General features: G+C 39.1%; 2 protein-coding genes across 7 annotated transcripts in view; both read left to right on the top strand.

Annotated features, from left to right (window-relative positions):
• The first annotated feature begins 23,232 nt into the window (after window positions 1–23,232).
• On the top strand, window positions 23,233–49,328 carry SPDL1 (spindle apparatus coiled-coil protein 1). 5 transcript variants are annotated; one of them, XM_004323806.4, is made up of 12 exons: window positions 23,385–23,721; window positions 27,806–27,977; window positions 29,759–29,935; window positions 34,325–34,519; window positions 35,363–35,512; window positions 35,611–35,709; window positions 35,786–35,896; window positions 37,867–38,007; window positions 42,956–43,059; window positions 43,658–43,845; window positions 45,781–46,120; window positions 48,591–49,328. In XM_004323806.4, exons 1-12 carry the CDS (start codon window positions 23,429–23,431, stop codon window positions 48,736–48,738), a joined length of 2,118 nt encoding a protein of 705 aa, XP_004323854.2. In that variant the 5' UTR covers window positions 23,385–23,428; the 3' UTR covers window positions 48,739–49,328. The 5 variants fall into 5 exon arrangements, with proteins under 5 accessions (XP_033709442.1, XP_033709443.1, XP_033709441.1 ...); XM_033853551.2 differs by lacking the exons at window positions 23,385–23,721; window positions 48,591–49,328 and adding an exon at window positions 23,233–23,372 and having other exon boundaries at window positions 45,781–48,572; XM_033853552.2 differs by lacking the exons at window positions 23,385–23,721; window positions 48,591–49,328 and adding an exon at window positions 23,255–23,360 and having other exon boundaries at window positions 45,781–48,572.
• Window positions 49,329–67,034: 17,706 nt separating this feature from the next.
• The window catches only part of DOCK2 (dedicator of cytokinesis 2), a 409,609-nt gene continuing 404,554 nt past the window's right edge, over window positions 67,035–72,089 (top strand). For both annotated transcript variants that reach the window (XM_019945662.2, XM_033853554.2), the window contains exon 1: window positions 67,035–67,131. In XM_019945662.2, coding sequence (XP_019801221.1) covers window positions 67,089–67,131 — 43 coding nt within the window. In that variant the 5' untranslated portion in view covers window positions 67,035–67,088. The remainder of the gene's footprint in view (window positions 67,132–72,089) is intronic.

Below are 72,089 nucleotides of genomic sequence, written 5' to 3' on the forward strand. Positions count from 1 at the left end.
ATTTTTTAAATTTTGATTATATTTTGATTTGTCCCAAATTGCCAGAGACAAAGGATGAAACTCTACTGTTTTACTAAGTGTTTTACTAAGTGTTCCTGTTGTACATCTTTAGAGGGAATATAAGTCACTTAAGGCAGCTTTTTCAAAACCCTTTCCTAGGGCCACTTGCCTCAGCATCATTTGGAGAGCTTAGAGACTTGATTCTAGAGTTCAATTTCCATACTAATGATGAGAGTCTCTAAAGATAAAGACTGAATAGCTGAATCTTTTAAAAGCCCTCCCTAGGGGATTCTTACACACACACACACACACACACACACACACACACACACACACACACACACAGCCAAGTCATAAGCATCCGGCACATTGTACAGTGCCAACAGCATGCTAAAGGGCAGCTGCTGAGGAGCTGTCAAGTTCTAGAACATTCTGTCCGACAGAGCTCAGGCTAAAGGAAGGTCTGGGCTGGGAGTAGGAAGAATGTTCTTAAAGCTTTGAAAGACTTTGAAACAAATCTGTTTAAACCAAGCACTGGTCAAGAAGTTTTCATACTCTAAACCTGAAATCTAGCCTGAAACCCATACCAACAGTTCCTCTTCATTCATCAGTAGCTGCAACAGCAATAGCAATGGAAACAAATACCTGGCAAATAGTCATACACAGATTCTTTGGCGGTTAGAGTTAACTATGCAGCCCGGGGATTGGATCTGCTCACCCAAGGTCAGAGTTTCTCAACTGTATCCATACATTGACTGATGTAAACAAACTTTTACTTGTGTGTGTGTGTGGGGGGGCGGTGTGTGTGTGTGTGTGTGTGTGTGTGTGTGTGTGTGTGTAGCAGAGGGGAGGGCTGTGTACCCACACATTTTTTTCCTATGGAAAAGTTCTATCAGATTCTCAAAAGAGACCATGAACCAATAAAGCTTGGATCAAGGATCAACATTCCTTGGATCTTAAGCTGGAATATCCAATTCAGCCACAGAAGGCTCATAGTTCGAATGAATATCATAAAATACTATTTCCACACTGACCCTAACACACTGACACTCTTCCTCAGAGTTATAAAATGTTTCATGCCTTGTAAGTTCAGTCTCCTGATCAGGATGGTAAAATCAATCTGTTTGTTATGTATGAAGACCTGTGTTAGGCAATTTAAAAAACATGTCATTGTGTTAGGTATCTATAGCTGCATAATAAACCACCCCAAACTTAGTAGTGTTATTTACTTAAAATTTTATAAGGTCAGCAACTTGGACTGGGCTCATCTGAACAATTCTTTTATCTAGGAATTACAAGATGTGGGTTTGGAATCCCACAAAACATCACTTTTGCCACATTCATTAGTCAAGGCATGTCACAAAACCAGAAACAGGCTCCACCTCCTAATGGGAGGAGCCACAATGTCACCTTACAAAGAGGTTGCACACACAATTATTGTACCCACCCATCTTTCAAACAATCTACTGCACCTGCATGCTGAAGAACTTACGGTTAAAATAATATCATGTCTGTAATTTGTCAAAAAGTCTTAGAAAAAATTGATGGGGCAATAGTTGAAACAAAAAATAATCATTGTTAAAACTTGATGATGGGGCTTCCCTAGTGGTGCAGTGGATGAGAATCTGCCTGCCAATGCAGGGGACACAGGTTTGATCCCTGGTCCAGGAAGATCCCACATGTCGTGGAGCAACTCAGCCCGTGCACCACAACTACTGAGCCTGCGCTCTAGAGCCCACAAGCCACAACTACTGAAGCCCGCATGCCTAGAGCCTGTGCTCTGAAACAAGAGAAGCCACCGCAATGAGAAGCCCACGCACCACAACGAAGAGTACCCGCCGCTCGCCACAACTAGAGAAAGCCTGCGTGCAGCAACGAAGACCCAACAAAGCCAAAAATAAATAAATAAAATAAATTTTTTTTTTAACCTTGATGATGGGCACGTGGGGTTACAGTTGACGCGTGAACAATGCGGGGCTTGGGGCACCCACCCCTAGTGCAGTCGAAAATCTGTGTAAAACTTTACAGTCGGCCTTCTATATCCACAGTTCCACATCCTTGGATTCAACCAACCTCAGATCACGTAGTACTATAGCATGTATTTATTAAAAAGATTCCATGTATAAGTGAATCCTCACAGTTCAAACCCATGTTGTTCAACGGTCCACTGTATTTACACTAGTCTAAAATTTCTTTTTGTTTCTTTCTTTGGATTTCCATCTCACATTGGCCATCTGTTCTTGCATGCCATCTACTTTATCCATGAAAGCCCTTAGCATATTATGATAGTTGTATTAAATTCCCAGTCTGATAATTCCAACATCCCTACCATGTCTGATTCTGATGCTTGCTCTGTCTCTTCAAATTGTTAGGTGTGTTTTTTTGTTTCTTTTACTTTTAGTATGCCTTGTAACTTTTTCCTGATAGCCAGACATGATATACCAGGTAAAGGATACTGCTGTAAATAGGCCTTTTGTAATATGGTGGTGAGGTGTGAGGGGAGGGGAAATGCACTATCGTCCTATGATCAGGTTTCAGTCTTTTAGTGAGCCTATATCTCTGCACTGTAAACTTGACAAATGTTTCTGCATTTTTTTCTCCCCACTTAGGTGGGACAAAGTGGCTAGAGTAGGCTGGAGTTGAGTATTTCTCATCTCCAGGTTAGTTAGGCTCTGATAATATCCCAGCAGGTTAGGTGCTGGTTAGGCTCTGATTAACTAGTTTCTCCTGAGGGCAGGCCTTGTTAAAGAACAGTACTCTGGCATATTTCAAAATGGTTCCTCTCTCCCCTGCTGCTGGAAGCATGAGGGGATTTTTGCTGATATTTACTATGGGAACCTGGTTGAGCTCCTGGTGATAAATCTCAAAATATTTTGGTTCCCCGCCCCCCATTCCTGGGTCCCCTGGGAGTTTTTAACTCTCAGACTTGTCCACACTGAGCCTCCAGCAATCCATCAGTTACAGACCTGCTTGTGAGCCTCTGCTCCAAAACGCCGTGCCTCCATGTATTCACCTGTCTGTCTCTCCAATCTTGGAGGCAACAGTTTTTCCTATGGCTTACCCTCTTTTACAGATCCAAGAAGAGTTGCTAATTTTTCAGTTTGGTCAGCTTTTTATTTGTTGTTAGGATAGAGTGCGACTTCTAAGCTCCTTACATTTGCAACTGGAAACTGAGGTCACAATAGTCTCTATTTTTGTGTGTGTTTAAAATTTTTCAAATAAAAAGGTTAAAATTAAATTAACAAAACACATGCTCTCAATTAATCCTTATAATAATTCTCTTCTTCACTCATATATGGGGACATTGAGATAGGGACCAGTCACATGACTGGCCTTTGCAGAGGTGACACATTTAGCAATGATGGCTAATATTTATTAAAGACATACAACATGGCAGCACCTGTCCAATCACATTGCATATCATATCCCCTTAATCATCAAACACTATGCACCAGGTGATATTATTATCTCCATTCTGAGATGAGAAACACCAAGAGGTTGCCCAGTGTCACAGAATAAGCAGAGAAAGCAGAATATGGATCCATGAAGTGTGGAGCCTTCATCCACACACACAAAGCCTCTTCACACAAAGCCTCCACTCTTAGACCACTCACTAACAAAGAAGTAAAGCTGAGGTTAGAATCAAGGTTTGCCTTTCTCTAGTGGCAGGACTTACCCGTTCCACGGTGGCAGGCTGGGACTTCTGGAGCTGGGTGCTTCCCTAGTCATGTTCTTTCAGTCCATTGCCTGTCCAAGTTTTTTCCTCCTAAATTTGCACATTATATTGACAATTAACACCCCATACTCAGTCAGGGATATGACTAAATTGCACAACCTATTTCCCACTGGGTTTTCTATATCTTCTACTAAGAAATATAATGTACCTTAAGTGCTTTAAACTATAACTGGCATTTTAAACCAACGACTATTTGAAAGTTATTTTTAAAGACTTTCAAAAGACGCCAAAACTTGTGGTAAAGTTCCCCTTTGGAATTTTCCTCACCAACATCCTCAACTGTAAATGTCCTTTAGTTTACACCTGCACCATCGCAGGGTGAGAAGCAAAAAGACTCATGAGTGAGGGGGATTTTGACTATGAAAGTTTGTTTCCAGGAATGACCTGAGAAGTGCATGGAGCAGCCTGGGATTTTTGAATTACTCTTCCTTCTAAATTGAGGTGCTCTTTGTCACTTTTAAGCACTCCCCTGTCTGTGTGTCAGAGCCTCAGCTACTCAGCCTGAAGCCATGGTTTATTACTCCCGGCTCTGAGGAAGTGAGAAAGTATAATTTACCAAAATAATTAGTGGGGAAACAGGAGGGAGGGGATTTCATACCTATGCCATGTGAAATGTCACTGGGCCTTGCCTGAAGGGATCTTCCAACTCCATCAGCAGCAGGAGTGCCACATCCCAGCTGTAACAGGAAAGTATATAGATGCAGATTAAGGAGAGGTAGGGTGTGTGTGAGTGTGTGTGTGTGTGTGTGTGTGTGTGTGTGTGTGTGTGTGTATGTTTTCATGATGATTTAGAAGTTAAAAGAGGTCATGACTTATCTAGAAACATACCAAAATTTAAAAAAGACAGTGGTCCCTCTAAGAGTGAACTGCTGATACAAAAAGTTTATGGAATATTTTATTGAGATTCAGAATTAAAATTGTTTCTCTGGGTTCCTAAAATATCTTTCTGTAAATGGGCTTGTGTCCCTTCCAAAATGAAGGGAAAGTAAGTAAAATAGTTCTCGACTCACAGACACAAAACATTGGATCTACTTGTCAACAGTATTCCCCCAAGCACCCCAGCTTTGCAGAAAGGACATTAAAGGACTGAGGGCATTAACTGATTCATCAACACTGAGCTATGCAATGTTCTCTGATGCTTCACCTTCTTAAGAAATCGAAATACTGAGATTAAGGGGATGAGAAAGTAGAGTGAACCAGATTTTAAAACTTAATATTTTCAAAATAGAGAGGAGGGCAGAGAAGAGAGACAGAGAGCTAAGCTCCTTACAGATAGGCTCCTTAATCACCCAGGTCGCAAACTCAGTCAATTACAGTAACACATAACACAGTCAAATATTTAATGGAAACACAGTCGGAACTTGACCTCCAATACTCATAGTGCATTGTATGTATCAGGTTTCCCAGAAACAAGAGTAGTAAAAACAGATTACTTATAAAGAAGTATATCCTCTCTCCTTCCAAGTAAACTCTTCCCCTGGTAACCACGCAGCTGTTGCAGTAGCCTTTGGGAGAGGGGTCGGGTGCTATCCTTTAAGTTACCTAACACTAGACAAAGGTAAATCAAAATTCAAATTCTTCTCAGCTTTCATAATTTCTGAGAAAATAAAAGTCCATCCCAGAAGACTGGCCTAAGTCGCTTAGTCAGATACTGTGAGGGGATCATAATGAAGGAGATGGAACTGCTGGATTTTTAATTTCAACGTCGGTGTTAATCAGCCCGGAATGCACCCTAGGTTGCAGTCCTCAGCACATGTCCCTTGCAATCACAGCCACCAGACATTTTTCTTTCACTGTGGGAAAGTGTCAAATCCTTTCTCTTTGGGTACGTATTTGAGTCACAGGAAACGGTCTTTACATTCCACTCATAGGAATGAATGAGGTGTGAGAACATTTTAATTTCACATAAATGCTTCATGTCTTTATCAGAGTGGATTTGTTTTTGTTACTTTATGTAACTGTTTAAAAATTCTAACAATTATAAAAGTAATACAGATTCAGTATGGAAAATTTGGAACACAGATAAGGAAGAAAAGAAATGGGAGAAGCCATCTAAAGTCATGCAAAGACAATGACTGGTAGCATTTCCTGCTGTTTGGAAGCCTTTTAATTAAAATATGAATTATAAATTTTTCATTATTAAAGGTTATCTTCATATTTTTAAGATAAGTACCTGTGAAATGAGTTATCATTGCATCATACATGACTCTGATCATTATATACACAGTTATGGCAATGTTCTTATAATTTTTGTTGTAAATAATGCTTATTGCAGTAAACAGTAAGCAACAATGAAAATTGACAAATAAACCTGAAACTATCTATATAATTCTAGAGTCAATTAAGGATAATATAAATTACACTGGCCTTGATTAAAATCAAAAGAAATGGGTTTGGGTCTCAGCTCTGCCAGCATATAGTGTGATTAAGAATAGGTTGCTTTAAGCCAAACCTGTGGTAACTCTACTTGGAGACTCTGAGTATTTTCTGTAATTACCCAGCTGAGATTTTGTATTGTTGATATAAGGGACCGCTTTACTCTTCTTCCCTAAATAGAAGAGAGTGAGAGCCTAGTGCACAAAAGGGGCTCTTTGAGAAAAAGGCTCATAGCAGATTTGTCTCATCAAGAATTCCAGCTAGGTCTTAGCTAAATGAAAAAGCAAGAAAGAGGTGCACAGGACAAATAGGAGTGCTTCTCTTCACTACCACCCACACTCTAGGGATCAGATGTTAGTCTCAAATGCACCAGGGAGTGCGTAGAGGGGAGTGGGAAGGGGTGATTCAAAACTCTTGAGAAGAAACAGAGGCTCACCCTCCCCCACAAAAAAGAATAGGTTGCTTAACCTCTCTTAAGTTCAGTTTTTTATCTGGAAAATAAAGGGGTTGAACTTTATCCCTAAAGTCCTTTCTTGTGTTAAAGTTTTCTGAATTAGGTGATTAGAATCAACAGTTGAGCATTTCTTTGCTAGATTTGACCTGTGCAAGCAACCACCTCTGATAGGCAAATTACTAATTTCTGTTTTCTATTCATAGATGAGTTCATCCAGATGATCACTTTAATTCTCCATCAGTGAAAACACAGCCAAAGAAGAAAATCAACTTAAGAGTTATTCTGTTAGTCACAAATTCATTCACGCTCTAAGAAGACTAAATTGATATAGGGCAGAAATGACGTTTAAAACTATAGTACAGCCTTTTTTCCTCTCAGCTGGGTAATCTCATATTTGGAGAAACAGAGTAGAAAGGCATGGTGGCTGGCAGCAGCCTTGCTGGAGGAATACCTGAGCAGAGGAAGCTGCCCCAGCTTCCTGTCACCCCAGCCTCCTTCAGTAGCCCTTCTGAACACTTCAGACAGGAAGACTCCAGGAATCTGTCTGGTGAGACCTGTGTGGCTGACATGGTCTTGGTGCTCTGGCCAGATGTCAGGCCTGAGCCTCTGAGGTGGGAGAGCCAAGTTCAGGACACTAGTCCACCAGAGACCTCCTGGTCCCATGTAATATAAAACGGCAAGGCGCCCCCAGAGATCTCCATCTCAACGCTAAGACTCAGCTCCACTCAATGACCAGCAAGCTCCAGTGCTGGACACCCCATGCCAAACAGCCAGCAAGACAGGAACACAAGCCCTCCCATTGGCACAGAGGCTGCCTAAAATCATAATAAGTTCACAGACACCCCAAAACACACCACTAGATGAGGTCCTGCCCACCAGAAAGACAAGATGGAGCCTCATCCACCAGAACACAGGCACCAGTCCCCTCCACCAGGAAGCCTACACAGCCCACTGAACAAACCTTAGCCACTGGGGGCAGACACCAAAAACAATGGGAACTACGAACACGCAGCCTGCAAAAAGGAGACCCCCAAAACAGTAAGTTAAGCAAAATGAGAAGACAGAAATATGCAGCAGATGAAGGAGCAGGTAAAAACCCACCAGACCAAATGAAGAGGAAATAGGCAGTCTACCTGAAAAAGAATTCAGAGTAATGATAGTAAAGATGATCCAGAATCTTGGAAATAGAATGGAGAAAATACAAGAAACGTTTAACAAGGACCTATAAGGACTGAAGAGCAAACAAACAATGACAAACAACACAATAAATGAAATCAAAAATTCTCAACAAGGAATCAATACCAGAATAACTGAGGCAGAAGAACGGATAAGTGACCTGGAAGGTAAAATAGTGGAAATAACTACCACAGAGCAGAATAAAGAAAAAAGAATGAAAAGAATTGAGGACAGTCTCAGAGACCTCTACAACAACATTAAACACACCAATATTTGAATTATAGGGGTCCCAGAAGAAGAAGAGAAAAAGAAAGGGACTGAGAAAATATTTGAAGGGATTATAGTTGAAAACTTCCCTAATATGGGAAAGGAAATAATCAATCAAGTCCAGGAAGCACAGAGTCTCATACATGATAAATCCAAGGAGAATCACGCCAAGGCACATATTAATCAAACTATCAAAAATTAAATACAAAGAAAAAATATTAAAAGCAGCAAGGGAAAAGCAACAAATAACATACAAGGGAATCTCCATAAGATTAGCAGCTGATCTTTCAGCAGAAACTCTGCAAGCCAGAAGGGAGTGGCAGGACATATTTAAATTGATGAAAGGGAAAAACCTACAACCAAGAAGATTCTACCCAGCAAGGATCTCATTCAGATTTGATGGAGAAAGTAAAACCTTTACAGACAAGCAAAAGTTAAGATAATTCAGCACCACCAAGCCAGCTTTACAACAAATGCTAAAGGAACTTCTCTAGGCAGGAAACACAAGAGAAAGAAAAGACCTACAATAACAAACCCAAAACAATTAAGAAAACGGTAATAGGAACATACATATCGATAATTACCTTAAATGTAAATGGATTAAATGCTTCAACCAGAAGACAAAGACTGGCTGAATGGTTACAAAAAAAAGACCCATATATATGCTGTCTACAAGAGACCCACTTCAGACCTAGGGACACTGAAAGTGAGAGACTGAAAGTCTCAGACACTGAAAGTGTCAGACACTCAGACACTGAAAGTCTCAGACCTAGAGACTGAAAGTGAGGAGATGGAGAAAGATATTCCATGCAAATGGAAGTCAAAAGAAAGCTGGAGTAGCAATTCTCATATCAGACAAAAGAGACTTGAAAACAAAGACTATTACAAGAGACAAAGAAGGACAGTACATAATGATCAAGGGGTCAATCCAAGAAGAAGATATAACGATTGTAAATATTTATGTACTCAACACAGGAGCAACTCAATACATAAGGCAAATGCAAACAGCCATAAAAGAGAAAATCAACAGTAACACAATCATAGTAGGGAACTTTAACACCCCACTTTCACCAATGGAAAGATCAACCAAAATGAAAATAAATAAGACAACACAAGCTTTAAATGACACATTAAACAAGATGAATTTAATTGATATTTATAGGACATATCATCCAAAAACAGCAGAATACACTTTCTCTTCAAATGCTCATGGAACACTCTCCAGGATAGGTCACATCTTGGGTCACAAATCAAGCTTTGGTAAATTTAAGAGAATTGAAATTGTGTCAAGTATCATTTCTGACCACAGCACTATAAGACTAGATTTCAGTTACAGGAAAAAAACTGTAAAAAATACAAACACTTGCAGGCTAAACAATACACTATGAAATAGCCAAGAGATAACTGAAGAAATCAAAAAATACCTAGAAACAAATGACAATGAAAACACAACAGCCCAAAACCTCTGGGATGCAGCAAAAGCAGTTCTAAGAGGGAAGTTTATAGCAATACAATCCTACCTCAACAAACAAGAAAAATCTCAAATAAACAACCTAACCTTACATCTAAAGCAATTAGAGAAAGAAGAACAAAAAAACCCCAAAGTTAGCAGAAGGAAAGAAATCATAAAGATGAGATCAGAAATAAATGAAAAAGAAATGAAGGAAATGATAGCAAAGATTAATAAAACTAAAAGCTGGTTCTTTGAGAAGATAAACAAAATTGATATACCATTAGCCTGACTCATCAAGAACAAAAGGGTGAAGACTCAAATCAACAGAATTAGAAATGAAAAAGGAGAAGTAACAACTGACACTGCAGAAATACAAAGGATTATGAGAGACTACTACAAGCAATATATTCCAATAAAATGAACAACCTGAAAGAAATGGACAAATTCTTAGAAAAGCACAACCTTTCGAGACTGAACCAGGAAGAAATAGAAACTATAAACAGTCTATCACAAGCATTGAAATTGAAACTGCGTTCAAAATCTTCCTACAAACAAGAGCTCAGAACCAGATGGCTTCACAGGCGAATTCTATCAAACATTTAGAGAAGAGCTAACACCTATCCCTCTCAAACTCTTCCAAAATATAGCAGAAGACAAAACACTCCCAAACTCATTCTATAAGGCCACCATCACCCTGACACCAAAACCAGACAAAGATGTCACAAAAAAGAAAACTACAGGCCAATATCACTGATGAACATAGTTGCGAAATTCCTCAACAAAATACTAGCAAACAGAATCCAGCAGCACATTAAAGGGATCATAAGCCATGATCAAGTGGGGTTTATCCCAGGAATGCAAGGATTCTTCAATATATGCAACTCAATCAATGTGATACACCATACTAACAAATTGAAGGATAAAAAACATATGATCATCTGAATAGATGCAGAAAAAGATTTCAACAAAATTCAACATCCATTTATGATAAAAACCCTCCAGAAAGCAGGCACAGAGGCAACTTACTTCAACATAATAAAGGCCATATATGACAATCCCACAGCCAACATCATTCTCAATGGTGAAAAACTGAAACCGTTTCCACTAAGATCAGGAACAAGACAAGGTTGCCCACTCTCACCACTATTATTCAACATAGTTTTGGAAGTTTTAGCCACAGCAATCAGAGAAGAAAAAGAAATAAAAGAAATCCAAATTGGAAAAGAAGAAGTAAAGTTGTCACTGTTTGCAGATGACATGATACTATACATAGAGAATCCTAAAGATGCTACCAGAGAACTACTAGAGCTAATCAATGAATTTGGTAAAGTAGCAGGATACAAAATTAATGCACAGAAATCTCTTGCATTCCTATACACTAATGATGAAAAATTTGAAAGAGAAATTAAGGAAACACTCCGATTTACCACTGCAACAAAAAGAATAAAATACCTAGGAATAAACCTACCTAAGGAGACAAAAGACCCGTACGCAGAAAACTATAATACACTAATGAAAGAAATTAAAGATGATACAAACAGATGGAGAGATATACCATGTTCTTGGATTGGAAGAATCAACATTGTGAAAATGACTATACTACCCAAAGCAATCTACAGATTCAATGCAACCCGTATCAAACTACCAATGGCAGTTTTCACAGAACTAGAACAAAAAATTTCACAATTTGTATGGAAACACAAAAGACCCTGAATAGCCAAAGCAATCCTGAGAAAGAAAAACAGAGCTGGAGGAATCAGGCTCCCGGACTTCAGACTATACTACAAAGCTACAGTAATCAAGGCAGTATGGTACTGGCACAAAAAACAGAAATATAGGTCAATGGAACAGGAGAGAAAGCCCAGAGATAAACTCATGCACATATGGTCACCTTATCTTTGATAAAGAAGGCAAGAATATACAATGGAGAAAAGATAGCCTGTTCAATAAGTGGTGCTAGGAAAACTGGACAGCTACATGGAAAAGAATGAAATTAGAACACTGTCTAACACCGTACACAAAAATAAACTCAAAATGGATTAAAGACCTAAATGTAAGGCCAGACAGTATCAAAATCTTAGAGGAAAACATAGGAAGAACATTCTTTGACATAAATCACAGCAAGATCCTTTTTGACCCACCTCCTAGAGAAATGGAAATAAAAACAAAAATAAACTTATTTTTAAAATAAGTTATTTAATATTTTAATATTTATTAAAAAATAAAAGCTCTTGCACAGAAACCATAAACAAGACGAAAAGACAACCCTCAGAATGGGAGAAAATATTTACAAATGAAACAATGGACAAAGGATTAATCTCCAAAATATACAAACAGCTCATGCAGCTTAATAACAACAAAACAAACAACCCAATCCAAAAATGGACAGAAGACCTAAATAGACTTTTCTCCAGAGAAGATATACAGATTGCCAACAAACACATGAAAGGATGCTCAACATCACTAATCATTAGAGAAATGCAAATCAAAACTACAATGAGAGATCACCTCACACTTGTCAGAATGGCCATCATCAAAACGTCTACAGACAATAAATGCTGGAGAGAGTGTGGAGAAAAGGGAACCCTCTTGCACTGTTGGTGGGAATGTAAATTGATACAGCCACTATGGAGAACAGTATGGAGGTTTCTTAAAAAACTAAAAATAGAACTATCGTATGACCCAGCAATCCCACTACTGGGCATAAACCCTGAGAAAACCATAATTCAAAATAAGTCATGTACCACAATGTTCATTGCAGCTCTATTTACAATAGCCAGGACATGGAAGCAACCTAAGTGTCCATCAACAGATGAATGAGTAAAGAAGATGTGGCACATATATACAATGGAATATTAGCCATAAAAAGAAACGAAAGTGAGTTATTTGTAGTGAGGTGGATGGACCTAGAGTCTGTCCTTCAGAGTGAAGTAAGTCAGAAAGAGAAAAACAAATACCGTATGCTAACACATATATATGGAATCTAAAAAAAAAATGGTTCTGAAGAACCTAGGGGCAGGACAGGAATAAAGACACAGACGTAGAGAAAGGACTTGAGGACACAGGGAGAGGGAAGGATAAGCTGGGAAGAAGTGAGTGTCACTGACATACATACACTACCAAATGTAAAATAGATAGCTAGTGGGAAGCAGCTGCATAGCACAGGGAGATCAGCTCGGTGCTTTGTGACCACCTAGAGGGGTAGGATAGGGAGGGTGGGAGGGAGACCTAAGAGGACAGGATATGGGGATATATGTATACATATAGATAAATCACTTCATTATACAGCAGAATCTAACACACCATTGTAAAGCAATTATACTCCAATAAAGATGTTAAAAAACAAAAAGAAAAACTGCAGTACAGTCCAGTTCTTTCCTCAAGCAAAGTATCGGTTAATCTGTAACAATATTAAGAACTCCATTTGTAGAGAAGAGAAGAATCACAGAATAAGCTTGGAGGACACTGGAGCAATGGTATAATCTAGTCTTGCCTCGTATCACGGATGGCAAACTCAAATGCATATAGGAACCATACAAATAGGTAGTATAAATGTCTCCTTATATCTGTCCCATTTCACTGAATGAATAAACCCAATGATAGAGTGACAGGGGCTGTGGAGAATTGGAAAATGTGTGCCCAGAAAAAGACAAAGATCCACCAGATTGTTGGCAGGAGGAATGTGAGCACAGCATAGCCAAATCTTCTGATTTTTCAAGAAAAGCTAGCAATCCAGATGTAGATGTGTGTGTGTGTGTGTGTGTGTGTGTGTGTAAATTTCCAAGTTTCTAATTTTGGCTCAAAGTTGCTTTTTGTTTTTTGGGTTTTTTTCCCCTGAACTATGTGGGCCAAACAGTACAACTGTGGGCCACCAATTTGCAAACCTCCAGCGTGTATAGAAAACTTGACTCCCTCCATATTCTGGAATGCATGCTGCATAGACATGCTACTGAAGCATTCAGGCAAAAAGTGGAAGACCAAGCCAACCATCTGGGGAAGAGAGAGCTTCATCTGCATTGCCCTAAAAGATGCTCAACATTTAAACCCAAGGAGATCCATTTTGGAAGTATTTCCTCCAAACAGCTATGTGTTTTCTCACGTATGAATAAAATAGCTGATGATGATTGGACATACAGCTCTTTGGTTTTCAGCTTTTTAGTTTAACAGAGTTAGTATCCTAAAATGTAAATTAATCCCTTTTAAATGAACTTGGGAAAAAGTCTTATGATCAATGTATGCAATTTACTTGAATTCAATTTGAACAATAAAATTATCCCAAAGCCTCCGAACCCCACTCCCTCCCTTACCTCCAACCACAAGAAAGGGGCATTATGCAAAGAAATATTGCACTGCTTTGCTGATGTGTCTAACGTTAGAACACTTGCTCCTCCCTCTCATTCCTATAAAACATCTGCGCAAAGTGGGCCCAGCTGGCTTGCAAATATGTTTCCATGATGCAGGCCAGCTTTCAGCCCCTTCCTATCACCCTTTGTCTTTTGTCTCCTTTCTGCCAGCGAGCATTTCCCTTTTAAACATCTAATGCTTAGTGAAAAAAATCATTGTTAACAGGTTAAAAGTTAATGTGTTTCACCTGTTTCACCTCCTTCCATTAGTAAACTTGGACCCGCAAAGGAGGATTTGACATATTACTTGTTGGCCTATCTCCTCCACAGAGGAAATTATGAGGGGTGCTCAAGAGTTGTTCATCAAAATGTCAGGCTCAAATTTGGTAAAGTCATTATAACACCTGCTTTCTGGGAATTCTCATGAAATCTCACTCCTCACTTTGTATAGAGTCTGCTATTGGCCAAGAAATACACACACCTATGACTTTTATTTACAGTTCAAGGCCTATTTGGGGATGGTGGGGAGGAAGGAAATTTCAGAAATCAGCTAGTGGTGAACGGTCCTAGAGGATGACGCTGAAAGGCATCCAGACTGCTTGGGAAGCCTCTTGAGATTACGGGGTTCTTGCAAGATTGCCAGGGACTTCTGAACTTTCCATCAGTTCAGACTCAGTAAGCTAGGAGAAGAGTTTCACCAGGAAACTATCTCAACTCCAGCCAAAGCAGCAAGCATCTGATATTCAGGTAGATTAAAAAGAAATAAGATGCAAAAAAAAAAAAAAAGAAAAAGAAAAAAAGCAAGTCTGAAGTATTTGAAAGTCATAGAAAAGGCTCAAAATGGCAATCCTTTTGAGAGTGAACTAGGTTCCTTCAACCAAAGCATATACTCAATATTCAGGTCCTCACCTCTTTCTATATTCTATCTTCTTGCACAATAACACCCCACCTCTCCTATACTCCTCCCCTGCTGATCACCCAAGGACATTCTAAGTAAAAGGGAAATGTGGGTCTTCCTGGCTCAGTGGGGGATCTTAAATAGTTTTTAATTCCCAAATTGCTCATGCCTTTTTATCTACCACTTCTGCAACTAGAAGGAATAAGAGCTAAAAGGCCATAAGCCTTGAAGATTAAAATGATGGAACTCTCCCCAAATTCAGCTGCTAATTTTTCCAAGAATTAGCCATGCTCTCCCACCAATTAACACTGCTAGATGTAGCAAATAAAAATACAGGACACCAGTTAAATTAGAATTTCAGAAGACAGTAAATCTTTTTTATTATACATCCCAAATACCACATGAACATACTTGTACAAAAAAATTATTCACTGTTTAGCTGAAATAAAATTTAACTGTCTATCCTGTATTTTATCGGGTAATCTACTACCAACGGATTCAGGAAAATGGTTGGACTTTAGAGCCTGGTGAATTGAAGAAGAATATTCATTCAACAAAGCTAGTGAATAGGAATTTTAAAACGTAGAAAGCTCTTAACTGAAAGAAAAAGGCTAAAGGACCCACTTTACCCTACCTTTTTATACGATCAGCTAGCCCAGTGATTCTCCACCACGGCTGTACATTAGTCACTGGAGGAACAGCTAAACATTTCTCATGTTTACACCCTGCCCTAGACCAAATGGATCAGAGTGGAATATTTTAAGATGTCTCGTGATTCTAATGAGAGTCAGATTGAGAACGACTGAGCTAAAGAGGCAATGGAGGAAAGCTGAAGTGTGGCAGGGAGTGTGACTGTTTTAACCCAGGTTCCCAAACTTTACTGCATATTGCATTCTCCCTGGGGATCTTTAAAAACCACTGATGCCCAACAGCCACTCCTAGGCATTTCAATTCCATTAGTGTTGGGTACAGACTAGGCATCAGGAGTTATAAAAGCTTCTCAGTTGTTTTAATGTACAACAAAGTTTGGAGACCACTCTTTGAAACTTATATACCTCTATATCTTAGGATGGGAGCAGTACTAATTACTTTTGTGGGAGTAGGAATGAAATCAAACCTTCCAACCATATTTAAGAATAAATTAGATGTTACTTTTTCAACCTATTTTTCCCATGTTGGCTGGGAGAGTTAAACCCTACGAAGAGTATGCTGTTTTCAAGAGCTTAACTCTGCCTGTTTATAGGATGCCTATTAATCCCTTTGCCAGGAGTTTTATAGGTGGAAGGAGGACAGTCGCCCAAGACCCTTTCGTAACTCCCTGGCTTCAGTCATATATAATAATAACGATTAATTGCCAGTGTGATTCAGAAGCCATACTTCTTCTGTACATAAAGATTTGCTCTATGCACAAACTGATGGATTGGCATGGAGGGAAGTGTGTGATGCCAACCTCCAGACTAATTTGCAAAAAGGAAAAAAAATAATCTGGGTCTTGCTATATTCAAATATGGTCAAAAGGGACATGTATTCCTCTGATCTTTCTTACAAATTGCTAAGCTCACACTGATTCCTGAAACTGTTAGTCTTCCAACATTTAAAAGGTTACTCACCCCCAAGAGATTATTCAGCCCTGATCTGACAGAAAGTGCAAGAGCATTGCTTTTTAGCGCCAAAAGCCAACAGACCTGAATTCCAAAGAAGCATGCTTTGTGGGAGGATATGGGCCTTACCCCAGCTGGTGGGGTAATCTGAGAGCCAAGGGAAGACATGACTGTCAGAGAGGACACCTGATGAGTTCCAGAACTCGAGCTTAAGGAAGTATTTCACAAGACTAACCAATTTATCAAAAGTAGCCAAATACTGCCAGCATGCAGTACATCATGGGGGAGTAGATGGGGTTCACTTGTGATGAAGCCAGAGTCTGAGCATCCTGCCTGATAACAAGAGGCAAGTAAATGGTAAAACAATGATTAATACAAAGAAAGGATCACATCTAATATCAGAGCTGCCTAAAGTTTTATCACCATGATAGGAAAAAAGGGAGCTTTTACTGTCTGCATAAGTTATATAAAGCCTGCAAAACACTTTCTCATGTCTCATATTTTGAGAGAAATTTGAAAACATAAAATTATCTTTAAAATACACATAACTAACATTTCTTATTACTGTGCTTTTGAGTGTTCTTACATAGCTGATTATTACATAATCAAAGGACTTTAAGGATTACTGGAAATGTCCACTCTTTTTAATATTTTCTATTTTTGGAAAATTAATAGGATGACATGTGCCAGATTTGTTTTGCAGGAAATAGATAAACCTGTCGAAGACATAATAAAATATTAGGAAAACATGAGTTTTAAAACTTTAAGCTCATCGAGGGTGACTCTTCCTTTAAGAGAACTTACTACATGAAGTCTGTATTTACACAAAAGTGAACATTTACTTTAGCCAAGGAGTCTTTGCTTTGCAGGCCTCTCCAATAGGGTTATTTTATATACCAAGTTCCCTAGTACAATTTAAAATGCTTGAATTACAGAAATTATATCAATACATAAATTCTGAATGAAGAAATATTGGTTCAAATGAGGGACACAAATCATCACAGGTGAATGAAGCAATAAAAATCTCAGAGGGTATCAAGTACCCTAAACTATTTATTCAGTGTACTGTCTCTGTGACATGTAATTTGTTTCATGTAAACTGATTAATCAATTTTTAGCATTTTTCATTGAGGATTAAGAATAGTATTTTTTTCTACAAGTTACTTGACTTTGATGTTTCAAAGAGAGTTTATAGATTCCCCATTTAAATCAATGAATTGCATTTTTCATTCATTCATCAAACTTGACTTTAGCATCTAGCATGTCCCAAGCACTTGCTGGGAGAAACCACAGTGAGCAAAACATACATTGCTGGCCTTTTCCATCCTAAAGAGCTTAAGTTTTAGTGAGGGAAGCAGACATAAATTACACAAATTTCCACAAACTATTATAATTGTTCCAAAGGATAAGCACAAGTTGATATGACTGTACACAGAGGACACGCCCTAGGCTAAGGATTCAGAAAAGGGGTCCCAGAGGGAGTCACATTTGAGCTGAGACAATGCTCTTAATAATAACAGCTACTATTTACTGACATTATGCTAAAGGTTTAAAAAGTATTAGCTCACTTAAACCATACAACAAACTACTGAATTAGATACTTTGATTATCCCATTTTGTACTCCAGGAAACTGAGGCTTAGAGAGGCTAAGTAGTTTGTTAAAGGCAACCAGAGGAAGTAACAGAGCCTGCAGTTGAACCCAGATGCTGAGTCTAGAACATGTATTGTATTCTTAACTATTACTCATAGGGCTTCTCTAGTGAAAAGGATGAGATGGTGTTTATTAGTCTGCTTGGGTTGCAATAATGAAATACTTAAACAACAGAGAATTTATTTTTCACAGATCTGGAGGCTAGGAAGTATAAGATCAAGGTGCTGGCCCACTCATTTCCTGGTGAGGGCTCTCTTCTTGGCCTGTAGATGCTTCTCTCACATGGCCCTTTTTCTGTGGTACAAAGAGTGTGAAAGAGACATCTCTTTCTCTTCCTCTCCTCATAAGAGGCCACCAATTCTATGGGATTAGGGCCCCACTCCTATGACCTCATTTAATCATAATTACCTCCTAAAGACCCTATCTCCAAATACAGTCATACTGAGGGTTAGGACTTCAACATATGAATTTGTAGGGGACACAATTCACTCTATGGCATGGAGTAAACTAAGTAGGAGGAGAAGAATGATCCAGATGAGGAATAACTATGATCTCAAAAGACTGAGAGTATAGGTGCTAATAAATACGTGCATTTGGCTTATCTTCTGCCTGAAACTAGAATGGTAACCATATCCACCAACAGAATTTAATGTTTGTAACAGAAAGACGGTCATGTCAGATAAAATATTTGCAAAGACTGTCACCTAGTGGCAATAGGCAAGAGGTAGCTCATAGGCGAGTATTACTGAACTGGGGTATTCATGTATTTTGTGTGCATTCCCAAGTTGTTTTTCCTAAGAATAAAATGCATTAAACTAAGCATTACAACACTGAGACAGTCACCACTTCTTTCCATATAGAAAAGCAGTGTGACAGTTCCAAGCTCGCAGAGAAAGAACAGGACTCTAAATTTTATCCCATCCCACTTCGAGTCAGACCAAATAAATATGGGCCAACAGTACAGTGAGTAATATATATATATCATAACCAGTGAATATGTTTTATTCAGCAGTGTAGATTTATCCAGGGTCACAGTATTGGATAAAGGGCCCCAACTAGTTGAGGTACTGTCATAAAATAAAAGGAATATGTAATGGATACTGGAAGACAGGAAGTCATAAGTAGTAACTACAGTTTTGTGAATAGTTGCAAAAATCAGGACTCTAGAATTTTTTATGTACATATATATATTGAACTAACTAGAGTGGGTACTATTCTTGGCAAGTAAAAACCATAACTGGTATAAACACTGCATCTTAATTCTAACTGGCTTAGGTGTTAAAATCATCTGAAGAAGTAAGCTTAACGGGGATGTAATGGTAATGTGAAGTGGTGCCAAGAAAGGGATTACATACAAGCTGTTTGGATCCTTATTTTCCTCCACTGTAGACTAGGCCCCTTCGTTTAGGGTAAACCGTCCCTTGGGTTCAACCAAGACATTTTTCTCAGAGGAGCCATCACTAGATTTTATCCCTGGAAGTTAGCAACTTTCAGTTTTAGCCTCATAAACTCCTAAATGCAGAATGGGAAGCTGACAGGTTAATTAGTCCATTCACGCTCAGACATAAGTATTATTGAGTGTATTGGTTAAAATTATTTACATTTCAAATAACATAAAACTCAAATTGAAGCTATTGATATTTGAGCAAAAACTAAACAGTTTAGGGATATCTCTAGCTTCAAGAGGAGCTTGATGTAGGGCCCAAATAGCATGGCCAAGACTCTTTTTACCTATTTATCAGCTCTGCTTTTGATTCTATTTCAAGCTGACTTAAGCTTCATGGACCTAAGATGGCAGCTGGCAGCTCTGGGCTGCAAAGTCTAAGTACAGAAGGGGTTAACAAAATCCATTTTTCCAGCAGTCCCAGTGAGTATCTCATTGTATTTCACCCACTTGGATTTAGTCACATGCACATCCCTGAACCAATGACTACAATCAGAGTGACTCTAGAGTTGAAGGGTAGGATCAATTTTAAACAATCCACATGGCTGAAAATGGAGGGAAAAATGACTTACCCAAAGAATAATCAGAATGCTTTGGGAAGGAAAAGCAGGAGGGAACTGATGCTGAAAAGTTAACCAATAAATGTCCACAATATTGGGATAATGCACCTTTGCTCTGAATGAGGACTGCACCTATTCAGGGGGAAAAGGAATATAACAGTAGGGCTCATGAAGAGTTGAAGCTGCTGCTATACATAGCCGACCCAGGAGAGACTGCAGACTAGGCTGGCATGGTCATTATTACTACTAAATTGTCAAACCCACCACCTGGTACAATTATTCATTTTGGTATCAAATCATCACAGAAGGAGCTGTGACAATTCAATTTCCTGATCTCTTCTCAAATGGCTCTTCTGTTTATTTTGTTGGATCCTTATTCTCCTCCTGTTCCAAAGATTAGGACAACGACCAAAGTCCTGCACACAGCCCTCTCTTCTCTCTCTCTAAGCCTCTTTCTTGACCTCAGCCAATCTCCATGTTTTAATTACCACAACCTTGAGTATAACTTCCAGAACTTCATCTCCTGGTCCATCCTATGAATCATGGAACTTTGTAAATTAATCCAGTTCTTATTTGCAAACTCTGTGTCTCAGGGTTCTGGGCTTGTTCTTCTTTGGCCCCTAGCTTAGAGCTTTCCTTAATATTATGAAGGAACAAGAAAGTCTAAGTCGTACTCTGAGTAACGGTTTATTGTTTGGTAAATGCCCCTTCCACTAAATTCTAAGTTCCTTGAGGACAGAGACTATTCACCTGTGGTACCAAAAAAACCTTAATCATTCAATAAGTGCATGTCAAAATACACACAGCTTTCAGTGCAATGCAACCACTCCCTTCTACACCATTTTTGATAACCAGTCCTCTCTTTTCCACTAGAACAGTCATAGTGAAGGAATGATGGCCAGTTTACTACAGCAGTCTATCCAAGTTTTGAACAGCTATAATATTATGAATTATACAATTAGAAATATTATTATTATTAGAAGTAATATTATAGCAATAATGTTAGGAACTGTATTCCCAGCATCCAAGTTCCTTTGCTATGCTTGAGGAATCCACTACTCTGTACGAGGAGGCAAAATCAAATCTCTTATTATATAAACTGAAAATGACAGATGCATTATTTTCCTGACCCTTGGCATTTAGCACGTGGTATGTGGACCTCATCTCAGTATGTGGAACTGCATTTGTAACTATGAATCTTAAGCAAGTTATCCAAAAAAAGCAGGGACCCTCTAGAATTCATTTCACTTGTGACATCTACTGTCTAGTGGTGGTATAGGCAGCACCCTATCCAGACAGTTCCTAAAGACTGACTTTAATTTTGAAACGGGTAACTTCTATGATTTTACTAATACTGTCTCCTCCCCTTGAATGCATTTCTCCTTGCTTAGCTCAGTCACCTTCAAGGCCCTGCTCAAGTGCCTCCTGCACTGTGGAACGTTAAAGAAACACCATGACAAACCTGACCTCTCCCATCACACATCTCCTTTAGTGTAGGGTATATACCATTCATGTGACATTTATACACATCCCTGTGGTTATTTATATTTGCTTTTATTTAATTCCCTAGTATGCCGTGAGCTTCTTCCAGAGTCAAGTGGCAATTACCACCTTCTGAATTCTTTGCATTATGCCTAGCACACTGTGGTCACTCAGCTACAAGTTTAAAATATTTTAAAAATATTAGATATGAAAGAAACATCAGTGAAATGTAGGTTTACATTCTCATGTAACAAAGGAGAAAAATGAAGTTCAGATACATTATAGATTACCTAATTTCGGCCAGTCATGATTGGCCTAAGCTAGAATGGGTATCTTCCTGACTCCTGAGTTGAAGAATCTTTGTCAAATGAAAGGGAAAATCAGATTTCATTTATTCAAGAACATGGGAGTGGTGACAAATGAAGGCACATCTGACTCATTCAGACCCCAAATGCACCTGCTAGGGTACACTGTGAACAACATGAAAACATCATTGTTTTCAGTCTTCAAAGCCAGAACAATCCTTTATTTAGTATGGCCTACCTCAGTTAGAAATAGAAGTCTGCAAAAGAAATTAAGAAGAGAAAAGCAGGGAGGGTGTGGCATACCAAGACCTAAGGAGACTCAAGGAGAACTATCAACTCTATCAATTGTTAAGAGAAATGAGGACTGAATAACGGATTTTGCAAGATAGAACTCACTGGTGACGTTGAGGAGAGCCATTCACTGGAGTGATGGGACCAAAACCTGAAGTGGGGAAAAAAGTTAGAATAAAAACTAAGAAAATGAAATAATGAGCCTAAATTTTTTTTGTTTTTCAGGAATTTTGTTATCAAGGGAAGCAAATAAATGATGTGGTAGCTGATTTGAGGTCAAGGGAGGTTAGAGTTATTTTTTGAGATGGAAGTCCTTATAACATGTTTATTTGTTCAAAGGGAAGAAAAAACTGATGTGAAAAACAGAGCATCTATGGCCAAATCTCCAAGTAGGCAAGAAAAGATGGCCTCAAAAACACAACATGATCCATACGACAGTTGCTAGGACTCAGAAGTGCTCACTAAATGTTGGCTATTATTATTTCTTATCGCCTAAAATTTTGAATAATGAATAGGCATCAGGTTTACAAAATATAAAATCATTATTTAAAGACACACGCAAGAGCTTGGACTTCAGCAGCAGACTGCATTCGTTCAAATTCTGGTTCTACCACTTGGCCAAGATATCTTTCTTCTAGGGGCTTTGTTTTCCTTTGCAGAAAAAGACAATAATACCTACCTCATAAGGCTGTTGGCGGGCTTAAATGAGATAATCCGTGTAAAATTTAGCACTGTACTCGCGCGTGGTGAAGGTTCAAGTGTTTAAGGCCATTATAATAACTGTCATTCTGTCCTATAAGCGTAACTGTGATTCTGTCTATAACATTTTTCAGCACTGTCACACTGATTTAAATTCCTGGAGGTCACAGGGCAGAGCTTTCAGAACGCACATTGGCCAACGCGCTGTTAGGCCAGCACACTATGGAATTCCCCCACCGCCTCGTCTTCTAGCGACACAGTCCCTCCAGAAGCTACTGTCGTTACGAAAACAAACAAACAAACAAAAAAACACCTAGAGGACCAACCCTGAATAAGACTAACGAGTCACAGAACCACGTCTGCGCCAAGCCCGAGGCGCTCTACTTGCACCTGCGCAGTCGCTGTAGGTAGGGCGTGGCAGTCTCGGACCTTCCTCCCTTTTTTGCCTTTACGCGCCGTCAGGGCGGAAAGTCTCGCGAGACATGTGAGTTCTCGCGGGAACTACATTCAAAAAGCCCTGGCGCTTAACCGAGAGCTTGCTGAGTGAATGGGCCGGTGTCTGCGGTGCGGTGGCGTTAACGTCGAGAATCTGAGCGCGGCGAGCTGCAGCAGCAGGGGAAGGGGTGAGGAGAGAGGTAGGGGCAAGGTACCTGGATGGAAGTGCGTGTGAAGAGGGAAGCTGGGGAGCGGCATGGAGAGGACTACTGGGGAGGGGAGAGCAGGGCCTAAGGAAACTGGGGGCCTGGGTCTCCGCCCAGGCTTTCAGCTGGAACAGCTTCTTCGGCGGAACTCAGTTCTTATAAACCAGGTTCCGAGCCGGTCTCAATATTCCGTTGGGCCGCTTCAACGCTCCCGAGGATTCTGCGTAGATACGGAAAGCCGGGTCCGCTGCCTGGGCCTCCGGAGGATAACAAACACTAGATCTGCGCTGTCCAGTACGACAGCCAATAGCCCCATTTGGCAATCCGAAGACTACACCAAAAAGTAACCTCATTAATAATCTTTATAATGACTACATGTTGAAATGATCATCTTTTGGATGTATTGGGTTAAATAACGTATTGTTAAAGTGAGTTTCGCCAGTATTTACTTTTTTTAAAATGTGGCACCTAGAAAATTAAAAATCGACATGTCTTGTTCGCATTATATTTCTACTGGACAGCGCTGCCTCATACAGTTACGTGTTGGATTTTGTCCTAGTTGCTTTTTACTCATTTGTTGGTTTAATCTTCTAAAAAAAAACCCTTTAGGTAGATGTTATTGTCCTTGTTTTACGGATGACAAAACAAGACATTGGGTAAGTTGTCCAAGTTGATGCAGCCATTGAGTAGTGAAAGTGGGGTAAGAACTCAAGCAGCCTGATTCCCTGAGCTCCCTGTCTCCTAAATGCTTTGTATATGCTACGTTTCTGAGAGGCAGAACAGAAAAGTGGTTAGGAGCACCAGGCTATGGAACTAGATCCTGTTCCCATCTCATTTAGCCACTTACTACCTGATAACCCTGGGTAAGTTACTTGACGTTTCTGTGCCTCAGTTTGTACATGTGTAAAATGGGGGTGAAAGCCTTTTATTTCATATAGTTGTTGAGAGGATTAAATAAGATAATGTTTGCAAAGTACCGAGCACAATGTTTGGCACATTTTTGCTGTGCTTGTTATTCAACCCTGGCTACCTTTCTCTGCAGATTGATAGGTTAATTCTTACACATTCATTACATCTGTTGAAAAGTCACTTCCTCAGGGAAATCTTTCTTGTCCATATTCCCCCTGACCCTGTCCTCACCCCACTACCCAGATTAAGACAGCTGCCCTTTGTTATAGTCTCAGCACCATATACCTCTCTCTCTTGCACTTATCACACTTGTAACTTTACGTATCAGTTATTTGATTTAATGCCTTTCCACTAATAGACTGTAAGATTCAGGAAGGCGGGGATATTGTCTAGTTTGGGGATCACATTGTATCCTCAGCAGTAGCACAGTACCTGACACAAAATAGGAATTCCAGCAAATCTTTGGAATGAATGAGAGCTAATTTTTTGGCTGCCTTGGACATTGCTGGTTGGGATGTCTTGAGGCTAGCTCTGTTTTTTCTTTGGTAAATATTGATGACAGTAGTACTTAGTTCAGGTCCATTAAGAGAATTAAATGTGATAGTGCATTTGAAGCACTCTGCCTGGCAAATGGCAAATCCTTAGCAAATATAAATTATTATTAACAATTAGTGCAACAATTAGTGGCTGGCCCCATCATGTACAGGCTTTGGAAAGTTCTTGCATTTTAGAGCAGTGACAGGCAGCCCTGGATAACATAGGATACCTTTTTTTTCCCCCTGCTTCTAAAATCCTGTATTTCTTCCTTCATCTTCATTCTCAAAGATTTTGCTTCCTAATTTACGGATAAATTGAAGACATTAGAAGGGCACTTAGGCTGACTCCCAACACTATATCTACCTGCTTATCAGTGTACCCATATGCTTTCCTTTACTTTAGATGAAACATTTATGTTCCTGTCCAAAAATCAGACCCTGCACATTCATCACTCCAGTAGTTCTCCATGTTTCTATATCGTTAGTTTTCCTTCTCTCCTGGATCTATCCCATGTCATACAAGCATGCTGTTATTTTTTTCTTAATTTTTTTTTTTTTTTTTTTTGTGGTACGCGGGCCTCTCACTGTTGTGGCCTCTCCCGTTGCGGAGCACAGGCTCCGGACACGCAGGCTCAGCGGCCATGGCTCACGGGCCCAGCCGCTCCGTGGCATGTGGGATCTTCCCGGACGGGGGCACGAACCTGTGTGCCTTGCATCAGCAGGCGGATTCTCAACCACTGCGCCACCAGGGAAGCCCTTAAAATTTTTTTTAAAATTATTTTTTCTTAAAAAATTTTTTGTCTTAAAAAAAAAACCCCAAAAACTTGATCTTACTTTCTCTCTAGCTACTGCTCCATTTATCTGCTCTTCTTTGCAGCAAAACTATGCTTGCTGTCTACTATTCTCCTACCATTCTTTCCAATTCACTCCAATCAGGCCCACATCTCCCCATCAAAACTACTCTTAGGGTCATCTCCTAATTGACCTCCATTAATTCAAATCCATTGGCCAGTTCTCAGTTTTCACCTTATTTAACTTAGCGTTTGGTGCAGTTGACCTTCTGCCTCCTTAGTACATTTTTGTTTATTGACTTCTAGGACAACACATGCTCTTCATTTTCCTCCCACCTCACTGGTCATGCTTGAGTATACTTTACGGTCTTCTTTCCCACCTCATAACAGGGCTCCAACCTTTGTCCTCTTCTCTTTAATTATGCTCATACTTTGGTGATAACAAAGCTCATGTATTTATGCTAATAACTCCCAAATTTATATCTCCAGCCCATACCCTTCTCCTACTTTTATAGCCATTGCTTACTTGACATATTTCATGTTTTAAAACTTAAACCTCTTATTTTCTCTCCCAAACAGTCTTTACCCACAGTTTTTGATGCCTCAACTATCGGCAAATCTATTCTACTAGTTGCTCAGCCAGAAGCTTTGGAGGCATTTAAAAATTCTCTTTCACACATCCCACATTTCCATTTGTCAGAAAATCACGTTGGCTTTCCCTTCAAAATATATGCTAGATCTGACCATTTCTCGTCACCTCCTATGGCAGCCACTCTGGTGTGAGCGGTCATCCCACCTGATCTTCTGCTTCCAACTTGCTTCCCTCCAAACTGTTCAGCGTATCAGCCAAAATGATCCTTCTAAATGTATCATATCTCTACTCCAGACTTTGCAGTGATGCCCCATTTCACCCAGAGTAGAAAGCTAAAGCCTTTATTTACAATGGCCTGATCTCCATATTCTCCTCTGTTATCTCCTCTGACCTATATATACTCTATCTTGTTCATTCTTTGGACTTCCTTCAACTGTAGTGCTACACCTCTACTTGGAACATGACTTCCCTAAATAGTACATGGCTAATTCTCTTATCCTCTGCAAGGCTTTGCTCAGAAGTCACCTGAGGGGCTCCCCATTCAACACATTTTAAATTTTATCCTAGTTAGGATACACCCACCTCTTCCAAGCTTACTTACCCTGTTTTATTTTTTTTTCCATTTCCACTTTCTAGTGCATTTAGTTATTATATTATTATTGCTTGTCTTCTCCTACTGGAGGGTAAGTTTTATGAAAGCAGAGCCTTTTTTGGGGTCCGCTTGACCACTTGATGTATCTGAAGTGCCCAGAATGGAGCTCGGCACATAGGCATTCAAGAAGTATGTGTTGAAGGAAATGACTACATTGACTGGAGACATGGGAGAATAACTTAATAATGGCTTGTTGCTCTTTGAAGGCAAAGCTGAGTTTAAGCCTGGCCTAAGAGCCTGGAACCAATTTGGAAAGGATGATGAGTGAGGTTGAGTTAAAGTGGAATGTTTCTATATATAATGTTTAAGTCTTTGCTTGAAAATCTAGAATGAGATTGTTCTTTAATTACTCTGAACATGGTGCCTGTTTTGCATGCTTTCTTATGAATAACTAGGAAAATGCTAGTGAGTCTGTTTTCAATAAAGCACATTTAATGTGTTCAGGAAGTTAACACTGTTGTGAAAAATTGTGGACAGGCTAGTCCTTACCTTATGAATCTTATTCAAAGCCATCTTTTTATATTTTAAGTAGCATTTATGCTACTATAAAGTTTTTTGGCTTCTTTTATTGTTCTCTTAACTTGGTTACCTGTATAGTGATATAATTATGAGACCATCCTACCTTAGCATTTAAGGAAGCTTAGCACACAATAACTGAATGGTTTCCTGATAGTGCATCCCTTAGAAGCAAAATTAAATGTATTCATCTTTTTTTTGATTTGGTCTAAAATCGGGTAACAAAATAGTCAGACCTGGCTCTTAGAACAAGAATGCAAATTTGACCATTTAAAAGTCAGGAAGAAAATCTTTAATGCTGTGTTTTTATATAGCAGTGGTATTGAATATATACATACACACACAACACACAAACACACACATATCTTTTATTATTGATATGGAGTTTTTTGTTTAAGCTTAAGTACTTTTATTTCCTCTATTTACAATAGACAGGAAAAAATCATGGAGGCAGATATAATAGCAGATCTTCGATGCAAGCTCAAAGAAGTTGAAGAAGAGCGACTAAAAGCTGCACAGTATGGTTTACAACTAGTGGAGAGCCAGAACGAGTTGCAGAATCAATTGGATAAATGTCGTAATGAAATGATGACCATGACTGAGGTAGGACACTATATTCCTCTGTTTACAAAGATGTGCTTAGCTACTGAAGATCTGTGTTGTCCAGCAATTATTAATATTATTTTTATTTTCTGAGGATTTTAGGCCTAGTTCCCACCCATCCCCATTAAAAGGAAATGAACTAAATGAATTTCTAATATTTTTTCTGACTCAGTGTGTTCTGAGTTTAAAAAATAAGTTATTTTCACTCTCTTTACTACATACTGAATTTTAGACTTTGCTTTGTCTGCACTCTTCCTAGGTGACCTCACTTGTTTCATAGTTTTTGGTAACATCTAAATGCCCCATGATTGTTACACCAAGTCCTTAGTTCTCCCCAAAAGTTTAGAATTTTGTATTCAATTGCCCACTAATGGGCATCTCAGACTTAACATAAACAGAATAGTTAATTCCCTGCCCACTAACCAAACATGCTCTTGCAAAATTCTTTACCTTACTTAGTAAATGTAATAACGTTCATCCAGTTACTTGAGCCAGAAATCTAGGAGTTTTACTCAATATCTTTCTGTCCCTTATTTCTAGTATTTAATCCATTAGTAAGCTCTAAGAACTTGACCTACAAAATATCTATACCACTGCCACTCTAGTTCAGACCACCGTCATCTCTCCCTTAGATTACTACTGTAGCCTTTTGACTAGGTTGCCTGCTTCCTGCATTTGCCATTCACACCATTCATTCTTCACACATCAGCCAAGTGGTCATTGAAGAATATACAAAAGATCATGTCACAGCCCTGCTGAAAGCAAAGAGCAGCTTCCAGTTTTATTTACAACAAAATCCGAGCTCCTTACCTGGATTTGTATATCCCCATGTGATCTGACCTCTTTCAACCTTTGACCTCATCTCAAACTACTTTCCTTTGTTCTTAGCTATACTAGTCCTGCCTTATGGGCCTTACAGGAGCTGTTGCCTCCATCTGAGTGGTTCATCCCCCACTGTCATGAGAGACATGACATGAGAGGGAATTTTGTCTGTCTTGTTCACGGCTGTATCCCTAATATTTGGCATACATTTATTGAAAGAATGAATAAGTCAGTTTTATTTAATAAATGCTCAGTATTGTATTTAAACTTTGATCTCAAAGTTTAAATATATCAGGAAAAAAAAACTAATGGCAACCCTTTTTAAAAATTTTCTCGTATTAAATCTAGTTTTATTTATGTTATTTTTTAAAGCTTGTTGAAGAAGTTTGTACTAATGCCCTTTTTATCTTTAAACTTTCTTGACAGTAAGCAAAAGCCCTCTTAAATACTACTTTTGTCTTAGCACTGTATTCATCTGAGTGGTGTTATGAACATTTATGAACATTTTTCAGATGACTACATTCTGAAAGTGAGAGCTAATTCAGTATTTCTGTTTATACCTTGTCCACTATTTCTTCATTTTACTCAGAGCTACAAGTAGAGCATATTATTATCAAACCAAATAGTTCTCACTAGGAAAACTTAAATGCTATTAATTTTCTTTTTTTTCCTAGCAGAGAGCACTTGACTCATTGACAGCCTTAGAGCACTTTTTACTTCGTTGGCAGGACATAGAAGCAATTACCATATCCCTAGCACGAACGTTAATATAGTCTCAAAATACCTCTAGGGTTAACATTAATACTAACTACAGTTATTTCAGATTTAACATGTGGTTGTTACTTAGAAAGCAGCAAATGTGTGAAACAGGAATGATTCAGCTGAAGGTGAAAACTGCTTATGTGTGATGGCTTTAAGTTATTTTTATGTAATTGAATTATAATTGAATCTCTTCTCAGAATTATGAACAAGAAAAATATACACTTCAGAGAGAAGTTGAGCTCAAGAGTCGAATGTTAGAAAGTTTGAGCTCTGAATGTGAAGCTATTAAACAACAACAAAAAATGCACCTGGAGAAATTAGAAGAACAGCTGAGCAGAAGCCATGGGCAGGAAGTGAATGAACTAAAAAATAAGGTTTGGATATCTCTGTGTTTTAGAACAAAAATATTTCATGCTTATGCAACCATGTGTAAACTTTAGGTGATAGAAGATTTTCTTAGTAACATCTATGCAAAACAGCTGAGATTAAGGGCTCCATCATTTTAATATTAGGAGTGGGAACACTGAGAAACAATAGTTCACCTAAGAGACTTGTATAAATAACATTCTATTAATTAAATAGGATTATTTAATTTTAGCAACTGAGTATTTGTTAGGGAGTTTTAGTTTAGTGGTCAGCATAACCTCCTTGCTTAGAGTGCTTAGTATGCTAGTCCCTTTTCAGAAAGACTAGTTCCCTAACCTTCACTGCAACTAGTGGCACACTTTATAATTCCACAAAAGAAGCCAATAGTTTTTGGTAAATTAATGTACATTAGAGTTGATACTTTATAGTTTGTTTATTGAAGATAAACTAATACATATGATCCACTTCTTACACAATTCCATAAGGGAGGTACCATTATTATCTCCATATAACAGATGAGAAAACCAATGTTTAAACAGATTGAGTAAAGTTGGATAAGATTATAGAGCGAGAAATTAGCAGTCAAAATTTGCACTGAGGCTGTCTGATATCAAAGCCTGTTTCACTGTGTTTCATGTACCATCTTTTAAGATGTTTATATATACCTGTACCACCTATACTGTTAATTAATTCTCATTAAATTGACTCCCTTTTTAAATGTTTTCTCATTTTAAGTAATGGTATCAATGAAATATATTTGAGCTGGTTATGTTTTGTCCTAATATGCAGTCAAAGATAACTATCAAAATATGCTTTCATGTAATACTTAGAATCATCTTGCATACCACTCTGACAAATAATAATTCAGCTTCTCTGAAGTTTCTCTGAGTTAAGACACCAATAACTGTTAATGATGCTGTTTTTTTTTCCTGGATATTATTTTCAGTTTAGCAGTAATTTTCATTACCTAAACAAAAAAGAGTAATGTAGGAAATATTCAGAGTCTGAAGTAAAGCCAGTTATAGAGATGGCTTTTTGGTGGAGTAAAGACTAAATAATTCAAAAAAATATTTTCAGTCTTATTGATGTTCTCAAATTACTTGTGCCAATAATTTGGAGTTTTATTTGCTATCTTTCTTTCACTTATTTCTCATATTTAATCCATCAACAAGTTCTCAGAACTTGAGCTATGAAATACCCATCTCTGCTATAACACTGCAGTCCAGCTCACCATCGTCTCTCCCCTACTATCCAGGCAGCCTGCTTCCATCATTGCTGTCATACCACTTATTCTTCACACGGCAGCCAAAGTGGCCAGGAATCCAGACCTACTCTGATTACTTGTATGGATTATTTATATGCTTATAAAACAAGGCATGTCACTGTCTGTTAAAAGATGCCTAGCCTTGGCCAAATAGGAAACCCCAGTCATCTCACCATACAATAAGTTTGGGTTATTCAGTGATGTTTTTCAGAAGAATGTCCACATTTCAACATAGATCAATCAGCTGAAATTTTTATTTCACATGATGAAAATAGAAAAGGGAAAAGAAATTATGCTAGAAGCCTCTTATTTTTTAAATAGAAAACAAATACCAGGATATATTCTAAGAATGTTGAGACCCTATTGAAGAGAATTCAATATAGATGATAATGAGAACCCTGGACATCAAGCAAAAGCTTTCTATTGATAACAAACCATTCAGTGAGTGTTAAGTGTGGTGCCACATGTTTTACCCACCCAATCTCAGTTGAGAGCCTCACAGTAACGCAGTGATGGTAGGTACGATCACTTAACAGTTTTACATTTGAGGAATGTGAGACAGGTTAAACCTAGGCCTGACCCTAAAGCTTCACCCTTCTGCTATAAGTTCGTTCCCTTTAAACAGGCATACCTCAGAGATACTTCAGAGTCAGTTCCAGACCACCACAAAAAAGTGAATATCACAGTAAAGTAAGTCACATGAATTTTTTAGTTTCCAAAGTAGTCTATTGAAGTGTGCGATAGCATTCGGTCTAAAAACAACAATGTATATACCTTAATTTTAAAATATTTTATGGTTAAAAATGCTAACCATCTGAGACTTCAGTGAGTCATAATCTTTTTCTGGTGGAGGGTGTTGCCTGCATGTTGATGGCTGCTGACTGATCAGGGTGGTGGTTGCTGAAGATTGTGGTAACTGAGGCAATTTCTTAAAATAAGACAACAATGAAGTTTGCTGCATCAGTTGACTCTTCCTTTCATGAGCGATTTCTCTATAGCATCAATGCCGTTTGCTAGCATTTTATCCACACTAGAACTTCTTTAAAAATTGGAGTCAGTTGTCTCAAACCCTGCCGCTACTTTATCAACTAAGTTTATGTTATATTCTGTATCATTTGTTGTCATATCAACAATCTTCACAGCATCTTCACCAAGAGCAGATTCCATCTCAAGAAACCACTTTCTTTGCTCATCCATAAGAAGCAACTCCTCATCCATTAACATTTTATCATGAGATTGCCGCAATTCAGTCACATCTTCAGGTTCCACTTCTAATTCTAGTTCTCTTGTTATTTCCACTATATCTGCAGTTACTCCTTCACGGAAGTCTCAAACCCCTCAAAGTCATCCATGAGGGTTGGATTTAACTTCTTACAAGTTCTTGTTAATTTTGATATGTTGACCTCTTTCCATGAATCATAAATGTTCTTAATGGTCTCTAGAATGGTGAATCCTTTCCAGAAAGTTTTCAATTGACTTTGCCCAGATCCATCAGAGGAATCACTATCTTAGATAGCTATAGTCTTATAAAATGTATTTAAGTAATAAGAATTGAGAGTCAAAATTACTCCTTGATCCATAGGCTGCAGAATGGATGTGTGTTACCAGGCATGAAAACAATATGAATCTCGTTGTACATCTTGCTTGGGTGACCAGGTGGATTTTCAGTGAGCAGTACTATTTTGAAAGGAATCTTTTTTCTGAGCAGTAAGTCTCGACAGTAGACTTAACATATTCAGTAAACCATGTTGTAAACAGATGTGCTGTCAGCCAGGCTTTATTGTTGCATTTATAGAGCACAGACAGAGTAGATTTAATATAATTCTTAAGGCGCCTAGGATTTTCAGAATGGTCAGTGAGCATTGGCTTCAACTTAAAGTCACCAGCTGCATTAGCCCCTAGCAAGAGAGTCAGCCTGTCCTTTGAAGCCAGGCACTGACTTTTCCTCTCGAGCTATGGAAGTTCTGGATGACATCTTCTTCCACTGGAAGGCTGTTTTGTGTACATTGAAAATCTATTGTTTGGTGTAGCCACTTTCAGTGATTATCTTAGCTAGATCTTCCGGATAACTTGCTGCAGCTTCTAAATCAGCACTTCCTGCTTCACCTTGCACTTTTTTTTTTTTATGTTATGGAGACAGCCTGTTTCATGAACCACCTTCTGCTGGCTTCAAATTTTTCTTCTGAAGCTTTCTCCCCTCTCTCAGCCATCATAGAATTGAGGAGAGTTTGGATTAGGCTTTGGCTTAAGGGAATGTTGTGGCTGTTTTCATCTATCTAGACGTCTGAAATTTTCTCCATATCAGCAGTTAGACTCTTTAGCTTCCTTATCATTTGTGTGTCCACTGGAGTAGCACTTTTAACTTCCTTGAAGAACTTTTCCTTTGCACTCACAGCTTGGCTAACTGTTTGGTGCAGGAGGCCTAGCTTTCAGCCTGTCTCAGCTTTTGACATGCCTTCCTCACTAAGCATAATCATTTCTAGCTTTTGATTTAAAGTGAGAGATATGAACACTGAGAGGCCATTGTTAAGGTTAGTAATTGGCCTAATTTTGAGTTGTGTCTTGAATAGGGAGGCCCTAGGAGAGGGAGAGAGAGAGGAATGACCATTCATTCGGTAGAGCAGTCAGAGCACACACAACATTTATCGATTAAGTTCACCCTCTTATATGAGTGTGGTTTGTGATGCCCCAAAATAATTACAATAATAACATCAAAGATCACTGATCACTATAACAAATATAATAGTAATGAAAAAGTTGGAAAGATTATGAGAATTTCCAAAATAAGGCACAAAGACAGGAAGTGAGCAAATGCTGTTGGAAAAATCGCTTGGTAGACTCGGCTTGGCTCAGGGTTGCCACAAACCTTCCATTTGTTAAAAAAAAAAAAAGCAATATCTGGGAAGTGCAATTAAGCAAAATGCAATAAGACAGGGTATGCCTGTATTCTTAGTGTTCCAAGATTTGGAACTATGTAACATTTTGGGAAAAGGAGTTAAATAGTCTTGTTCAGCTTGACTACTTTCCAAAATAGTTATCCTGCAGATACCAGAACAATTTGTATTGCAATTGTATGTTCTGATGACCTTCACTACCTTTTGATTTATAGATTGTGATTTTTTTTTTACCTTAGTTAGAAAAACTGAAAGCCGAACTAGATGAAGCTAGGCTTAGTGAAAAGCAGCTGAAGCACAAAGTGGATCATCAGAAGGAACTCCTTTCTTGCAAATCAGAGGAAATGAGAATAATGTCTGAACGTGCACACGAAAGCATCTCTTCAGAGATGCTGGCTCTTCAAATTGAGCTAACTGAAATGGAAAGTATGAAGGTAATTTTTATGGCATGTGTATTCTGGAGTTTTCTTTTTTTCCCTTGTATATTTTTCATGTTTTTGTAATAATCCTTATGAGCTAGTTTTAAGGCTGAAATATTTTTTGGCCTAACTTTGATCTAACTAATTAAAAAATGTTTTACAGAATTTTTATTTTTTTAATTTTTTAAAATAAATTTATTTATTTTTAATTTTTGGCTGCATTGGATCTTTGTTGCTGCGCCTGGGCTTTCTCTAGTTCTCTACCGTTTGTTGAGGTGCACAGGCTTCTCATTGCGGTGGCTTCTCTTGTTGCAGGCTCTAGGCGCGTGGGCTTCAGTAGTTGTGGCTCACGGGCTCAGTAGTTGTGGCTCGCGGGCTCTAGAGCGCAGGCTCACTAGCTGTGGCGCACGGGTTTAGTTGCTCCACGGCATGTGGGATCTTCCCGGACCAGGGCTCGAACCCCTGTCCCCTGCATTGGCAGGTGGATTCTTAACCACTGCGCCACCAGGGCAGCCTTACAGGATTTTTAGATGGATTACTTCAAATAAAGTAAAGCTTTAGGTTACATGATTATGTAAGGCAGACTTTACTTTTAGATTAATAAAACTTCTGGGAGAATTTAGACATTTATCCTGATCCTAGTTTGTGTCATAAAAGCCCAATATAAAAAGTTGGTAGCATGGAAGTTGATATGTATATGAGTATAATTTTTTAAAAATTTTATTATGCACCTTATAACCTTTGACTATTTCTTAGTTTTAGTTTTGGGTGTGAACCACTGCTGATAGATAAACTGAACAGCTGCTAAATGAAGGATTACTCAAGAGAGTTTCTTCTTTTTCCATTCCTGTTGAATAGACCACCCTCAAAGAAGAAGTGAACGAACTACAGTACAGACAAGAACAACTAGAACTTCTTAATACTAATTTAATGCGCCAGGTAGACCGGCTTAAAGAAGAAAAGGAAGAGCGAGAGAAAGAAGCAGTTTCTTACTATAATGCCTTAGAGGTGTTGTGATTACAGTAACATCATCTTTTCCAATTATAATAAATTGTTTTCTTGCTAATCTAATCTCTATTAGCTAAATTGTTTTCTTTTGAACTTAGAAAGCTCGTGTAGCAAATCAAGATCTTCAGGTGCAGCTAGACCAGGCACTCCAGCAAGCCTTGGACCCTAACAGTAAAGGCAACTCTTTGTTTTCAGAGGTACTTAAAATATTCCATTGATTAAATTGGCATTTCTCTTAATAAAAGCATAATTAAACATGTTAATATTTTCTAGGTGGAAGATCGAAGGGCAGCAATGGAACGTCAGCTTATCAGCATGAAAGTCAAGTATCAGTCACTAAAGAAGCAAAATGCATTTAATAGAGAACAGATGCAAAGAATGAAGGTACAGAATTATTATGATCAAAGATTTATTAAACCTATTTTGAATCAGCATTACATGTACAAATATATCAAAGAAGGCATCTTTTCCTTCAAGGAATATACTTACATAATTATTTCTAGAACTGCATGATTTTAGAAAAAACTTTTTAATTGAATGAAAGATCCCTTTTATATTTTATTTTAAAAAATTAATTCTGTGTAGATTTAGTAGTGGTATTTTTAGCATCCATTGATTGATTGAGTTTTTAATTGTTACTCACTAGCCTTGCCAGAGAAATTGAGCTTTTAATTGTTACTCACTAGCCTTGCCATTAGCTCTTTCTTTGTAGAGTGGGAAAAAACAAGTATTAAAAAGTTTTTCTTTCCTACTGTTGGCCTAGTTTCTTTCTGAGGATAGCCCTAAGGTTCCTACTTCAACTAAAACTAGCTCTCTCACAAATCTTCAATTCTCCCACAAAGGCTTAGTTATAGACTGAAATTTGAATTTCCTTTCCTTGTAGTTTCTCAAGTCAAGCATATAATCCCTTCTGATTTTAAGGGTTTGTTGGGCGTCATTTCAATCAAACAGCTGGTAACAGAAAAACGTGCTGAAGTTAGAAAGATTCCAGTATTGTACCAATCCTTAGACTCCTGATCCCTGACCTGTTGTGCCTAACTCTCCTGAGGTGGTAACTAGAAGTCTGTAAGGCTTCCCGCCTCTTTTTCAGGATGATGAGATTCACCAAAGAAATAGGAAAGGTCAATGATTAAACTTTGGCATTAGATGAACTTGGGATTGAATCCTAGTCTGTCACTTGTTAGTTGTGTGACCTTGAGCAAGTATTTTTATTTTGCAGAGCATCAGTCACCTCATCTGTAAAATAGAGATGATACAACTTGACTCTTAGAGTTGTCCTGGAGTTAAATGAAGTGCTGACTTAAACAATAGTTGTGGCTTTTATTTCTAAGGATTTTAACTGTGCCATCTGGCTTACTGAGGCTCTCCCCTATCTGGGAATTGTTTCTTTGTAAATTTTCTCATATTTTCTCTTTCTTTTCTTTTTGTATTTGTTGGGCTACTGTTATTAATCTCTGAATGTTCCCGTGATACCCCAGACTGTCTTTAGACACAGGTAGCATTCTGAATCTTCTGAGGCTAAATGTGTCTAGCCTCCAGTTTGAAGCAGGAACAAAGAGTGGTCCTTAAAAATGTTAAAACTCACCTTTCTCTCTTACTTGTAACCATAGCTAAAACTTTGTATCATTGCTCGCTTTACCCAAAAATGTATTTAAATTAATTGACATTTTTTAAGAACTACAGAAATTTCCAAAGGCAGAAAGGATTGCTAGGTTTAGATTTTAGTTAATTTCCTTCTGATTGCTGTGTAACTCCAAGTTTAGGTGGAGTCATAATAAGGTAAGTTGATTGCTGCTCTTACAAAATAAATTTATACTTGTATTAAAGGTTGCTTCAGTATCCTTAGATTGCCTTTTACCTTTGCTTTCCATCCTTGTTCTTTGTGAATCGAACATTTGTGAATGTGAGTAGCTTAATAATTTCCCCCCTTAATACTACTGAAGTTAATCAAAATTTTTGAGAAACTGCTTCAGACCCTTAATGAGAGTGCATATGATGAGTACAGCACAGCATTTGGCCAGGCTCATTTACTGCATAAGTGATGTGCTTCCAGACCACAGCCATGCAGCTCAATTATGTTTCACAGAAGTACAAATAATTGTTATGGACTTCAACTATCACTCATAAGTAGTCTAAATAAGTACTAAAGAGTTATGTCTAACTAGATTATTGGTATAAAATGTTTTCAAATTTTTCTAGTCTAGTATTAGACTAGAAATAGCTAATTAGTTTAGCTTCCAAAATGAGGTCAAAGTAATATAGTATAAAATATGAACTGTATCGAAAATATGTTTATCAGACTTTTCCTCTCCCCCACTCAATTTTTATGGGAGGAGGGATTTTTTTTTTTCTAGTTACAAATCGCCACATTGCTACAAATGAAAGGGTCTCAAGCTGAATTTGAACAGCAAGAACGGTTACTTGCCATGCTGGAGCAGAAGAATGGGGAAATTAAACATCTCTTAGGTGAAATTAGGAATCTGGAGAAATTTAAGGTATGTATAAACACCTTTAAAAAACACAGCCAAATTTTGGTTTGAGTATCTTAATCCTTCTAACTTGAACGAGTTTCTTTATTATGTAATTAACGTATAATTTCCGTTGAGATTTACCAATATTTAATGTTTTCTTCTAGTTTCTTTATGCTTTTCATATCTGTTGCTGTTGTAAATTGTAACTCAGTTATACTCAGAGTGCCCATATCTTTAGTGTACATACATATCTTTAGTGTATACATATGTATACATACATAGTTTACATACATATACCCCCTTATAATTACTCCCCAGCTCACGATATAGAATACTTCCAGCACTCCAGAGCAGCACTGTCATGTCCCTTTTAAGTGAGTCCTCCCACCTTCTAACTTTGTATCAGCTTTACATGTACAGATACTCTTGAACTTCGTATAAATGGAATCATTCATTACATACTCTTTTGCTTCTGTCTTCCACTCAACATTCTGTCAGTGAGATTTGTTCCTCCTGTTGAATGTTACCAGTAATTGATTCTTCTTCGGTGCTCTCCACCTCTGTTTTTTAATGGATGCATAGTAATACTTTTGTCACATTGTCCAATATTATGTGGCAACTGGAATTCATAGAGGTCTTTAATACGCTATTTAAAATTTTTTGAAATAAATTCGAAGTCCCAGAAAAGTCATGAAATTATTTCTATACACCCTTCACCCAGATTCCCCAATTATCAATTTCACCACATCTGCTTTTTTATTTTCTCTCTCTCATGTGTGTACATTTTTATCTTAAGCATTTGAGAGTAAGTTGCAAACCAGATACCCCTTAACCCTTATGTTGTACCTCAGTGTTGAAGCTTATCATTTTACATAACCGTAGTATTGATACAATGATCAAAATCAGGAAGCTAACATTGATATGTAGTTTTGGCTAAGTTGCCTTTTATATTTTACCAATTACCACTAATGTCCTTCTTGGAAAACAAAAATACCCAAATGCTTTCCTTTCTAGGGTCCAATCTGTGATCATTGTCTTTTTTTTTTTTTTTTTTTTTTTTTGCGGTACGTGGGCCTCTCACTGTTGTGGCCTCTCCCGTTGCGGAGCACAGGCTCTGGACGCGCAGGCTCAGCGGCCATGGCTCACGGGCCATGGCTCACGGGCCCAGCCGCTCCACGGCATGTGGGATCTTCCCAGACCGGGGCACGAACCCGTGTCCCCTGTATTGGCAAGCCGACTCTCAACCACTGCGCCACCAGGGAAGCCCCATATGTTGTCTTTAATTGCCAAGTCTCTTTAGTCTCCCTTAACCTGGAACAATTCTGTAGGCTTTCTTTAACTTTTATGACCTTGACATTTTTGAAGAGTACAGCCGTTTGCTTTGTAGATTTTCTCTCATTTTAGGGTGTGTGTGATATAATTAGATTCAGGCTATGTATTTTTGATGGAAAACTACAGGAGTATTATTATACCCTTCTCAATGTGTACATCAGGTGGCACATAATGTCTGTTTGTACCGTAACTGGTTATATTAACCTTGATTGGTTGTGGTTATGCCAGCAGGTTTCTCCAGTGTACGGTTATGATTCTTCCCTTTGTAATTAATAAATATCTTGGGGGGAGTTACTTATACCAAGTATATATCTGTTTTTCCTTATACTTGAACATCCATTGATGATTCTTGCCTGAAACAGGTTCTGTGATGATTGCCAAATGATCATTTCATCATTCCTTCTACATTTATTAGTTAGAAGAATAATAAAGGGATTGAAAAGAACTTTCCTCCTCGTTTATTTATTTATTGATATCATATAGCCCCATGAATTCTTATTTTATCCTATGGATTGTAGTCTGTAACTTCTTTATTTACTCTGATCGCCCAGATTTGGCCAGCAGGAATACTTCCTTACTCTGGCACAACAAGATATTCCTAGCTCACCTGCCCCAGCCTTGGAATCAGCATTTCTGCAAGGAGCACGGGTTCCTTTAAGTGGACAATGGCACTTAGAAACCAAGAAATGGGCACTAGATGTGCTTATTGCTACTGGAATGTCATCACTTCTAGACCCTTTTAGCAGACAGAACTAGAAGTCTGTGTGCGTATATTTAGTGTATTTATGTATGTGTTATATGCATATTTATGAATGTTTTGTGTGAATAGGTTTGTGTGAGTATATGTATTTATATATATATATACACATAAGAAAACCTTGATTTCATACTTAATAACTCCAGTTTGAATCTGATACCACAGGCTTCATTGCCTACCCCATTTTATCCACCAGTGAAAAACCTGGCGGTTATTGTCCTCAATATATTTGCTTATTTACTCATTCTTAGAATACATATATTGATAGTTTCAGAATTACCCTACTCACTGAAGTTCAGGATTTGTTTGTAGTTCTTTTTGTTTTTAGCCTGAGGGTATATAGTCAAAATACTGTGTTCAAAAGTTAACTTGGGTTTTTTTTTCCCCCTCCTCCCTTACTCCTCTTTGGTATGAGTGTGTTATGCATCTGAAATACAGTTAGGTTTGTTTGTTTCTGTTTCTATTTTGTTTTGTTGCCCTCCATCCATCCTTGTTGAATTTATGTATATACTTTTTTCCATGTGAAACATTAACAAGGTTCTAAAAGAACTATAAAGAAGATACACTCAGAGACATATCTGTCTGCCCATCCCTCCTATGCTGTTTCCACCCCACCCCTTTAGGTAGCCAATTTCATTTGTTTCTGATTTACTCATGCTGTTTCTTTTTGCAAAAAGAGCAGCTTTATATAGGCTTTATTTTCTCCCTTTTTTTTTTTTTGGACAAAATGTAGCAATAACACAGATAGTCTTTTATACTTTCCTTTTTTTCATTTAACTTTAACCTGGAAATCACTTCATCTCAGTTTAGAGAGACTTCCTAATTCTTATTAACAGCAACAAAGAATTCCATTGTATGGATTCTCATACATTCTCCTGTTTCTAGGTATTTAGATTATTTCCATTATTTTGCAGTTATATACAGTGCTATATATACAGTGCTACAAAGTACATTTTGCATATATTTGCATTTCCTTATTGTTGTAGATGTATCATCAGGGATAATTCCTACAGTGCAATTGCTGGGTAAAAAGTAAATTAATAGATAGTTTTGTTAGATGTTCCCAAACTCCTCCACATGGCTTGTACCAATTTAGATTCCCGCTGGCAATAATGTATCATAGTGCATATCATTGTTTTATAGGTGTATTTATTTGCCTGTGTGTATAGAGGACTTAACACGTTTTCTTGTAGTATTTGTACAGTTTCACTTTTTACATTTAGAGATCTGATCTCTACTGAATTTTATTCTCGTGTATAGTGTGAGATATAAGTTGAGTTTTATCTTTTCCAAATAACTAGCCAGTTGTCCCAGCATCATTTATTAAGAAGTCAATCTTGGTGGCAGTGATTTGTTTATTTATTTACTTTATTTATTTATTTACTGGCTGCATTGGGTCTTCGTTGCTGCACGTGGGCTTTCTCTAGTTGCGGCGAGCAGGGGCTACTCTTCGTTGCAGTGTCCAGGCTTCTCATTGTGGCTTCTCTTGTTGCAGAGCATGGGCTCTAGGCATGCGGGACTCAGTAGTTGCAGCACATGGGCCCTAGAGCTCGCAGGCTTCAGTAGCTGTGGTGAGTGGGCTCAGTATTTACAGTGCATGGGATCTAGGGCATGCAGGTTCAGTAGTGGCTCGCGGGGTCTAGAACACAGGCTAAGTAGTTGTGGCACATGGGCTTAGTTGCTCCACAGCATGTGGGATCTTCCCGGACCAGGGATCAAACCTATGTCACCTGCATTGGCAGGCAGATTCTTAACCACTGTGCCACCAGGGAAGTTCCTGTGGCAGTGATTTAATATGACACCTATACCATATATCAAATATCCATTTATGCTTGAGTCTATTTCTGGATTTTCCATTCTATTCCACTGGCCTACTTCTCTGCACATCAGACTCATGCTTTTAATTTTAGAGGTTTTATAGTATGTTTTGTCTGGTAAGGCTATTCTCCCACCATAGCTTTTCTTTCTCAGCATTTTTCCTGGCTATTCTTTCATGTTTGTTTTTCCCTATGAACATCTTGTCTAGCTCCAAAAAAAATTTGTTGGCATTTTTATTAGGATTGCATTGAATTTATAAATTAACTTAGGGAGCACAGATATCTTCTCACTAAAGAATTAATTAAAGTTTACAAATGACAAATTTTGTAAACATTAATAACCTTTTAGGCATTCTAAATTGTAGCTGTTAGTGTATCATAAAATTTTAAGTTTATATAACTTTCTTTCTCTTGTAAGAACTGTTGAAAGGACTGCAATTTTGGTTAAATTTGCAAAACATCTCTTGGCAGGTGTATGTGGCTCACTAGTGGACTCTGCACTATACTTTGACAATTACAGCTTTAAATTAGGGGCTTTTACCTGCAATCTCTGAAATTGTTTACACGTTTTTAAGCAGAGTTACATTTTTTTTTCCCCTAGAGAAATTGTACAGAGATTCCATCAGAATCTCAGAAGAGTGGGCACCAAAAATAACTGTAAGGATCTCCACTCTTTTTTATATTTTTGTAATTTATGGCTTTGTCATAAAGGCCAGAACTAAACCCTGTGAGTATTTGTTTCTTCCATTTTAAAAGCCAGAAGAGAGAAACCAGAGGGAGGATACAGGTGTACTTAGAACCATAGGCTTTGGAGACAGATCTGCGTTCAGATTCTCTCTTCTCAGTTTACTTGCCTGTAGCATTGTGAGCCAGTTCCCTCATCTGTAGGAGAGGAATGCTCATTCTTGTACCTACTTCAGAAGGTAAATGAGTTAAGTGGATAGTGCTTAGCACAGTGTCTGCCATATGATAAGCATTCAATAAGTGGTAGCTGATACTATTATTAATAAACCTATGCTAACCTAATTTGTTACTTATTTTAAGTAATAAGAATTGTTTTCTTTAGAGTTTATATGAAAGTATGGAATCTAAGCCTTCAGCCAACTCTGTTGCTCTGGAAGATGACACCTATTACACAGATTTACTTCAAATAAAGCTTGAAAACTTAAAGTAAGTGTTGGGGGCCTGGGAAGACAGAGACTTTTTTGACTTGCTTATAATAAGTGGTTATAGTTTCGTTTTTAAATTGCCAAAAGAAAATTCCAGAAAGGAATGGCAACACAAATACCTCTGTGTAGCAAATGAGATTTATTCAAGATATAATTAGTGCTGGTTATTGAAGAAAAATACTTTCAATGAATAATGAAATGTTTTTAGTTCTTTATGTTTTTCATAAAGCTTTTCAGATTAGTAAGTAAAAAAGAACTTTAAAGTAGAAAATGTTCTTCTAGTCTAAATTTTTAAAGAATAAATATCATGTAACTTAAAACTTAAAGGAATTTATTTATACATGCGTAAATGTGGAAAATATGCCCCCCTTTGTTCATTTCCTTTGAAATGAGATTGTTTTTCTAATTTGAAACTGCTATTGTTAAATATAAAAAAGCTTATTTTGCTTATTGTTTCTTTGTTACTAAAAACCCAGGGAAATACATTTTACTAAGAGTTCAAATATATAATATAGTAAATAATTTGTAGTAACTATTACACTTGCTTATTGTGTTATTTTAATATTCCTTTGTTCTCTTTTTTTTTTTAATTAATATAGCAAAGAGAATGAAAGCACTAAAGGTGAATTGTCCATCCAGCGAATGAAAGCATTATTTGAGAGCCAGCGGGCTCTGGATATTGAGCGAAAACTTTTTTTGAATGAAAGGTGCCTCCAGCTTTCCCAAAGTGAAAATATGAAACTGAGAGCTAAACTAGATGAGTTAAAACTGAAGTATGAACCTGAAGGTATGTATGTCTCATATTTTGTCTTTTCTATCATGAGAAGCTCTGAGAGATCATATCATTTTTTTTCCTTGCTACAGCTTTATGCACATCATATTACAAACTAATTTGTGGCTATGTATCTGTATTTAATAAATTTATTGCTACAAAATGTGTAGGAAAATTCAAAGAAACTGGGTACTAGATGTGCATGAATATAATGGGTATTCTTTTTGGATATCTGTATAGTAGAACCTTGACATTTGAGACTTTTCCATTTAAGATTGCAGCATCTTACATAATACCAAAGAGTTCAGTTTTGTTGAGGCAACTGATGTTTGAGAGCTATATTAGTTAATACTAATGTTTATAGAAAACTTAAAATAATGGAGACTTAAACAAGATAGGTATTTATTCCTCTCCCTGATAAAAGTCTGGAGGGGCATTCTAAGACTGATCAATGTCAGGATCTAGGCTTCTTTTGCATTGTTCATCAACATATATCTCCTTGAGCAGAATTTAGTTACATGGCCTTACCTGCCTATAGGAGTAGCAGAGAAATTCAGCCTTGATTCTCAGGGTCCATGTTCCCAACTAAATCTTTGGGATTCTATTAAGGAATAGCAGGACGGATATTAGAGGACAACTATCAAGTGTAATCACTGAGATAGGAAATAGCCTAAGCATGTAGGCTCTGCATATGATACATTTTAAAAAGTGATTTTACATTATGTAAATTAAAAAATAAAAGGCCCAAAATAAAAGAGTCTAAGAATGTGATGGTTCTTAGACCAAAAAAAAAGTTCTGTTACATGTTTTAGGTTATAGATTTTTCAGCCCCTATACTGTTCACATGCCTACAACTTTCTCTTCATTATTACTTCAGTGACTGAAGTGATTCTCAACAATAGTGGGGAGGTTGTCAGCAATAATAAGGATTCTTTATAGTTTAAAAAAGCTTCTTTTTCCCTTATCCTTTCTCCCTTCCCTGATTAATAGCCTGTCCTGATTAAGAATTATCCATTTCAAATTTCAAAGGTCTGCTGCGAACTGAATACAGCAAGCAGGAGGAAGTATAATGAATCTAGATGGTGTGGATTTCAAAGGAGCAGTGCTAGAGAAAGGGAAAATACTGATTTAAAAACAATAGTGATACCAACAGGAACACCAGCCCCACATTCAACCATGGTTTCTCCAACCTCACCAATATTTTGATATTGAAAATGAAAGACACATTGGTATGGGGGTACAGAAAAGGTATTAGAACAGTTAATTCTGTGACTGTGTATATGGACCCGCATAAGGGATGGAATGATGTTATGTTAATCCTTATAAGACACGGTATTGAGTCTTCACTCAATGGGTGCTTTTAATCCCCATTTTACAGGTAAAGAAAACAAAGCTCACGCCTTAGATTAAATGTGAATGCATATAGCACATTAACACGGTGCTTTACACTTAGTAGTTGCTCAATAAATGATGACTATTATTATTCAAGGTTTAAAAAAAGAAAGAATACAAAGCTCAGAGAGGTTAAGGACTTTCCCAAGGTCACCCAGCTGCAGAGTGTTGTTAGCACTAGGATTAGTACCTGGATTCCTTGACTCTTCGCCACTATATCCTTCCTGATTTCCATGGTGAGATCTTATGAAGCCCCATGCAACTTTTATCATAACCCTAGAAGAGCATATTTAAGTGTTCATTCCTAGAGAGTCAAATATATTGAGATCCTAAGGAAAAATTTATAGCCAGATAACCTCGAAAAGATATAGTTACTGGAATCCATGAAAAAGAAAGGATTAAAGACAATGTATTTCAGTAAGGAGATGAATGGGTTTTAAAGGAATGGAAGCGGGAAAAAAGGAAAGGAAAAAAATACATTTATAACTAGTTTTACCTTATGTTGATTGTGTGTTTGATTTATTGACTAGGTCTATTTTTAATTGGTTTTTTTCTCAGAGAAAATTGAAGTGCCTGTACTCAAAAAGAGGCGTGAGGTACTTCCTGTGGATATAACCACCCCTAACGATGTATGTACCACCAGTGCTGTTGAGGAAGAAGTTTATAGATTACCACCTAAGAAAGAGGAGGTACAGTCCTGTCCTAACAATTTAGAAGATAACTTGCAATTGGAAAAGACAGTTTCTGTAAGCACATCAGGAGTCATTCTGTCTCCTTACAAAAATCTGTCCGTGGGTCCTCAGCCAAGGAAGGAAAAGAAATGTGTGAAACTTATAGGAGTTCCAGCTGAGTCGGAAGCCTTAAGTGAAAGAAGTGGAAACACCCCTAACTCTCCCAGGTCAGTGTCCTCTTTCCTTCAAGGCAGTGAGCAGCCTTCTCCATCTCTTCTCTATCGCTGCATGAACTGCACTATCTGTTTCTTTATCTATTTTCTTAGTATTGCATGCAGTATAATTCCCCAATTTCATCTGCCTACCTTCCGATTTTCTAAAACTGTAAGAAAGACTAAAATGATTACAGGGGAAAAGGACTCCTGAATAAGGGAATTGTTTTAAAAAGTAACACTTTTCTATGTCATGAGGCAGAAATACTGCAGTCTAGTACCTCTTTGAATGTTTTGTTTGTTTGAATAAATGTACAGTTTTATTTTTTTCCTGGTTCAAGAGTTGCCGTGAAAAAAAATTAACTTATATCCTAAAAGGGCTTTCCATTAGTCTAAGAAATTTCAGCCTTCCAAAAAACTGTTAGGTGAAATGTTTTATGGCTTTCGAAATTGTTTATCCTAAGCCTTCAAGAATGTGCTTTAATACCTATTCTGACATTTTAAAATATCAAAGGTAATTCATTTTCAATTTACACCCAAACTTCAAAGCCTCTAGTTTCTGCATAATTGAGTTTGTGACTAAAAGAGGAAGTGTCAGACGTGTGTCTGTAGGAATTAATGTTTTAAGGACCTTATCCTTCAAAAAAAAAATTAAAATAACAGAAGGCAGAAGGTAAGAGAAGTGAGTGGAAGGAAAAGGTAGGTACAGTGGCTGAGGTTAGGGTGGTATAAGAAACACGTTCTTGGGCTTCCCTGGTGGCTCAGTGGTTGAGAGTCCGCCTGCCAATGCAGGCGACACGGGTTCATGCCCCGGTCCGGGAAGATCCCACATGCCGCGAAGCGGCTGGACCCGTTCATGGCCCATTGGCCATGAGTCATGGCCGCTGAGCCTGCGCGTCCAGAGCCTGTGCTCCGCAACGGGAGAGGCCACAACAGCAAGAGGCCCGCGTACCGCAGGTGTGTGTGGCAGGACCAAGAATGGGCAAAAAAGAAGTGAATGTGGAAAATGGAGAAGGTAAAAAAAGATGATAAAAGATGAAGGATGTCTTTATGCAGTGGAATGAAAAATGTAATTAAAATAAATAGACATTCTAAAAATTAAGCATATTGATGTGAAAATAGTTAGCTTGGATTGTCTGCTATGAAAGGAGATCTTTAAGGTACTCCCAGGGTCAGTCTTTGATGGAGGGGTACAGAATAAGACATTTTACTAGTATGCATTCGAATTGAAATGGTAAGACATAGCCCACCTTATGTAAAAGGGCTTTCTTGTATGTTTTATCTGATTTGTTTTCAAGTCTTCCGTGCTACTAAACAGTATTCAACAAAGAAAGCACTTCAACAATATTGCAGTTATTAGAATTAGTCATAGGAGTAATGTATTACTCCATTTCTTGAAATTTTATGTAATCACATTATAACCCATAAGTCACATAAAATCAAAGCTTAATATTCTCAAGGAAGAAGCAGCTTTAAATGAATGATATCTGATACACACATGGTTTCGAGTAGTTCTGAAGTGAATTCAACAGGTTATGCTTGTATATATGTGATTCACTGTGTATGTGTGTTTTGACCATTGTATATTCCTGGAGGTGAATTTCCAGAAATGATCAGTGCAAACCTTACTATCTACGTTGTCTTCATTTCTTCTTCTGTCTTTTTTTGCTTGATAAAAATTATTTAAGCAAATGTATTTAGCTACTTGTTTGACTCAAGTAGCACGTTGGAATTTTTTTGTCTTGCTAAACAAAAACAAATAAAATAACAAAACATTTGTTTTTGTGTGTGTGTGTGTCCATCTGCTAACTTTAGATGTTTCCAACCTTTTGCTCTCTGCATGCTTAACTTAGACACACAATCCTATGGTAATATTGTAATAATAAATACGGCTTTTATTGGGAACTTCACTATTGCATGCTTTATAAATTTAATTGATGCTCTTGTTATAAAATATCCTTATAGGCACTTTAAAATATCTCTTCACTTTTTTTTCTTAAATTATTATTTTGCTAGTTGAAATTCAATTTGAGTTTTTTTAATGAGATAAATAGACGTCTATTCATGCAGCCCAGGATTCCTTGTTAATTTTTATCTTGCATTTGCCTTTTGTAAGACATGTTAACATTAAAATACTGCTCTAGCATTAAAATTTTTTTTGTTAGTTGTGTTTATCATGATAGGCACCCTCATTATATTTTAATTCTTTAATTTAGGCCTTGCCATGGCTTTTTATTCAACCTTAAAGACATTTCTTTAGACATCTGAAAAATTAAGTCTATCGATATAAAAAGGTTCTTTTAGTGCAGCAGTGACTTAGTTTTTTTAATGATATTGAAGTCAACTATAATTTTTCTCCTTATATACCTAAAAAAAAAAAGAATCACCATGTCTCATTAAGAGGTCCATTATACTGGTGGATTGTTTCTTCTTTAATTTTTCCTAACCACATTTGAATTCAGAGTGGATGCTTTAATGCCTGTAGGTTAGCTGCTGAATCAAGGCTTCAAACAGAAGTTAAAGAAGAGAAAGAAACTGCAAGCAAATTGGAAAAGGCAACCTGTAAGAAATCACACCCTATTGTATACGTGTCCTCCAAATCAACTCCAGAGACCCAGTGCCCTCAGCAGTAAAGACTTAGTAAGAGTAAGGTACCACTTGCCCAAAAGATTGCTCTGGAGGTTAGTTAAGATTGTCTTTATCTGAAGTATACCATCTTGTAGCTTATTTCCTTCTACTCATTGTGCCAGGAACTGGCACTTTCATGCTCCTTTCACCAAACATTCAAAATGTGGTTGTGATTCTAACCAGGAGAGTTCCCTAAGTGATGAACTATGAATCACAGTGAAGAAACCATTAGCTGAAGGAAAGTGTTATTACAAATTTATTGGTTACATTGTATATAGATTTTTAAAGTACCTTCAGAGCCATATATATTTGAAAAGAGAACACATTAACTATTATATTTTTCTATGTACATTTTTATGAACGTAGTTTTTCACTGTGTTGTGAAAATAGAAAACTTGGTTTAAAAATATATATTATATTGTAACTAGATTTTGTCAGCGTGTAAAGCACATATGTTCATCTTTGTATTCATATACATGATTTAAATTTTGTCTCAATTACATGAAAAAAATAATTTTGAAATTTAAAATAAAACTGCTATAATTTATCCCCTTTTTGTTTTTTTACTCTGTATAGATAATAGTATGTTATCAAAGGGAATAAAGGAAGAAAAAAGAAACTTCAGGGATTCTTAATTCCCTGGTACATACAATTTTTATATATATATATATATATATATATATATATATATATATACACACACAGACACACACACAATATATATTTTCAATTCTAAACTTTACAAATAAAGACTTTTTCCTGTAAATGATTATAGCCTTGTCTATAACTTAATTTCATGTATACATTAAGTGGGTGTATTGGAAGTTTATTTTAAGGAACTGCATTTTGTATAAATAGGGAGGCTGACAAGTCCAAAATCTACAGAGTGGGCTGGCAGGCTGTAGACCCAAAGAAGAGCTGATGGCACAGTTCAAGTCCAAAAGCTGTCTGCTACAAAAGATTCCCTTGTTCAGGGGAGGTCAGCCTTTTGTTTTATCCAGGGCTTCAACTAATTGCATGCGTAGGCCCACCCACATTCTGGAGGGAAATCTGCTTTACTCAAAGTCCACAGCTTTAAATGTTAATCTCATCCAAAAGAACTCACAGAAACATCTAGAATGATGTTTGACAACATATCTAGGTTTTGTGGCTTAGCCAAGTTGACACATACTTAACCATTAACAGTGGGTTAATTAGATGTCTATTGAAATATGTTAGGTGAAAGGAAATTGCCTCTCACTTCTAAATCAACTAATAAACTTTTAATTTTAATTTGCTATAAAAAGTATACTCTAAGGAAGTTAGAAATTTCATATTAAATAATATTTCTTACAAAAAGAAGTAGCTGAAGGCACTAGAGAACAAATAATTTTAACCTGAGGATAATAACATGAATGACCACCATATTCCTGCATATTATAGAATGTAGATCAATTCCTTCCAACATTGAGTTTTTATCATGAGTTAGGTGCTAGTGGGGCAAAAGTAAGCCTTCAGAGCTCACAGTTTAATAGACCCAGATAGATGAGTAGTGGTAGTTGGTACTATTAGTAGTAATAATAGTTACATATAACATTTGAATAAATCTAATGTGCCATGCACTCTTAAGTCCTTTCACATATTACCACATTTAACCCTCCCAACATCTCTATGAGCTAGATATTATACCTTACTGATCCTCATTTTACAGATGAGGAATTCAAGGGCTCAAAAAGGTTAAGTTATTTGCCCAAGGTCACAAGCGTCAGTAAACGATGAAAAGAAGTAGAGTGGTAGAGGTTGTAACAACGTGTACAGGGTTCTATAGGAACAGAGAAGGAAACAAGAAACTGCCTCTGGGGGCTTTTTTAAATTTTCATAATTTCTAAGCTGAGATTTCTTCAGTGGTTTCCAAAGGCACAGAGAATAGCATTACAGGTGGAAGAAATAGCTGTTCAACCAATAAAGGTATGACACAATATCCCTAATTCAGGAAACTGAAGATTTTGAGATGGCTGGATGTATAGGGCTTGCAAAGAGCAGTAACAGTAAACTGAATCTGAAGAGATAGCTAGGAGCAAAACCATGAAGAGTGTGAGTTAGGGAAATCTATTTTACAAACGAAAATTTACAAAGACTTATAAACAAATTGAGCAACTGTGATTGAGAGTTAAAGAATAGGGATGACAAGAGAACATTATCCATCCAGCATCTGCCTTATCACTCATGGGGACTGAAGCAATTCTATTGAGTCTCGAGTCTTTTAGGAATATATTTTGAAAAACTGCCACACTAAATGATGAGAAGCAACTGAATAATCAATATAAGCAAAGCAATTACTGAACAAATTTAAAAGGTTGAATAAACTGTTCAATTTATTTTCAGTAAAAATACTCTGGAGTCATAATGGAAAATGAATTTAGAAAAAGATAAGAAGGGAAGCAGAAAAGACTAGTTTGGCCATTTGGTAGTCCAGGTAGGAAATACAAGTATGAACTGAGGCAATGGCAGTGGGAATATAGAGTGGTGGTTGGATTTAAGATACTGTTTAAAGAAGCAAAGTGGTCAAGAGTTGGCAAAATAGGACGTGGTACTCTGTGGGAAAGGGATATATCTGCTACATGTGCATTAGTGGTGGTGGTAACAGAAAAATAGGAGTGGGAGGTATTTTGATTTTGATGAGGACTTTTATTCAGGTACCAGTGGGGTGTCCATGTTGGAGTCAACGGAAGTGTTCGTGTATGTTTACGTAATCAAAAATAACTAGTCTGTTTTTCAAACCTTTATTTTTACAAGGAAAATGTAAAACTAACATGACTATTCTAGTAGGCACTTTTTTTTCCTCATCATTATTCAAAAAGTGGCCTTATGGTCAAATGTTTATAATCATAGCCTTGATTTATTGTTTACACTAATTATACATCATGAGCCCTGTGTATGGGCCTAGAACAAAGATGACAAAGTAATTATGTTTTCTCTCCTCCAGTAAGGTATTGGTGGAAGGGAGCTAATGTTTATTGATTTGCTAGGTGATTTACCTATGTTATGTCTCTCAGTACTACCTAGTTTAGCATAATAGTGACTGTTGTAGCATCTGTAGTTAGACTACTTAAATTCAGATCTCAATTTCTCCATATAGACTTTAGCAAGTTTATGACTCTGAGAGTAGTTTGTTTAGGTAATCCTTTAATATTTTAATTTTTTTAGAATTATGTAAGATATGTGGATCCAAAGTAAAATCTACAAGAGAAGGTATATTTAAGGAAATACAGCTTCCGTCACTGTTTCCTTCTCCCACCAGGAACCATTTAAATTTCATGGTTTATTTTTCCTTTTTTTTTTTTTTTCTTTCTACATAGATATAGATAGTAGGTAGGTAGAATCTCCATTCTTTTTCTTAGATAAAAGTAAAATGGTGGGTGATATCAGAAAGGAATTGTGGACAGGAAACAGCAAAAGCCTGTCCCTCCACAAAATCAGCCAATAAACTAGCAAGGACAGTCAGAACCAAATTTTTTAGACTCTGGAAACTAATGAGGGGTTTACAGCAACGAGGTGAACAATTAATCAAGAAAAATCAGCTGAGTCTTGGCATTTCAGGAAATCTCTGATGAATCACTAGGTGATCACTAAGCTAATGAAATGGAGATTTCAGTGGCCACACACAAGGAACCCAGACCTTACAAAATTAGTTTAGAAAAGTCATTTTAAAAACTGGAGCAATGACTATAACAAGCAGCAACAACAAACTAGGGAGGGAGGAGAATCTGATTTCTAGCATGGTCACATTATAATTCTCAAAGTGTTCAATTTTCAACAAAAATTACAAGACATGAAAGAAACAAGAAGGTATGACCCATACATAGGAAAAAAGAAATTAATAAACTGTCCAGGAGGAAGCCCAGACATTGGACTTGCTAGACAAAAACTTTAAATCAACAATTTAAAATATGCTCAAAGAGCTAATGGAAAGCATGGACAAAGACCTAAAGGAAACCATAAAAGCAATGCCAAGTAGAGACTATCAACAAAGAGACAGAAATTATTAAAAGGAGCCAGATAAAAACTCTGGCGTTGAAGAGTACAATAACAAATGAGAAACTAGAGAGATTCAACATCAGATCTGGCCAATTGAGATTATTTAGGCTAAAGAACAGAAAAGAATGAAAAAAATGAGCAGAGTTTAAGGGACTCACTGGACACCATCAAACATAGCAACATACACATAATAGGAATCCCAGAAGGAGGAGAGAGAAAAGGGCAAGAGCATATTTGAAACAAACAGACAAGAAAACCCCAGAAAATTGCAGTCCAATATCCTTGATGGACACTGATGCAAAAATCTTCAACAAAATATTAGCAAACCGGATGCAATACATTATAAAGATCATACAAAATGATTAAGTGGGATTTATTCCAGGGATGCAAGGATGGTTCAACATCTGCAAATCAGCCAATATGATATAGCACATTAATGAAATGAAGGATAAAAAGTATGTGATCATCTCAATAGATGCTGAAAAAGCATCTGACAGCAAAAACAAAAATAAAAAGTGGAACTACATCACACTAAAAAGCTTCTGCACAGCAAATGTAACCATCAACAAAATGAAAAGGCAGCCTACTGAATGGGAGAAAATATTTGCGAATCATGTCTGATAAGGGGCTAATATCCAAAATATATAAAGAACTCATACAGTTCAACAGCCAAAAAAAAATAGGCAGAAGATCTGAATAGACATTTTTCTAAGGAAGACATACTGATGGCTGCCATGTTACTTAGCAACATTATGTAGACATGTAAGCTCTCCCTCCAGTTCCCTTCTTGCCCAGGAGTTCCCTCCTGGATGGTGGCCCCTGACCTCTAGCCTCTGTATAGTCTTATGCTGTGAGGAACTTCATCTCTCAGGCAATCCTGTCCAAGTACCATGCAATAAAGCTTACTGGGTGTTACTGCATTTCATGGTCTTGTATTTTTCCATGTTAGCCTCCAAATCCCTGAGGTCCCTTATAGACATGAATTTACATATCAAGAAGGACATTATATAATGGTAAAGGTGTCAATCTATCAAGATGGTGGAACAATTCTAAACATATATGCACCGAACAAGAGAGCCTCAAAGTATCTAAAACAAAAAACTGAATTTTGAAATTTGCCTATGGAAATTCCACACAATCTCAATGGAAATCCAAGCAGGCTTTATTGTAGAAATTAAATATGTGATTCTAAAATGTATATGGAAATGGAAAGAACTGACATTGCCAAAGAAACTTTATAAATGAAGAATAAAGTTGAAGAACATGTACTACCTGATTTTGAGAATTACTATAAAACTGTTGTAATCAAGGTAGTGTAGAGTTGGTGTGTCAGTCTGCTAGTGGGCAGGGCTGGAGGTCAGGGGGTCCTGGGGCTGGTGCCTGTCCATTAGTGGGCAGAGCTGGGTCCTGGGGTCTCTGACTACTGGGCCCTGGGGTCCTGGGCTAGTGCCGGCACACTGGTGTTTGGGGCCAAGTTCCGGGTTCTCTGGTGGACAGGGTCATGTCTTGGTGTGGCTGTGAGCTCAGGGGGTCTTAAGGCAGCCTACCTGCTGGAAGCAGCCCAGCTAGTTGCTTGGCTTGAGGCGTCACAGTACTGGTGCAGATAAGCTGGTGGGCAGGGCTGGGCCCCGGTGCTAATAAGGTAGAGGGAGGACTCTAAAATGGCAGCCAGCACCAGTGTCCATATGGTAGAATGAGCTCCCCCATATGGCTGCCTCCAGTGTCTGTTGTCCCCAGGGTGAGCTCCAGGTACCTCCTGTCCGTCCAGGAGGCCCTCCAGGATCAGCAGGTGGGTCTGATTCAGGCTCCTTTCAAATTACTGCTTCTGCCCTGGATCCTAGAGCATGGGAGATTTTGTGTGTGCCCTTCAAGAGTGGAGTCTCTATTTCCCGCAGCCCTCTGGGCCTCCCAAAAGTAAGCCCCACTGGCCTTCAAAGCCAAATCATTCTGGGGTCTCATCTTCCCAGTGAAGGACCCCCAGGCTGGGGAGACTGATGTGGATCTCAGACCCATTGTTCCTTGGGGAGAACATCTGCAATTGTAATTATTCTCCCGTTTGTGGGTCATCTTCCCAGGGTATGGGTCTTGGGTCCTGAGTACCTGGACTCTGCCCCTACTACCTGTCTTGTTGTGGTTCCTTCTTTATATCTTTAGTCGTAGAAGGTCTTTTCTGGCAGATTCTGGTCTTTCTTATCAACAGTTGCTCTGTAAATATTTGTCATCTTCGTGTGCTCATGAGAGAAAGTGAGCTCAGGGTCTTCCTACTCTTCCATCTTAGCCAAGCTCCTATTTTTAGAGACTCAGTCCATTTCTATTTAAAGTAATTATTTATAGGTGTGGACTTAATATTGCCATTCTGTTAATTGTTTTCTGGCTGTTTTATAATTCCTTTGTTCCCCTCTTGCTTTCTTCTCTGTAATTTGGTGGTTTTTCTGTAGTGGTATGCTTAGATTCCTTTCTTTTATTTCTTGTGTATCTAGTATAGGTGTTTCCTTTGTGGTTACCATAGAGTTTACATATATTTATAACAGTCTATTTAAGCTGATAACAACTTAACTTTGAATGCATACTAAAGCTCTACATTTTTACTCCCCTCCCCCGAATTTTGTTTTATTATGTCACAATTTGCATCTTTTTACCTCGTGTGTCCATTAACAAATTATTGTAGTTTTATTTCATTACTTTGTCTTTTAACCTTCCTAGTAGAGTTATAAGTGATTTATTCTCCACCATTACAGCATGAGTATTTTAAATTAAACTTTATATTTTTTTCCAGTGAGATATATACCTTCACATATTTTCCCGTTACTAATTAGCATTCTTTTGTTTCAGATTGAAGAAGTCCTTTTAACATTTCTTATAAGGCCAGTCTAGTTGTGAACTCCTTCAGCATTTCTTGTCTTGAAACCTCTTTCTCTCTCCTTCAGTTCTGAAGGACATCTTTGCCTGGTAGAGTATTCTTGTTTGGCAGGGTTTTTTTTGTTTTTAACACTTTGAATATATCATGCCACTCCCTTCCAGCCTGCAAAGGTGCTGCTGAAAGAAATCTGCTAATAGTCTTATGGGGGTTCCCTTGTATGTGACAAGATGTTTTTCTCTTTTCTCTTTTATGATTCTCTCCTTGTCTTTAGCTTTTGACAGTTTAATTATAATGTGTCTCAGCGTGGGTCTCTTTGGATTCACCTTTTGGAACGCTCTATGCTTCCTGAATCTTGACATGTTTCTTTCCCCATGTTAGGGAAGTTTTCAACCATTCTTTCTTTGAATAAGCTTTCTTTCTCTCTCTCTCTCTTCTCCTTCTAGGACCCCTTATAATACATATATTGGTCCATTTAATGGTGTCTTGTAAGTCCCTTAAGCTATCTCCACTCTTTTTCATTCTTTTTTCTTTTTGTTCCTCAGATTGGATTAATTTTACTGTCCTTCCTCTGAGTTTGCTGATCCTTTTTTTCCACTTGGTGTAGTTTACTATTGAACCCCTTTATTGATTTTTTTTTTTTAAGTTCAGTTATAGTATTTTTAAGCCCTGTGATTTGTTTGGTACTTTCTTATATTTTCCATCTCTTTGTTGAAATTCTCATTTTGTTCATGCATTGTTCTCCTGACCTCAGTGAGCAACTTGATTACTGTTATTTTGTACTCTTTATGAGGTAAATCAGTTATCTCTGTTTCATTGAGGTCTGCTTCTCTATTTTTTATCTTTTTCTTTTGTTTGAAACATATTCCTCTGTTTCTTCCTTTTCTTTAACTCTCGGTTGTTGGTTTCTGCACATTTGATAAAACAGCCACTTCTTGTAGTTTTGACACTGTTGTCTTACGTAGGAGATGAACCTTATCCATCAGCCTGGCCCAAGCTCTTGGTTGTCTCTCAAAACTTTGTGGTGCCCAAGCCACCTTTTTTATTCTTAGAGGCTCCCAGTATTTGAGGGTGTGTCAGGACCTGTCAGTTTCCCAAATGGGAGGATTGTGGTCAGCACCTCAACGCATGCTGACTCGAAGCCAGATCCTCAGGCAGCAGCTGGGAAAGTATGTAATTAGTGCCTCCCAGGGAGAAACTGGGAAAGGGCTTTTTTTGTCTGATTCCTCTGCACTGGGACTGGGTGCATTGCTGTGGATGAGTGCTCCTGCGCTTGTTAGTAACTACTTCCTTGTTTGCTGCCATCCTGTGGTACTCGTGAATGCAAGCCCCTTTGACTCTCAGAGCCAGGCATTCTAGGGGCCCATCCCTTGGATGGCAGCTGTCAAAGCTGGGCCACCAGGGGTATGTACAAGCTCCTTCCAGGGAGATACTAGTGATTTGGAGTGTACTAGAGGGAAAGGGCAGGTGAGGTGTCCACAGGTTTCCTTGGTCTGCAGGGAGGATCACAGTCAGCCCCTAGATGCATGCTAAATTAGAAGCCTGGCCCCTAGGCGGTAGATTTTAATGCATGCAAATACAAAGAAGAAAGAAGCCAGCCTTAACAGGCTACATTTTGTGTTATTTCATCTATATGAAATTCTCAAAATGCTAAAACTATAGATATAGGAAAAAAATCAGTGGTTGCCAGGGGTTTGAGGGAGGAGTATGGAGGGATGACTAAGCAGAACACGGGATTTTTAGGACAGTGAAACTATTCTATATGATACTGTTGTGGTAGATACATGACATTATGCATCTGTCAAAACCCATAAAACTATAAAACACAAAGAGTAATCTCTAATGTAAACTGTAGACTTTATTTAATAATAATGTATCAATATTAATTCACTAGTCATAACAAATGCACCACACTAATGCAATGTTTTAATAACAGGGGAAACTGTGCCATGGGGGAGAATGGGTAAATCCAAACCCTGTATGTTCTGCTCTATTTTTATGTAAACCTAAAACTGCTCTTAAAAAAAGTTTATCAATTAAAAAAATAGAAATCATTATGTAATTTCCCTCATAAAAAAGGATATGGGCCCCCTTTGTAGACTGGAAAATGAGGGGAAAAGAAGCAAAAGGGAAAACGTGGGGCCTTAAAAGACAAAAGCAGTATAATATCAATGGACTGAGAACTTTCTCCCAACTCCCCCATCACTGAGAACAAAAATTATTTATTAAAGACTTCACTGCACCGACAGAAGGGGGCACCCTTTGACTAGGAACCTTGTAAAAATACTCCAGAATTCTGATAACAAATAGATTAAAGCTGTAAAAAGCTGTTACGTGAAGGAAACAAAACAAGACCACTTGATGAACCTCATGCCCTCCCCTCTCAAAAGCCACAGGAAGGAGAAGCAAAATATAACAGAACACTCCAAACTGGGAAAATTGATCTAGAACATTCAAAACTGTTAAGTTTTTTTAATTACAGAAAAATCCTTTAGAACTCGAGCAGAAAATATCAAATAACTTACAGAGGCAAGATAATAGCTCCCCAAAACAGCATTCAGAAGAAGGTTTATGTGATTCAGTTAAAAAACCAAACCAAAACAAAACACCTTTAAGGAAAAAAAGTGTGAACCAAAGGTTGTATTTTCATTAAATCTATTCTTTAGGCATCAAGACTGTTGGAAAACAGTTTTAAACATGCTAAAATTCAGTGATTTTTTTTTGTGCCTGTGAACCCTCTGAGGAATCATCCAACAAAAGATGACTGGGGTCTTTGTGACCGCCTGGAGGGGTGGGATAGGGAGGGTGGGAGGGAGGGAGATACAAGAGGGAAGAGATATGGGAACATATGTATATGTATAACTGATTCACTTTGCTATAAAGCAGAAACTAACACACCATTGTAAAGCAATTATACCCCAATAAAGGTGTTAAAAAAAAATGACTGGGGAAACTTTTGCAAAAGGACTAAAGGACTGAACAAATAACAATATGTTGTGGATAATTAGAGCCAGATTTCTCACTGTTGGACAAAGGAATGAAAATGAACGAAGGGGAGAGGCTAAATTAATGAAAAGGAAGGCTAAAAATGAACCCTGTGGTGTTGGGTTGGAATTGGAGGTATCGATATAAACTCATGGTTTGGGGGAGATAGATTTTCAAAATTAGATATGAAGATAGGCAAGTACATATACACATACATATATATACAGGTACACACAAACATACACACACACATATATATACATATACTTACATATAAGTGTGTGTATGTAGAATTCCTAGCTCTTCTGCTGGACTCTAGAAGCAATAACATCTCAGTAGCAATGAGCACATGTAGCACATGTAGCATCCAGATCTTGGTTTCTTACTATCATTCTCCACTGATATGAACCGTTTCTTTCAGAACTGGCTACTTTCAGGGTTAGGTTGAGAATGAATGATATGAGCCCTAAACATCTTGTCGGAAAAAGTAAGAAAGTGCTCAAAAAATGATGGGGGCATCATGATGGCTCCCACTGTCCAAATCTAGGACAATCTGAGCATCTAAATAAATAATAGCAATGGATTATAGCCTATTAAGTAAAATAAGAAACCATGAGCCCATGTTGTTTTAAATAAACGAATAAATACATGAATGAATAAATGATAAAGGAAAAGCTTTTTCTCACAGAATTCCATTTAATAAATGTAGAAAGAATGATAGACTTAAAAAAAATCTCTATTTGGTAATCATCATACTAATAGGTGATTCGGGAAAGAACCATCAATAAATGATACTAAAACTAAAGAGCTAAAAGTATGATGAGTTAAAGAATATTTACATAGTCTTACAGTATCTCTCCACAAATACATAATTGCAACAGGAGAACTAGTAACCTTCACATGGAAAAGTTAAAACGCATCACCCAAATCAACAATCAGTGTTAACATCACCAGTAAAGTTACCGACTCTCCCAAGTTGGTCCCCAACAAGGGTCCTCCTACGTGGTGTCGTTCCAGCCAATAGAAGGAGACTGAGTTTGGCTCAGAAGCAGACAAAAGCTTTCCTCTTCAGTCTGAGAATGGAGCCGTACGAGCTAGGCTCTGGAGAATGTGCTCTGCCGAAAGGCCCACAGGGCGCTGCTTTGCAGGGTTCTGTCGGAGGAGGGAGGGGCGGAGTTCCCGCAGGGCGGGCTCAGCTGTGCTGCTCGGGGCTTCCCGCGCAGCGCGCGCCGCGGCGTCTTTGCACACCGCCCGCCGCCGCCATCTTTACTTCACGTTTTCCTGCGGCGCTTCTGCACGTGGTTCGCGGAGCTCAAACATCGGGAGCTGTGGTTTTACTCTGAGAACTTTAATCTGATGTGGTCGCCGCCAGGCCTCCATACCCAGCGCCCTACAGGCAAGTGAAAGTAGACTAAGACCAAAAGAAGTGAGACCTTATCACCTAGATTCCATCTTATTTTTCCCTGGGACCCCATTGGGCTTTGCTGGTGACAAACCCCTCCTCTGCCTTTTGTCCTGCGCCCCATTCTTGGGGGGCGCTGAGGGGGCGACGGTCCATCTTATGTAACTGCTTCCTGAGTTTGGGTGCAGTCATAACCCCGGAGAGGGGAGTAGAGCTTCTCCCCAGCCGCCTTCAGGTACGTTCGATTATCACCCGGCCTTAGCCCTGTTTATACCCCTGAGCGACCACCATTTGGAGTTTTATAGATTCTAACCTTTTGGAGACAGAGGACACCAGACAATTTAAGATGCGTGGTCCAGATATCGGCAAGAGAACAATGTTGTTAAGGGGCTCAGGAAAGGTAGAAAACAGGTGATGCTGGGGAGAGCCTGTGGTCCTCTGCTCCGAATTTGTTCGGCCAGAGGGGGCTGGCTGGCTTCTGTTAGCCAAGCTGCTTTTTCCAGTAGCCTGTCTGCATTTTCTCCAATCAGGCACTGTGAGGCAGCCACCGTTGCTTGGGTAAAGCATCCTGGAAGTAACATGGTGAAGAGATTGGAAGGGGGCAAAACTGGAGGCAAAGAGCTCAAGTCCGAGATTCAGATGAGGTGGATCTTGGCAAGGTAGTGCTCTGGAGCAGACGGCAGATCCGAGAGCTGTTTTTGAGATAAGCATTTGCAGTGAAAGGGAGGGTGAAGTGGAGGGTGATGATACCACTCTTAGGCAGTCATAATGGTTGACAGCTATAATAAGGAGTCTCACCCCTCTGGGCTTTGTTTACTTATTAACAGAAATGGGGATCATAATGGTGCCTACCTCATATGGCTACTTTGAGGATTAAATGAGATAATGCATGTAAAGTGTTAAATGAGGGATTGGCATGCAGTTAAGTGCTCAATAAATGTTAGAAACCTTTTTTCATCAGGAAACTGAGGCTTAGCAAGGTTAAGTAACTTCTCCAAGCTACACAGCTATGTAAGTGATGGAGTTGGGATTCTAGCATATCACTTGGAGCACAGAGTCAACTCACATCACCTGTTATGTAGAATAGACAGAGGGATGACAGGTCTGTGGTGTGGCTGTGGTGATGAGCTTGGTTTCAGAATTGAAGACATTAATGTGGGGTGGGGAAGGGAGGTCCAGGAAGCAGTTGGACACGAGTCTGGACCTCAGGAGGGGTCTTGGCCAGAGGAGTCCTTGTTTCCAAAATCATCTCTCAGAGTCTATGCAAATTTATAGTCAAAAGTGGTGCACTACCTAATTGCCAGGTATCTGGCAGATGGTGTTTAATAAAATTGTTTGACCACGATAATTGTAAATTCTTTAAGTGGGTTTAGTCACATTTTTATATTTGACTGTCAATCTCTCGTGCCACAGTTTTTCCATGGTGCCATAGAATCATTATAATAAAAAGCCTGTATTTCAGAAATAGAAAAGCCATATCCTAGTCAGTATGAAGCTTAAAGATTTCTGTATTATAAACCATTCCATTAAGAAGTTAACCTTCACTCAAAATAACTTTCTAAACTTCATCTCCTTCAACTACAAGCAGTTTTTCACCTCTTAATATGTTGAATAATTTGTTACTCTAACGTTATTTTAAAAACCCAGATTCCTGAGGTTTTCCTGAGGGGGAAAATCTTCAGTATTCCTCAAGTCTCAACCATAAATATTCAGTATTCAGTATTTCCCCCCTCAGATTTTCCTGAGGGGGAAAATCTTCAGTATTCCTCAAGTCTCAACCATATTTACCTTCTGGCATACCACCTACCTTTGTCCCCCCACCAAGTACCTTATCACACTGTTGTTATGAACTTGTCTGCATGTATATCAGAAATCTAAGATGAAAAAACAAGCATCTTTTAGATCCCGCCCATGGGTTTATGAAGACAATAAAATTGTCTGTAGCAAGGGATGACACACTATGGTTCATTGGCCAACTTTGACTCAACACCTGTTCTGGTATGGACGATGAACTAAGAATAGTTTTTACAGTTTTAAAAGGTTGAAAAGAGTTCAAAAGAAGAAAAATATTTCATGACATGTGAAAATTATATGAAATGCAAATTTTACTGTCCATTATGAATAAAGTTTTATTGGAATACAGCCATGCTCATCATTTACATATCATCTATAGTGGCTTTCATGCTACAGTGGCAGAGTTGAGTACTTGCAGCAAAGATGGGCCATGGATGGTGCTCTCATTGCTTTGCAGTGCTGTTTAGCAACCTGTAGATCTCAGGGATGTGGTTATAGTGCCACCTGTTTCAAGTACCATGTACATCACTGTACAGAAATACTTTTTAAATTTTGTTTTATTTTATTAACCAGCACAATAGCCATCATGTCAAAACAAAACAAAACAAAAGAAGAGAATAGTGGGATCCAAATGTCATGCTTTTAAGTCACAGTGGAGTGTGGATTATTTTGTTATAGGATGAGACAGGAAAGCATCATCTTTGTTGTATAGTGACACTACAACTGTGCTGAAAGAATATGGTCTGACAGAGTAAACCCTCATCACAACATTCCCAACTGCAAGAAAGGAGCTGCCAGAAAAATTAGAAAATTTAAAACAGAATATCTCATAATAGCACAATTTCTCCATTACAGATAAAAAATGAAAATGAGACTGTACCTAATGTAAGTGCCCGGCTCATTTATTAACCAGGCAAAGGAAAGATATTTATTGATGGTGAGTTGATTAAAATATTTTTGATGGTAGCAGCAGATGAAATGTGTCTAGAGAAAATAAAACAGTTAAGGCTATTAGCCTTTTGGTGACAATCGTTGTTTGAAGAGTTGAGAACATGGGGAGCAACATCAATAATCAATTTAAAACCATGGCAGATGATTTCTAGTGGTTTTCCTTGGCTCTTGACAAGTTGACTGGTGTTACCAATACAGCTCAGTTGTTTATTTGGCAGGTTCATGCTGAGTCTGAAGTCAATGAAGAGTCAGCTTTTATGAATAATCCATGTGGAAAAACTATGGTCAAAACTATTTTCAAAGAAAATGAGGAAACACTAATTCAGTGTAACCTGAAGTGGAATCCGCTAAGATGTGTTACAACTGTTGATGATAAAAATATGTGTGGAGCAGGAAAAGGCTTTTTGGACAAATTTACAAAGGTTGTGAAAATGTAAAGTGTTTAAAGCCTGTACTAATTTATTGTAATATTCATCAGAAGGTACTTTGTGGAAAATATTTGCACCTACTGTGTGTTATTGAACCAGTGTGTCAAAGGTGATCATTATGTCTCCTGGACTTAACCATTGTCTGTTTTGTGAACTTTTGTCAAAATAGAAGCTGAATATTCTGACTTGCCCTATCAACTACACAGCAGTTTGATGGCTTAACAGATAAGTCATCTGTGACTTTTTGAGCTCAGGATTGAGATTTCTTAACAAAAACAGCCCTCAACCACTATTATTCAACCACTATTATTGAACACTGGATGACTTGGGAAATTAGCTTCTGCTGCAGACGTTGTAATGTTTCTTAATGGATTCAACCAAAATGACAAAGCAAAACAATGGTTATCTGCAGAAACCTGCGATAAAGTCATTTTGATGACAATTAATGGTTTTGTATTTATTTATTTATTTTTGCTGTATTGGGTCTTCGTTTCTGGATGACAATTAATGTTTAAATCACAAGCAAGATCAAGCGGCCTAAGAAACTTCCTGTGTTGTCAAAAATTAAAACAGAAAGTGAGATCTCCATTCCTACAAAAATTTAAATGAACATATTTTCCAGGCTCAAACTATAGTTCCAGCAGTGTTTTCAGACCTCAATACAAGTGTAAAAGTAATTTTTAAATTTCAAATCCATTTAACTGTGCAATTGAAGGGTTTCTATTCAGCAGTTCCACATCCAGCAATATAATAAATGGTGTGCTAAAAGGCAAACATCAAGAGAATATTTAATAGAATTTTATGACTGCCTTCTGAGCAATGAAAATGCTTAATAAAAGCTTATGTACATGGGGCTTCCCTGGTGGCACAGTGGTTGAGAGTCCCCCTGCCGACGCAGGGGACACGGGTTCGTGCCCCAGTCCGGGAAGATGCCACATGCCGTGGAGCGGCTGGGCTTGTGAGCCATGGCCGCTGAGCCTGCGCGTCCGGAGCCTGTGCTCCACAACAGGAGAGGCCACAACAGTGAGAGTACCACAAAAAAAAAAGCTTATGTACATGGATTGATATCAGTATTTGACAGAACTTTGAGATTTTCAGCCAACTTCAAGAGTTAGTCAGCTATAAAATTTAGAGAGCACGCAGTTCACACAAGACCATCCTCACTTCTGACACTAACTGCAAGTTTGGAGGAGCTCCCAAAACTACCTTTAGTGTCAGTAATTCCCTAGAAGGATTTCCAGAACTCATTGAAATTGTTACTCTCAGTTCCCATCTGTTACTGGTAAAGGATGAAGATTTAATTCAGCCAAGGGGAGATGTACATAGAGCAGAGTCCAGGGAAGGACCAAACATTTTTGTTGTCCTCTCCACATGGGGTCAGGATGCTTTATTTTCACTGCATCAGTGTGTGACCGTACGTGTAGAATATTGCCAACTAGCAAAGCTCACCCAAACCTTGGTGTCCAGAGATTCTTTTGGGGCTCTATCATGTAGGCAAGACTTTCCCCCATGATTGCCCCCATGGTTGATCTCAACCATCAGGGCAACTGATACCATGTGGCCCAAAGCCTCACGTACATCACATTATTGGTCTTTCTGACATGGTCAGCCCCCACCCTAAATCGTATTTTTTTTTTTTTTTTTTTCGCGGTACGCGGGCCTCTCACTGTTGTGGCCTCGCCCGTTGCGGAGCACAGGCTCCGGATGCGCAGGCTCAGCGGCCATGACTCACGGGCCCAGCCGCTCCACGGCATGTGGGATCCTCCCGGACCGGGGCACGAACCCATGTCCCCTGCATCGGCAGGCAGACTCTCAACCACTGCGCCACCTGGGAAGCCCCTAAATCGTGTTTTTAGATCGCCCAGTGTGACCCAAGTTTCCCAGGCAAACCATGACATTCCAAGAGATCACTTCCCAAAGCTGAGGGCAAATACCTGGCCATTCTGGGGGCAAGATTAATTCTTTACTACACACCACCTGTGGGGAAAGCCATTTTCAAAGATGAAATGCAAAATGTCGTTACAGATCACCATTAACAGATGAACAGTTGCCATCGACTTTGATCAGAGAGAACACTAACTTTGAACTCTAATGGGGTGAAATGGGACCTAACCCACAAATTTATTTTTCTCATTAGTAGACACTAATGAGAAAGAATATACTCAATTCTTTTGTGAGAATATACTCACAAAAGAATATACTCAATTATTAATGTCACATTTTGAATTTTATCAATAAAAATTGTGGAAGCTTGTTTTCTGTCTGTTATACAAGTAACTACATAATATCCTTGATTTTGCCTGTTGGCCTGCACAGACTGCAATATTTACTATCTGATCTTTTACAGAAAAGTTTGCCAACCTTTGGTGTTTAGTCCAGTTTGTAATACTGCTCTGATGGTTAGTTTTATGAGTCAACTTGGTGAGGCTATAGACCCTAATTATTCAACCAAACACCAATCTAGGTGGTGTTGTGGAAGTAGTTTGTAGATGTCATTAACATCTACAACCAGTTGATGTTAAGTGAAGGAGATTATCTTCAACAATCTGAGTAGGCGGGATCCAATCAGTTAGAAGTCCTTGACTGTACTTTCCTTGAAAAAAGAAGAACTTCTACCTGGGGACAGCAGCTTCAGCTCCTGCCTGAGAGTTTCCAGCCTGCACTCCCTAGAGGCCCGTCGTATGCGTTTCGGACTTACCTAGCCAGCTCCACTTACATAAGCCAATTCCGTGCAATCAATCAGTCAGTCAGTCAGTGAACACACATATATGTCCTACTGGTTCCGTTTCCCTGGTGGAATTCTGACTGATTCAACCGCTCTCTATAAAAAATACTACCCAATTTGTGCTGCTAGACAACTGAAAAGGAAATAACTTTAGATAAAGTGAAATTAATAGCTTGCCATAGCTGCCTGTCAGCTGTGGTATTGCCTAATCTATCTTATTGACTCTCTAGTGCAAATCAGAAAAGGGCTGTGAGAGTTATGAATAAAGAAAATTCAGGAAGACTTTAATTCAGTCTTATCACTGTGGTTCAAAGAGATATTTTTGCTTCTCAATAGAGTCTATTCCCAGAGCATTTTCTGAGAAATGTCTCCATTAGCCTTTACTCTAGGACTCATTTGCCAGGGTCCACTGTTGCTGGCTGTTAGAGCACCCTTGACTTCCCGGCATTGTTGATAAATTCTGTGCTTGTATATTTTCAGAGGAGAGTTTCCTGAGCTTTTATCAGATTTTCAAATGGGTCGTGGCACCAAAAGGATAAAACTCCAAATGACCTCCCCTCCAGGTGGATGTTTAACTCATATGTTAACTACGGCATGTAATATCTCCTCTAGTCATCACAGTAACTCCTGGATGTCACCTGCTGCATGTTTTGCCTTCTCTACTTCTAGCAGTAATCATATGAGGTAGGTACCAGTATCCCATTTTACAGAAAAAAAACACTGAAGCTTAGAAAAATGAAGTAATTTGTCCTAGTTGCATAGCTGTAAAGCATCAGAGTCTGGATTTGAACCCGCATCTGACGCTAAAGCTCCTGCTAGGTGGGAGGGAGCTCGGTTTAATCACTAGGCTCAGTTACCAGGGAACTTCCTGCACTTGTGGCGATGGCCTGGGTGACGCCAGGTATCTGCTTGGCCTCTGCCAACTTGCCTGGGCAGGAGACAAGTTGGAGGTGGCCCCTAAGCTTTGTGGGGGCTTTCTAACCCCTAGCCTTCTGCGGTGCCCCTGCCCAAAGGGAGGGAGGAAGAGGAGGAGGGGCGGGTCACCCTGGGGAGGGAGGGCGGGCCCTGAGAGGGAGTTTGAAAAGAGGAAGGAAGTGGGGCCCGGCAGAACGCCTAGCCACCCCCTGGCTGCTTCCCCACAGGACGACGCGAGGTGCCTGCAGCCGCCCCACGCCCCCACGCCCCACGGCCAAGCCATGGCCCCCTGGCGCAAAACTGACAAGGAGCGACACGGAGTGGGTAGGTGTGGGCATGGGGTCCTCAGCAGGGAGAAGGGCAGGTGGCCGAAGAACCGCATAGGAAGAGGCTGGGGAGCCAGCGGCGCAGACGTGGGCTCAGAGCACTGACTCAAGCTTTGAGGGTGCAGTGGCTCCCTCAGCCTGCTGTGGCACCAGCTGGGCAGGAAAAGGGAGGCAGGGGGGAGATGAAGGTGGGTGCCCTGCCCAGCAGGCTACGCCCAGCCCGCTCCCTCTCCTGCTGCCGCCACAGGGCTACCCTCTCTCTCCAAAGGCTTTATGCATTTCCTAGACGGGTTCCAGCAGAGCTCTTAGCAGCCTGGCTCTGCGTCAGGCTCCTGGCATTGTAAGGACTCCTTCACCCCATCTGACCTCTTGGAGGGAGCATCATTCTCTCCCTTGGCCGAGCCTGGCCTGGCCCAACATGCCTCCCTCCCCCGCTGCCCAAAGCGACACCCATCTGCTCGCTTCCCCTGCCTGTTCCTCCTGGGTCAGATGACCCTTATTTGTCAGAGCGTCCAGAGGGCTGTGCAAGCTGGGGGCGTAGGGCTGGAGGGCAAGACCCTTCACTCAGCCCCAGAGAGCCCCTGGGGAGAAAGGCTCCCACCGGGTTATAGGGGCATATCCAAGAAGCCAGCCTCATCAGCTCCAGCCATCTAAGCTCCCAGAGGCCTCTGCCTCAAGCTCAGGGCCGGAAGTGGTGGCTGGGGGAAGGGAGGCTTCAGGTACTAGGACTCTTTCTACTAAGTGGCACGCATGGTGCAATCCCCATAGATTCACTGTGGTTTTCAAATAAGTATGAATTAAAAAACCACTCTGTGGCTTGCTACACAGGCAAATACCAGATACCACCCTCAGAGATAAGGGTTGAACAGGTCAGATGTTGGAAGATCCAAGGGCCAAGAGTAGGGAATGATGTAGGGAATCCCAAGGCCACTGCTGGAGAAACACAGTCCTGGAGGGCTCAACACTTATTCATTCACTTACTAGGCTCCAAGCACTGTGGAGTGTTTAAAGATGAATGGTCCCTATCCAAAGAGCAAATAATATTCCATACCCTGAAGGAGGCTCCGTTTCTCAGTTTCTCCACCTATATTGAACTAGACTCAGTAACTTTTGAACTATAAAGCTTCTCTAACTCTGGCCCTTCCAGGCTGAAACACCGCTCAGGTGAAGATGGGGACTGAGAAATGGAGCAGACCATTATAGGTGGAGGGACCAGTGTGGTCTAGGAGATGAAAGCTGGACACGAAGGGACTATCCAGGGAAAAAAGAGCACATCCAGCAAAGAAGAGTGGTAGCTCCTTTCGCCTTGAGGGGAGGGTGCATTGAAGGGAATGGTGATGCTCAAAGTAAGTTGGAGCCACATTTTGGAAGGCTCTGAATGCCAGGCTAAGAAGTTGAGACTTTTTCCATCGAGGCAGTTGGGAGCCATAGAGGGCTTCTGAGCAGGGGAGGGACATGAGATTTGTGCTGAAGCCCGTGTGGAGGGAGGCTGGGCGGACAGAAGAGCAAAGGTGCCCGGGTGGCAGACAGGGATGGTATTGGTGGTCCAGGATGACGAGGGCAGTTAATGGGGGCAGCTGAGTGTGGCGGAAGAGTCCCACCCTCTGGTCGAAGGGCTGTAGTGTGTTCCTGCTGTGTAGGCCCTGTGCTATGGTGTGAAGCTCATGGGCTCTGGCGCCTGCTCTTGGATTCCAGCTTCCAGTGCTTCCCAGCCTTGTGAGCTAGACAAGTTACTTACTCTCTCCAGGCCTCAGTTTCCTTGTCTGTGTATTGGGAGTAATAACAGCACCTGCTTCCCAGGGTTGTGGGAGGACTCAATGATAATGATCCATATAAAGTGCCTGGAATGACAGTCGTACAAATCCTCACTAAATGTTATTAGTTATTGTTTTTAGCCTTTATTCTCTGCTTAGGAGCCCAGTTCAGGACATGACATCGCAGGATGGGAGGGGGCTACTGAATGAAGTAAGGTTTTCACCCGCCTTTGCTGAGGAAATCCCACCTATGTGCTCAGAGACTAGGAACTCTGTTAGGCTCTAGGCCCAGGGGATTCTTCTGATGGTATAACTGAGAGTTTTCACACCTACCTGTGAAAATTCTGTTTGGGGCTGGGAGTCGGAAGGTGTATGACCCTTTAGGGGGCCATAGAGCACTTGGAAGGTGTCTGCTTATCAAAGGATCTCTTTTTCTCTGCAGATGAATGTCAGAGGTTAGGAAGGTAATCTCCAACCCTCCTCCGTAGACTCCAGGTAGATGGAAGGGAAGGGCAAGGCTTAGGTTATGATGAGACAGGGGACTGGAGTCACCCAGCAGAAAGAACCGTGGCCTGAGAGTAAGGAGTCTGGGTTCTAGTTCTGACACTATCATTTTTGCAGGCAGGTCTGTGCTCTAGTTTCCTCACTGTAAGTCTAGGTATTAATACTTTTGTCTTTCAAGACGTTCTTTTAGAAGAGTATCTGAGGTAATGAGTATGGGGGCTTGAAAACGAAGCGCTAGAGCCGTGTAAGGATTAGGGGCTCCTTGGAACATCTCCAGAGTCCCAGCCAGCCTAACACAGGAAAACCTGAGCTTTGCTTTGCCATTTGGTTTCCTCTTCCTCTGGCCTAGCTGACAAGGGCTGCTGGTGTCTGTTTGTCTGGGGGGATGGCTTTTCTGGGGACAGCTTCATCACCAGAACCGCTTGGCTTCTTTCTCACTTTACTGTCTGGTGGGCAGCCAGGGTGAGCCTCGTGTAGATCCCTGGCCAGGTTCTTCCTTACTTCCTTGATGGAGCTTTAAAATGTGATCCACTAGAGTCCCAGAGAGGACCCTTGGGTGGAGGTGGGTAAGAGTTTCCACAGACAAGACAGTGTAGCTGTGAAGAAAAGACACAGCCTCTGCCCTTGAGGAGATACGGGTAAGGTTAGAAGCTTGGGCTGTGAGTTCAAATTTGGTCCTGTTTCCTCATCTTTCCTCATTACTCCTACTTTATGTAGGAGTAATAATGATAATATGGATTTCATGAGATCATTGTGTAATGAAAAGCATTAGTAATGAGACTGGTCAATGAAAGTTAGCGACTGAGGTCAAGGGGCGTACCTAATAGGTGCAGAGCCGAGAGACAGGTAATGTGCCCTAATGCCAGGCTCAGGAAAGTCATGCCTTATCAGAATAAGTGTAGTAATTTATGGTTTACAAGACCCATTCTCATGCAGTATCTTTTTCTGGCTTCAGAACATCTATGTGAGGCAGCATATTATTATTCTCATTTTACAGACGAAGAGTTCCAGAGTTCACATAACTTGGAAGTGCTTGGGCTGGGCCTTAAATTCAGTTGTCTTCAGACACCAGACCCTTTGCACAACACTAGGAGGGAATCTGGGAGGAGAAACATCATAGACAAAGGCAGGAGGTTGGAATGGGTGTGGCTTTTGGGTCAATAAATAGTCTGCTTTGGTTTTAGTGGATGTTTGTAGAAATAAAAAATAGTTGGAGAGGTAGATTATGGTCAGGTTGTGAAGGGCTTTGAGTACCAAGCTTATAAGTTTGGACTTCATTTTGTGAGCAGTGGAGTTTTTGAGCAGGTGTGTCACCTGTAAGAAGATAATTTAATCACTTGGGAGGGGGGCAGGGGTTAGACATAGAGTGGAACAGCAGTGGGTGACAGTTTACCTATCTACCCACTGCCTCATTAGTTAATCCCGCAGGAGTCCCTTTATAATTAACATTTCCCTTTGGCTTTTACTATCTTAATCCTCTCTGCCTGAGACTCTTGTCATTGGTCAGAGCTTTATCCTTGGAGGAGACAATGGAAGACAGAAAAGGAGGAGGTAGAAAGAGCAAGTAACAGTATCAGTTAGGGATAAGTATGACTACAGGTGACAGAAAACGCCCAAAGTAGTGGCTTAACCAAGCTAGAAGCTTATTTGCCTCTCATGTAGAAAGCACAGAAATGGTCCCTGAAGAGGCAGTAGCGTGGCTCTTTCTGTCTCCTGCATGGCTTCCTTGGCACGAGGCTTCTGCCTTTTGAACCAAACTGGCTGCTTAAGCCTCTATTGTCAGGTCCACTTTCCAGCCAGCAAGAAGGATGAAGGGAACAAGAAGGGCATGACACTGCTCATTAAGGACACTTACTTGAAGGCCCACTGGACACTTCCTCTTGTATCCTTTTGGCTTAAAACCTAATCACATGACTGAACCTGGCTGCAGTGGAACCTGGAAGTGTAGTCTGCCATGTAAGCAGCCATGCACCCAGCTAAATATCCAGTGTGCATTCCTGAGGAAGGAAGGGAATAGGATATTAGGGATGATATTTTAGTTTTCTCAGGCAGCCGTAACAAAATACCAGACACCAGGTGGCTTAAGTAACAGAAGTTATTTTCTCACAGTTCTGGAGGCTGGAGTTCCGAGTCCAAGGTGCTAGTAAGTTGATATCTCCTGAGGCCTCCTAGGCCTGCAGACACCTGCCTTCTCCTTGCTTTGTCCTCATATGCTCTTCTCTCTGTGCATGCTCACCCCCTGTGTCTTCTCCTCTTCTTAGAAGGACACAAGTCCAGTTGGATTAGGGCCCCACCCTGACGGCTTCGTTTTAACTTAATCCCATCCTTACAGACCTGATCCAAATATGGAGCTTCAACATGAGAATTTGGAGCAGTAGGGAGGGCGACAGCTGGGTTCCTAACAGTTGACCTGTGGTCTGTGGTCTGATATTTGGGGATTGTAAAAGAAGCCTTCAAGGCAGGGGTCCTCAGAGGGTGAATGCAGAAGAAAGGTTTGTTTACCCTGAAGCTGGGCCTGCTGGGTAGATTTGTGCAGGGGCTTCAGTTATGCTCAGAAACCTCTCCTCCGTACAGATCATCTCGAGTTATGGTTGTGTATCTATGTGTGGTGCTGGGGAGTTATTGCTTGGTTCCTTCGGAGGGCTGAGGGACAATCTAATCTGTCCCGTGTCTCTCCCCTAGCTTCGAGTGACTTGCT

The sequence above is a fragment of the Tursiops truncatus genome, chromosome 3 (genome assembly GCF_011762595.2).
Source record: "Tursiops truncatus isolate mTurTru1 chromosome 3, mTurTru1.mat.Y, whole genome shotgun sequence".
In the NCBI taxonomy this organism is placed as follows: domain Eukaryota; kingdom Metazoa; phylum Chordata; class Mammalia; order Artiodactyla; family Delphinidae; genus Tursiops; species Tursiops truncatus.

What these genes read in the sequence shown, in the direction of transcription:
- SPDL1 (XM_033853550.2), top strand. Translation starts at nt 23,429, where the DNA reads ATGGAGAGGACTACTGGGGAGGGGAGAGCAGGGCCTAAGGAAACTGGG. An exon ending in AAATGATGACCATGACTGAG is followed by an intron (nt 27,978 to 29,758) that starts GTAGGACACTAT and finishes ATCTCTTCTCAG; the next exon opens with AATTATGAACAAGAAAAATA. An exon ending in CTGAAATGGAAAGTATGAAG is followed by an intron (nt 34,520 to 35,362) that starts GTAATTTTTATG and finishes CCTGTTGAATAG; the next exon opens with ACCACCCTCAAAGAAGAAGT.